The sequence below is a fragment of the Micromys minutus genome (assembly GCF_963924665.1).
Source record: "Micromys minutus genome assembly, chromosome: 24".
In the NCBI taxonomy this organism is placed as follows: Eukaryota; Metazoa; Chordata; class Mammalia; order Rodentia; family Muridae; genus Micromys; species Micromys minutus.
Window position 1 is genome coordinate 19,336,082 of NC_137959.1, and position 57,649 is coordinate 19,393,730.

General features: G+C 50.1%; 4 protein-coding genes across 4 annotated transcripts in view; 3 read left to right on the plus strand and 1 right to left on the minus strand.

Moving 5' to 3' along the window:
• The window catches only part of SPMIP8 (sperm microtubule inner protein 8), a gene marked incomplete at both ends in the record, with an annotated part of 6,052 nt that extends 5,367 nt beyond the window's left edge, over nt 1–685 (plus strand). Inside the window, one exon of the mRNA XM_080937361.1 lies at nt 655–685. Within this exon, the coding sequence (XP_080793487.1) occupies nt 655–685 (31 nt within the window). The remainder of the gene's footprint in view (nt 1–654) is intronic.
• A 6,659-nt stretch (nt 686–7,344) lies between these two features.
• ZNF319 (zinc finger protein 319) lies at nt 7,345–9,090 on the minus strand (the record flags this gene model as incomplete). Its single annotated transcript, XM_080936656.1, has 1 exon — nt 7,345–9,090. One exon carries the CDS (start codon nt 9,088–9,090, stop codon nt 7,345–7,347), a length of 1,746 nt encoding a protein of 581 aa, XP_080792782.1.
• A 2,515-nt stretch (nt 9,091–11,605) lies between these two features.
• Nucleotides 11,606–22,148, plus strand: USB1 (U6 snRNA biogenesis phosphodiesterase 1). The gene is made up of 7 exons (XM_080937392.1): nt 11,606–11,994; nt 12,871–13,037; nt 14,876–15,059; nt 17,680–17,733; nt 18,678–18,783; nt 19,963–20,046; nt 21,229–22,148. The coding sequence occupies exons 1-7, from the start codon at nt 11,891–11,893 to the stop codon at nt 21,331–21,333; spliced, it is 804 nt and encodes a 267-aa protein (XP_080793518.1). The 5' UTR covers nt 11,606–11,890; the 3' UTR covers nt 21,334–22,148.
• Nucleotides 22,149–26,736: 4,588 nt separating this feature from the next.
• On the plus strand, nt 26,737–47,336 carry MMP15 (matrix metallopeptidase 15). The gene is made up of 10 exons (XM_080936775.1): nt 26,737–27,349; nt 38,969–39,117; nt 39,907–40,035; nt 41,483–41,790; nt 42,111–42,272; nt 42,993–43,246; nt 43,644–43,782; nt 44,567–44,717; nt 44,861–44,976; nt 45,655–47,336. The coding sequence occupies exons 1-10, from the start codon at nt 27,200–27,202 to the stop codon at nt 46,068–46,070; spliced, it is 1,974 nt and encodes a 657-aa protein (XP_080792901.1). The 5' UTR covers nt 26,737–27,199; the 3' UTR covers nt 46,071–47,336.
• The last annotated feature ends 10,313 nt before the right edge of the window (nt 47,337–57,649 follow it).

Here is a 57,649-nt window from a genome sequence, read left to right on the forward strand (position 1 = left end):
GCCCGGGCTAGGGGGTACCTGGCAGGGTGGAGAAAGAACTGCCTGCCATCTGCCTCCCACTGCTAGGTAGCGCCCTCAGCAGGGTCACCCTGGGTTAAAGGCTCCGATAAAAGTGTTGACTCTGAGGAATCTCTCAGCCATGCCTTGTGTCTCAGCAATGCCAAACTCCCGCAGTGTGACCCCTCCCACTTGTACAACCACTCTGCCTCTCCCTACAGGGCAGTCCTGTTTCATCTTCATCTTGTAGCATGTAGAGCGTCTCCTATTCCTATTTCTGAAAGTTGCCTTCCCCAACCCATACATAGTAAAACTCTGGGTTTTGTTACTTGTGTGATGCTAGTGTGGGTTCATAAACCCATAAAGCCATTAAAAATGGGAGTCAGTGGGAAACAGTATGATATAATTAGAGGTGAAGAGAATAGCCAAAAATATACAAGAGGAAATAGGGAGCCATTAAAGGCTCTTGGGCACACATAGACTGGATGGAAACTGTTTTCAGATCCCTGGCGTAGGGACGTGGGCTTTGGAGTGGGGGGTGGAGCTACGGAAGAAAAGTTTGTTCGTTTGTTCGTTTGGTTGTTTTTTGTTTTTTGTTTCTTTTTTTTTTTTAAGAGTACCTTGGAGTACCTATCTCACTCTTCTTTCTCTTTACAGTCGAATCAACTATCTGACTCCCTGGCATTAACCTGTGGGGGGAAAAGGCTGATCCTTCTATGGCTGGACTGTGCCACCTCAGGGCTCCTAGCCAGACAGAGGGCATATGGTGGTACCACCCATCTGCTCCCCAGGAGTTCACTTCAAGAAATAAACCTAATGTTTCCTCAGAGAGGCCCTAGGCTCGTGTGTGTGTGTGTGTGTGTGTGTGTGTGTGTGTGTGAAGGGGAAGTCCGGAGAAGGGTCATGATCACAGATGACAGTATATTACCCTTGCCTGTTTTTTTACTAACTCCTGGGAAATGGGGAGGGTGTGTAGGGGCTGGTGAAGGATGTTTTGTGGGCTTGGGTAGAGTATCAGGACCTAAGCCTCAAGTCTAGCTGGGGTGGAGGAACAAGGTCAGGGCTGGGATACAGGTTTCCCTACTGCTCTTGCCCTTTGCTTACAACCCTTAACCAAGATCCTAAATTTGTAGCCTCTACCTGAGTTTGAACCCTAAGAGGAAAGAAAAGATCTTTGACACCTCCCTGGACCCCTTACCACATACTGGTGTGCTTTGGGGGTTTCTGGTACCTGAACTTCCCTCATGGGAAGTGGTCAGGTTAGGTTTATGCCCTCTATTCCTTGTGAAATAGAAGATTTCAAATACAAACCGGGTGAGGTGCTTTGAGAACATTCTGAGCTCAAGGCACTGCTAAGAAATTCATTGCCTAGACAGGTCATCTGCTCTACTCTTGAGTAATGGGACAGGCCCTCATCTGTCCCTCAGTATACACCCTAGTCCTAAGCCCCTCTTGTGATTGTAGCCATGATGGCATAGGTGCAGTGAAGCGGGCTTCATGGTCTGGTGCGATGTTAGGGCAACTGGCATCTGTAACTCTTGGGTCTTCTATACCCCACCCTTCCAGAGGGCAGAGTGCAGGGAGAGGTCCCCATTGGGACAATGGCCACTGCACTCAAGAACTCAATATGAGATTTCCATGCCTGGAACTTCCCATATCCCCAAACCTGAAATTGTGTGCAAATTCAAGTGTTTACATGACACCATGCCTTCCAAGAGCAGACCCTTTGTTTTCATCTTATTTTTAGCAAAGTTAGCATCCACAGGGGTTAACTCATCATTAACTCTTTCCTCCCTGAATCTACCGCACAGCTGCTGCATGCAAGGCTAATGTCTTAGGAGGAAGGGATTGAGAGAAAAATGGCCTCACTGGTCAGAACATATTATCATTTGGTATTTGGAATTCAGCTAACAGGGCAGGGAAGCTGGGGAAGATAAACCTAGCTTCCTTCACACAGACTCAGTGGACAGCTTTAGAAAGCCTCAGGGTTAGCATTCCGAGCATTCATTCTAAATGAAAGAGAAGAAATGGACCTGCCTAAGGTTCCCAGACAGGATGCTAAGTCCTACCTTGGGTGAGAATTATCAGAGAGGAACTAGCAAACAGCTGCTGGTGCAAGGGGAACTAAGTGACCAGGATTTATTATTTTTACTTTTTCTGGGCCTGCTTCTGTGACCTAGTAGACCAAAAAAGCTCACTTCATAATGTGGCCCAGCTTTGAGGCTTTTGGCTGTGCCAGAGGTCAGCTGAATACTCAGGTGACACAAACTAGAGGTTACCCCTGCTTTGTTAGTGTTTTGAGTCCAGTGGGAACAACAGGTAGGCAGGCTAAGCCACTTTAAACCACAAACCACACCCCTCTAGTCTAGGACACTATAGGGGCCAGCCCACAGCAGGAAAGGCTCTTGTCCACTGGCTATATGTTTAATACCAACTTTATAAATACAAGAAATAGAAATTGTGCCTAAGAATAAAGGGAGTAGAAAGCATAAGCAAAAACATTAAGTGTATAATTTTTTATTAAGTTTTTAAGTGTTTCACAGGCCCCATGAGGTAAGTCATTTTTAAATCCATTTTATAGCTAATTTTATAGTGAAATAAATGGACTTGGGGATGAAGATCTGGTTCAGAGGCTGAGCACTGGCTGCTTTTCCAGAGAACCCAGGTTCAGTTCTCAGCGCCCACACAGAGGCTCAAAACCATCTTAACTCCAGTTCCTAGGAGTATAACACTTCTGACTCTGGGGGCACCAGGCACACAGGTGGTGCACATACATACATCCAGGCAAAACACTCATTCACATATAACCAACTAAACTGGCTAAAGAAAGTTGTGACTGGCCCGAGACTATACAGCTGGTGACTAGCAAAGCTGTGAAGGCAGTGAGACTGTGATCTCCTTCTTCTCTGCTCTGAGGAGTAAGCCAAGAGTGGAGAGAAAAGCAGGGGGTCTTCCTGCGGCTGAAGACCTAATACTAGTGCTTAGAAGAAAGAGTTCTCCCATCAGAAAACTGAGACTCCAAGATTAGTGGCATACACAGAGTCCCAGGTGACATGGAGGCTGAGGCATGGCTGATGTTCCAGGAGTTTGTTTTGTGACTAGCCTGGGAAACAGACATAGCAATGTTCTCAGATGTACTAGTGGTGGCCACTGCCTCACAGCCATGACCTCCTCTGTATCTTCAGAGGCTTGTGGCTCAGCATAAACAAATCCCATCTGAAATCTCTGCTGCTGTAACCTTGGGATAGTGAAGCCAGCATGACCCCCATCTCCAGTCCTTTTGGACCTGAACACAATTCAATTTCCTAGCCTTTTCCACAGACCCCATCACTTTTCCTTGTCTATGTCAGGCTCTTGTCTCCCCAACTTTGTTCAAAGCCACCCTTCCACCCCTTTCTACCCAGTCTCAAATGCTCCCTTCTCCCCATTCTTCCCAAAGACCACAAGTACAGGGACCTGGCTGTTTCAGGGGACTTACATCTGTGACCAGTAGGCTTACTTGCCAGCTTTTTACCTTCTATAACTGAGGTTCAGGGGTGGGCTCTGGGGCCTCCAGAACCATGCATATGTATGTATGTGTGTGTGTGTGTGTGTGTACAGAATTAAATTTTTATTATAAAATGACAGTAGTGTTTACTACAGAGCAACATGGAGAACATGCATCCTAGCCCAGGATCTGGGGTTGGCAGAAGGGCAGGCTCAGAAATAGGGCTCAAGCTGAGATGGGGGAGTGGGTGGAGATTACATGTCCCAAATGTTGGTGGCCATTTTTACTGTGTTTGCCTATAGGTGCACATACACAGAGAAGCTAAAGTCAATATGAGGTGTCTTCAATCACTCCTTACCTCATTGTTTTGAGACAGGGTCTCTCATTGAACAATGTTCACCAAATGGTTAGAGTGAATGGTAGGAGCACTAGGAATATCTGTATGTCTGTCCTGTCATTCCCCCACCTGTGTTCCTCCATCAGCATGGAGTTACATAATCACATAACCATAAAGGTGCTGGGCCTCATGCTTGAGCAGCAAGCACTGCACTAAGCTGCCTTCTCCTCAGTCCCTATTCTACTTCTTGATTCTAAAACCCTTTAAACCCTTTCATGTGAAGTTCTTGCTTTGTGCCTGGCAAACAGCAGGTGCTTAGGTTATGCCATGGAAAAAGCAAATGCAGGATTGTAGAGCCAGGGTGGGGTGGAGACATGGTGAAGAGGAAGATTCCTGCCTCCCCCACAGGATACAGCAGAGACCTTTGGAAATGTAGACTGATAGCAGCCAAGGCTCTTCCTGAGGGTGTGACTGCTCAGGAAAAAACAAAAAAAAACAAAAACAAAAACAAAAAAAAAAACCCACTTTCTTGAGGATGAGATGCAGGCCTTGTCACCAGTCAGGCTGTGAGTTTGGGGGGATTCCTGCAGAGGGAGTAGTCCAGGATGGGAAGGATGTCTGCTCTGGAGGAAAAACAGGGTTACAGGCCAGGAAGGAAATACAGGCTGGAGATGACCATGACAGTGCTGGAAGGTGCAGGCCCTTTAAGGACCTGCCAGTCTGTCTGCACCACAAGGTGGCCAACAGTAATTTGGATCTGTGAAGAAGCTCAACACCAGCTGGGGCAGGGGTAGCACTTTGTTACCTTGATGCCCCTGGTCAGATTGGGTATCTATGAGGGACAGTCCTGGCCACACTGCCCGTCTTCCACCTGTGTGGCTTAAAAAAATCCCTGAGCCTTGAAATGATTTGGACAAAGGACTGTTCAGGCCCATCCTGCCCACTAAGCAGAAACTTTGCCACACAACTAGAAAATAAACTGGGCCTTAAGCCTGGCACAGACACAAAGGCCCCTTGCTGTTAGCTGTTGATTGTTAGAAGCCTATAGAAAGGAGCCCCTTGGCTTTCTAGAAGCCACAAAGGAAACAGGAAAAAATGGGGTGAGGTCAGTTTTAGGAACAGTTGTAGTGTGGGTAGCTCCATGTCCTTTGAACTTTCTATCCTTATCTAGGACAAGGTGCCCTTGGCTCTCGGATGCCAGGCCAAGGGCTATTTCTCCTCTCCAGCCCCACTCTGGCCTTTGAGAAATGGAAGCATGTGAGCTGCAGTTGAGGACAAGGATAGAGTACAGTAGAAATACATGGAAGGACTAAGGTAAAAGGCCCCAGCTCTGTGTACAGAGGGGTCACTGTAGGGTAGAACAGAAATGAGGAGTGTTGGCCAGCCAGGCTAGGTGGGGCCACCACTGTTCCAGGGAGCACCTGAGTAAACTTTTTTTCCCATCTCTAGCTTCTGGCCTTTCAGGAGCTGTTGGTCTCTCATGGTCCAGTTCCCTCAAGGGCTATGGTTGAACCTTAGTCAGGAGGGGTGAGGTATGTGACACTGGTACCTGTCCACTTGTCCATGGCTTCCCTGTCAGAGTCTCAATGATAACTCCATGCAACTCTCTCCACAGTGGGACAAGTTAACCTTCCAATTTGTTTTTTCAGATATGGTGACTGTGTCCCAAAGAGGTTATGTGACCAAGCTTACATAGCCAGAAGCCTCAAAGCTCAGGATTCAAGCCTAGCCCCAGCCTGCTCCGTCGGTCTGCGGTTTGCGTAACTCTCAGCCTCTGTACCTCCCAGCATGCCCTCTGCAAAGAACAAGTAGAAGAGCTTTGGGCTGCACTGGTCAATGTCTTTACTTCTAAAGCACACATCAAACTCACTGTATATTAACATCAAAATGGCTGCCTAAAATGGAATCATTCTTTTAAAAATTCCAAACTCTTATATTTATATATGATCCAAAATGACATGAAATTAAGGTATACAATGTTATGAATAGTATAACAAACAGCCTTTAGAATGTAAAAATGAAGGAAAACTAGCAGTTAGGACTAGACTGTTATAAGCCTGAGTTCCAGTTTTTTGAGGCTTTTGTGACCAAGAGTCAACCCGAGAGAAGTACTAACCTTAGTCTCTGTGGACACAGGAGAGAACCTAGGCAGACAGAGCACAGATGTGGCCAGCTAGACTTTTAAGATGAGGTGAGGTGGTATCCTCTTACCCATCTGGCCCTTGACTTGGGTGGTCACTCTTCTTTCAAGACTCTTGGTTAGGGAGAGGGGGACTGAACGGGGCATGGTCAGGGCTGGGTTCAGAACAATGACTGTGACAACAAAGGTCCTCCAGGCTCTTGAGGTGGCTCTGGCCATCCAGCAATGGTGGCTGACCATGTACCTATCAAGAATGCTGCTTACTGGGCTTCTCTATCCTTGTGTACCCATGTCTGCTTTAGGGAGCAGGCTATGCAAAGTGAGAAGCCAAAGCCCTAGGGTGACTCTAGGGCTCAAAGGACAGCAGGCTGTTTTGGCGATGGCAGATCCTTAGGGTCTAAAGGCTCTGTGGGGTGAGAGGCTATTCTTCACCCTGGGCACCCAGGACTCCATTTGGCCCTCAGGCATGGCTGGGTCAAGTCTATGACTCTCAGTCCCAGACACTTTGGTTCACACAATGTAGGAAGGGACTTGTTTATATCTGCTGGGGAAATCATGGGCTTGGTCTTCCTTCCTCTCCAACCCAGGGATGAAGCTTGGGGTAAGGGGACTAATAATCCTCCACTTCCACAACAGCTCTGCTAGGGGCACATTCATTCCCCTGAAGCTTAGAACCACTCACAGGAAGGAGGGGGCTTCCACTGACTCAGGACTGCCCTTAGCACACAGGCTGCTTGTGTCCCTTTCCCTGGGGAAAGCACTGGCTGACCTGAGGGTGTCATGGAATATTTCTGCTTCCTCCACCCTGATTGGACCCTGGTCTCCAAGCAGACCATGCCCACAGACTCATATCCTATATATCTAACTATCAGAAACCTGGGGCTGGGACACATTTGTCCCTAGCTGGGAAGTCAGAGGACTATAGCTCTGGTCTACATTCTAAGTCCCCAGAACTGTCACAAAGCATGCCTCTCCCCACCCCCCTCAAAATGCAACTTGAGGAGAAACCCTACTTCTTCCTAAGCCATCTGCTTTCTAACTAGGCTGAAAGATTTGGGGAACTGGGTTGGCATCCCCCATTCCTGGGGCTGAGAGGCACCTGATTACAGGTAAAATTCAAGTTCCCTATAGATAAGGGGTGCAGCATGTTCTCAGAAAGCAAGTCCTGTCACAGGGAAGAAGTTAATGGAATTGGGGTCTGGCCACAGTAGTTTGGCTCTTCCCACAACCAGGCTGGTGCTAAGAGTACTAAACATGCACATCTCCACCTGCCCAGAAGAGCCCTTTGGTCCTGACTCCTAAGTGGGGAGTTGGGTGACAGGCTTGCTGCCATGCAGCTGCAAGCAGGCAAGGCTAGACAGGGCAGGAGGTGGCGCCAAGGCCTTAGGGCAAGCAGGCTGCCACTTGGTAGGCACCCTCTGCAGCTGCAGCGGCAGCACTGTGCTGGGCACTGTGCTCCTGTAGCAGCGCCACATCCAGAAAGCGTTCACCACACCACACACACTTGAACTGCTGCTCTCGGGCATGCACACCCTGGTGCTTGTTGAGATGTTCACGCTGCTTGAAGGCTTTATCGCAGCTGGGACACTTGTAGGGCTTCTCACCCGTGTGCACCCGCCGGTGGCGCTGCAGGTCTGAAGTGTACTTAAAGCGCTTCTCGCAGTCCGGACACTTGAGTGGCTTCTCCCGGGCCGGGTCACAGCGGTGCTGCACGAACTCAGAGGAGGAAAAAAAGCGGCGCTCACACAGGGTGCAACGCAGAGGCTTCTCTGCCGCAGCACAGTGTGACAGCTGGTGCTTCTGCAGGGCAGATGCCCGCTTGTAGGCCTTGTTACACACGGGACACTTGAAGGGCCGCTCTGTGGAACTTGGTAGGCACTTGTGCCGCAGCAGCTCAGCTGACTGGTCAAAGCCCTTCTGGCACACCGGGCACTTGAAGAGAGTCTCCAGGGTGTGCACATGCTGGTGATAGAGCAGGTGGCTGGGCTGCCCAAAGCCCTTCTCACACAGGCCACACTTGAAGGGTTCTTCCGTCTTGTGTGTGCGCCGGTGCCGCATCAGTGCGTACTGCTGCTTGAAGCCCATGGGGCACAGGTCACACTTGAAGGGCCTCTCCGCACTGTGCGTGCGCTCGTGCTGCCGCAGGTCCGATGGCCGCTTGAAGGCCTTCTGGCACTCCCCGCAGCGAAAGGGCCTCTCCCCACTCGGGGTGCATGGGTGCTGCAGCAGCTCTGACGACTCTTTGAAATGCAGCTCGCACACATTGCAGCGGAACAGGTGGTGCTCCCCGGAATGTGCGTACATGTGGCGCACCAGGTGGGAGCGGTGCTTGAAGGTCTTCTCACAGACGGCGCACTTGTAGGGCCGCTCGGAGCTGTGTGTGCGCTTGTGGTGCACTAGGTGCGAGGACTGACTGAAACTCTTGTCACACAGCGTGCACTTATACGGCTTCTCTCCAGTGTGGATCCGCTCGTGCCGGGAGAGCTCCGACAGGTGCTTGAAGGGCTTCTGGCAAATGGGGCAGCTATAGGGTTTTTCTGGTTGTTCCACAGGGGCTACATTAGTGGGCGGAGGTGCTGAGGGCAACGATGGGGCAGTAGTGGTGACCGGCTCAGCAGCCTCTGCTGGCTTGTAGGTCTTATCACAAATGGAGCACTTGACCATGCCAGTGTGGGAGCTGTGGTGTTGGGCCAGTGAGGTGAGCAGTGAGAAGCCCATTTTGCAAACACCACAGACAAAAGGCTTCTGCTCCGCCTGCACACACTGGTGCTCCAGCAGGTCGGTGGCCTGATGAAATATCTTGAGACACTGTGTGCACTGAAATGAGCGGTCATGGCCTGCCAAGCACTGGTGCTCATGTGGGCTGGACAGGTGTGCCAGATCATGGCCACACACACCACATTTGGGGCCTGGCTCCCCTGCTTGCAGAGGTGCATGCTGTGGGGGCTGCAGGCCTGGGTCGGGCTGCAGGAGTATACCATAGACAGCACAGCCCAGTGGGTTCTCAGCCGTGCCGGGGGGCAGCGTGTGTTCAGCCAGGGCTGGTGGTGGCTCTGCATGGTGCTGAGGCTGTGGTGCCTGTGGTTGTTGTGGCTGAGTCTGTGGTGGCTGCTGCCAGCTTTCTGACATGCTTGGGAAGATGAAACTGGGTTTGGATAGTAATGGCTTCAGTTTCCCGCTTAAGGTGAACCTAAACCTGAGGGAGAAGCTACCGGATCTCAGGAACAGACAAGAACCTCCCACAAGGCACGGAGGTCTTGTCAGATAGCCCTTGTCATTAGCCAAGAAGATAGACTACAGGACAGGGGGCTCTTCGAGACAGGGTCCCAGCAATGCCAAGAAGGCTCTGCTTTCCCCAGTAATCGGTTCTGTAGGGAAGAGAGACACAGTGAACTTGCAGCAGGAACAAGTGGCTCTTCCCTTTTCCCGTGTTGCCCACACTTACTACACAGACATAAGCTTCTTTAGGAGACCGAGATGCTCAGAGATTGAGCCCTGCTCCCTTCATCTGCTCTCAAAGAGGCAGCTCCTCTCCTTCATAAAAAGGGGAAGGGAGCTTTCTCCATACCCACTTTCTTCAATCCCCAACCTTGGACATCTCAGCCTCCACAAATTCCCCTCTAGTTTCCATATGGCCTACTCAGTCAGATGTCTCACAGAATCTGGGGTGACCTGTCCCTAATGCCGGACAACCCCTTTCACATTGACATGAGAGAACACCACTGTTTAGAGTCCAGAGGATCCTGAAGACTAAAGGAAGCCACACCCCTGAGGTATGAGTCCTAAGGCAGATGGACTCTGGAAGCTAATATTAAGGCAACAATACTAAGGACCACCTAAAAACCCTCTCCTTTGAGAGACCTTCTTCTACACCTGCACTCCAGGCCTTTCCCAGGGCACATGCAACTCTAGTTTAGCAGGATTAATGGCCTTGCAGGGACCCGAACTCCTGTCAAGGAGGGTTAAATGACAGGTTTATAGACCCACTGACCGTGGAGCTCCTTCAAGCTGAACTTCTGCACTCCAGTCATCTCCCAGAGAAATACAAACAGAAGTCCCACACCCTCTGAGTCTTTGACTGTTAAGGTGTAAGGAATTACACTGTTTGCCTGAATTGTACCGGATAAAGCGGGGGGGGGGGGGGGGGGTCTCTCCTCCAAGTCCAAAATATTCACAGTAATCACTGCCAGATAAAGCCCACCCAACCACTGCCCCACCCCCATCCCAACAAATCTCTAATTCACCACTTTGAGGCAGTGTAAAGTAATCCCATAGAGAAGATTATTGTTGAAATCAAAGGTAACCCCCTTTCCTGGTTCTCAGCTCATTTGGCCGGCCTCTTAGATTTAAAAGTCTGCAAGTTTTCTCTAAGAGGAATTAAGTAGAGAATGTCCGCACAAGCCCACCTGGCTTCTAACTGTTCCCTTAAAGAAACCTAAGAATCAAGGGAAAAGTTGTCATCCTCAGCATCTTCTGGGAAGGGAGGGAATAAAGAGGCTGCTGATCTGGGGTAGTACCAGAGAGGAAGAACAAACAACTACAGCTGGTCATTTTAGCGTTCCTAAGGAAGAGAGGAGAGGTGGACTGCACTGAACACTGTCTGATCTAGCTGTACTAATTCAACTGTGTGTTATTTTTCCTGGTGTGAATGGCTGTCAGCCCCAGCAGCCGCCCCCACTCCCCACCTCCTAGAGCAATCCCACTGCCTACTCTGACCCTTCTCCAGGACACTTTCAGATCACTCCCCAAGGGCCGGAGAGAGGAGTGGGGAGGAAAGGCAAGGAGAAGCCCCCACCTGCGCCCCACCCTAGCCCTTTTTCCTCTCCGGGTAACCGAATGAAAGCTGATCACCTCCCATCAGGCCCAGCTGGGCTGCCTCCTGTCAGCTCTTGCTCCGGATGGCCGGGCCACTGCGTCTCGAAAAGGGGTGGTTCCGGCTAAGGAAGGTCCCAGAGCCTCAAACGGTGCCCGGGGAAGCAACTGTGCTTCTAGGCCTAGCCTGGACTGTCTCAGAGCTCAGGAGGCTCTCCCTGGGAGCAGGAGCTACAGGAGTGGCCCGCAGATGCAGTCCCGGGTGCCCTGCCACTCACCTGCTCCAGGGGTCAAGCGCGGGGCAAGCGGAGACCAGCTGCTTTCTCTGCCGCCTCTTTATTCCGGCTCCATCCGCCGCGGTGCGGCCTACGCGCCCTGCCAATCCCCGGCCTCGCGTAGCAGAGGCAGGCGGCGCGGAGTCGGGAGACAGGTTTGTGGCAGCCGGAACCGACGAATCGACCCGCACACTCGGGTTAGCGGGACCGGAGCAGCGGACGGACAGGCGAGCGGACAGACCGACGGTCCTGCAGAGACCGGCGGACAGGCGGTCGGCGCGAGGCCGGGTAGGCGGGGCCGGGGGAGGAGCGGCAGCCGGGGCGGCGGCTGCTGAGGAGCCCGAGGCGCGGAGCGAGGTCGCCCCCTGTCGGGGACCAGCGGTCCAGCTGGCCCGAGCCTGTGGGTACGGAGGGGGCGGGGCTGGAGCCTCGGAATCCGCTCTCTCGAGCCTACTCTCGCGGAAGGGCGGAATCTAGCCCGGGCTCGCCGCAGCCCCACCTGACTCTTCGGTTTTCTGCAGCTGACCTGCCGCGCTCAGCTCGCTCTCAGGAGGGATCCTGCGACTCCAACTTTTCGTAAGTCTGGCAAGCGGACCCGCAGTCCTGTGGAACCCACACTGGGGAGACGGAACGATTCGGAAGGCCACCTACAACGTTAACCGAACAGGCGGTGGGCGCAGTCCGCGCAATAGATCCGCTGGGCTTCGCCCACCTCTGGTCGCCAGGCCCCGCCCCGAGATGGAGCTATTCTAGTTCCCGCCCCAGAGGGCACTTCCGGCTTAGCGGAACTCTGGGCGCGGGATCAGGTTGTCCGTGGACGGAGCTTGTGGTCGAGAGGCCCCATGAGCGCGGCGCCCCTGGTGGGCTACAGCAGCAGCGGTTCGGAGGATGAAGCGGAGGCCGTCGCCGCGGGGTGGAGCAAACCGGGGTCTGGACTCCACCGTGGGTGAGGAACTAGGGATTTTTCTCTCTCGAGCGTAGATTCTTTTGAAACCTCAGTGGGACCGGAGCCCCCGGGGTAATCGGGAAGGTGTGTCGGTTCCCCGGAAAGAAAAAAAAGAGAGACGTCGAGGGAAAGGATTCAGAACACAGCCTGGATAAAACCCTGGAATGACACTTTGGCTGAAGCAAAGTTGGGAGTTAGGTTCAAGTCCAGCCCTTTCTATTGGTGCATTTTCCCCTTTGGTGAGCAACCGTGTTTCTTCCAGGATGTTTCCTCATTGGAACACAATGCAATAAAAACCCAAGCTTTACATTCGTCTAGTAAATGCTCAATGAATAGCCATCGGGAGACTGGAGATTTCAGACTGGCGCAAAAAAATCCAAGAAAATCTTGTACTTCAAGGGCCTTGTACTTAAAAGGTTTTAATACCGGCCTTTGCTGAATGTACTGTGTCAGTTCACTGAACAAGAGCTCTAGCAAATAGAAATATGCTCTACATATGAGGAAATTAATGTAAGCCAAGATCACAGGGCTACTTGAGTTCAGGGCTGTCCAACTATCTAATAAGGACTTCCAAGCCACGATGCTGTCTGCAGAACGGTTTCCCATTGGGACCAAGAGCCTGCTGAGGTCTACCTCCCAGAGTGGCTAGAAAACTACAGTAGTTTTAAAGAGCTATGGCTCTCTAGAAGGAGCTTGACACCTTCCTGAAAATTTATATTCAGCCACTGTGGCTAAGGGAGGAGGATCAAGTTTGAGACCAACCTGGGCTACATGGCAAGACAGGTGTGGGTAAATATCATTGCATAAGGGCTTAGAACTTTTGTTGTATGTGCAAAGGGAGATAAATGGGGATAAATGTTTGTTCTTCTTTTGCAGTGGCCAGAACCCCCAACCCAGTCAGAGGTTTCCAGTGCCTGACAGTGTGCTGAACATGTTCCCCAGCACAGAGGAAGGGCCCGAGGATGACAGTGCAAAGCATGGGGGTCGAATTCGAACTTTTCCCCATGAGCGAGGCAACTGGGCCACCCACATCTACATACCATGTAAGTCACTTACTAATGACAAATGATAACAAACAAACAAACAAGGACCTCTAGCTATTTGTGGGAGGAAGAAACCAGGGCCCCTGTGTGCTGGACTCACATCTCACCCCAGAAAAACCACCTCACTGCCTTGGGTGTTCTGTAAGTTACTGGGTGCCTCAGGGTCTTCATTTCAGCATCTCTAAGGTGGGGGTGATGGTATCTGTCTCTTTGAAAGATTAAATCAGATAATCTGTGCTAAATTCTTAGCACAGTACACAGGGTGGTGGCTCTAATTTTAAACTCTCCCGTTATCAGTATCTACTATCCAAAGTACCAGCCTGATTTACATAGTTTCAGAACATCTATGGCTACATAGAAAGATACCATTTCAAAAAACAATCATGTTTCTGTGTTTGCTCACTTGTGTGTGTGTGGAGGTGTCTGTAGAGGCTAAAAGACAGTCTGAGTCACTGTGGGAGCTCTTAACTTCTGAGCGACTTCTCCAAGCCTGACCACAGGTTTAGATCAAATATATGCCTTTAATGCTGGAAGAATCCTTATAAGATCTTTTACTGCAGCTTACAAATTTAACTAAAACACAACATGTGTTTAAGTTAAAAAATATTTACAAATTGTTCCTTGTGAAGTGTGAGCTCTGGTGTTTCTGGTCTGATCATGTGCAAGTTAAACACACCTATAGTTGCACATGCCTGTGGTCTTGCTTCTCACAGCTCTGTGAAGAACTTTTGTTTTTTTCAGTTTGCTGAGGATTTTGCTTTTTGTAGGCAACAACTTGGCTTTCTATAGCCTGAACTAGGCACCAGAAGTGCCCTGTATCCCTCTTTTAAAACGTCGTTTTCGTTTTATTTATTTATTTATTGAATGCATGTATGTATGTGAACACATGCAATCATGACACACATGTGGAGATCAGAGGACAGCTGCAGGATTCAGTGGTCCAAGTGAGCAATGACTGGCCACCAGACTTGGCAACAGGAGCCTTTATCTACTGAGACAATACAGCATCCCTTTTTAATATACTTCATTGATGTTTTTGTGAATTTCATACATGAATACATTTTAATCCCCTTCACTCACTACTGGATCTTCCCCCAGACCCCCCAGTACTCTTCACCTGCTGGGTACTTCTTGATTACTTGAATTCTTACAATAAATGCATGTTAACTATACTCAGAAATTCATATTAAAGTCTGGAGAGATAGCTCAGAGGTTAAGAGCACTTACTACTCTTGCAAAGGACCTGGGTTCAATTCTCATCACCCACGTGGTGGTAGTTCACAACTATCTATAACCCCAGCTTCATGGAATCTGACAACCACTTCTGAACTCTACACATACCAAGCACATATATGGTAACATACATACTTGCAGATAAAACACTTACAGACATATAATATTTTTTTTATTTAATTCACATTAAGGTCCCATCTAGATGGCTCAACAGGTGAAAGTACTTGGCATGCAAACCTGATGACTTGCAGGGTTTGATCCCTGAAACCCAAGTCATCTGCAATTCCAGCACTCCTACCTGTAGATGGGGAGAACCACAGAGAAGCTCACAGGCCCATATCCTACAGCCCCACAGCACAGACAAGAGAGACCCTGCCCCAGACAAAGTGGAAGGAGAGAACCAACTCTGGAAGTAGGGTCATGTGTGTGCTCACACAAAGCATCATAATACACTTCTTTGAAAAGACATTAAAATATTGGTAGACTGTACAGACATAGGCTACTCCTGAGCCAGACGATAAGGGCTTCTCTGCTCTCCAGGCTTTTTAATTTACCTGTGACAGCTTGACTCAGAGGGCCGTCCCCTCTCCCTACTCTTTCTCTAGACGAGGTGAAGGAAGAGTTCCAGGATCTACTTGACATGTTGCTGCCCCGAGCTCAGATGTTCGTACCTCGGCTGGTGCAGATGGAGGAGTTCCACCTCAGCCTGTCTCAGAGCGTGGTTCTCCATCACCACTGGATCCTCCCCTTTGTGCAGGTGCTTAAAGACCGCATGGTCTCTTTCCAAAGGTGAGCACTTCCCTCTTCTATCAGTCCCCCTCCTTTCCTGGGCTTTAATGGTCCTGGAGGTGGGCATGGTGCCCAGCGAGCAGGCGAGGCCTAAAGGCCTCCTGAGGCTGCTGTGATGCCCATCCAGGGTGAGGCAGGCACCTCCCATGAGCTCCTCCATAGTCTGGGTTGAATATGGAAGTCCTGCTGTCTGTTTCTAAGCTCCTACCTAGGTCTTCTCGCACTCCTGTTCCCAGATCCATAAGAGACTTTCCCATACCTGCACTTCTTTAACTCTCCAGATACTAACTGTGTCCTAGAGTGTACTGCAGTTCTGAGACCAAAAATCCCAGAGTTAGTGCAGCTTCACAGGCTAAGGACTTCATCCCACAAGTTGCTTTGTACAGTAGATGTCAGCTGCATGGTAGGTCCCTAGGTTAGCCAATAATTGTGATTTTGATACAAATCAGAGTTTCTTAAGTTACCATCCCCAACCCCTCCTATTGACCATTTGCTAGGAGGACTCACAAAATTCAGGAAAGCAGCTTACTTCCTGGGTTTTCAAGTTGTTTACTGAGACAGGCAGGCTCTATAGACCAAGCTGGCTTTGGATTTATACGAGTGCTAGGCTAGGCATAAGCCACCACACAGAGACTTATAAAGGAGAGTTGGGGTGCTACACAAGTACCATGTTACTGAGCTCCATCCCCATCCCTTACAACAGATATTTAAAAAGATGTGAGTGAAGAGTGTTGGAAGAGGCACATAGGGCAGGGCTAAGAAAGCACAACTGGCCCCATGCTGGTTTTCTCTACTTACTTAGGGCATCTCTGCACGTACCTACCTTATGCTGCTGTTCGCCAAGTCTTTTCCATTTGTCTCAGGACCCCTTAGTGCCCAGAGTCACCTCGTCCTCCTGCTGTTATGGCCCAAGGGTTCGTCCCAGTCACCTCACACACACTCATTGTCATACCGCCCTCTCTTCTGGAGCCAGAGCTCCTCCATCTGGGACACTGGCTTCTCTGAATGCTCATGGCCTTCTCCAGGAATTCTGGTTCCTCACTCCATCAATAGGTGCTTGCTCAGGACTGAGTGAAAAGGTTCTACCTTGGGGTTCTCTGGGTCCTCTGAGGGCTAGTTCTATAAAGAACTCACAAAACCATCTTATTAGTACATTTCTAAATCTTTTTTTATCTCAGAATCTGTATTAATTAGGGCTTCTGTTGCCGTGAAGAGACACCATGACCACAGCAACTCTTATAAAGGAAAACATTTAACTGGGGCTAGATTACAGTTTTAGAGGTTTAGTCCATTATCAACTTGGTGGGAAGCATGGCAGCATCCAGGCAGATATGGTGCTAGAGGAGCTGAGAGTTCTACATCGTGATCCACAGGCCCCAGAAGGAGACTGTCACACTGGATGTAGCTTAAGCATAGGAGACTTCAAAGTCTTCCCCCACAGTGACACCCTTCCTTCACCAAAGCTATACCTCCTAATAGTGCCACTCCCTCTGAGCCAAGCAATCAAACATATGAGTCTATGGGAGCCAAACCTATTCAAACCACCATGGAGTCTTTTACAATTTTTTTAAATTTTATGTTATAAGTGTTTTGCCTGCATATTTTTATGTGCCTATACTGGTGGAGGTCACAAGAGAGCATCAGAGATCTGGAAGGTTGTGGGCCACTGTGGATGCTGAGAACTGAACCCCAGTTCTTTGCCAAAACACCCAGTGCTCTTACCCACTGAGCCATCTTTCTAGCCATGTCTGCAGAGTCTTTTTTCATAGAACCCCTGTGAAGGCATGAGATTGGTGGAAATAGAAGTCTTCTAATGAAGCCCCAACCCTGCTGCTTGAGGGGCCTGGAGCTCAGAATTCTGAAGTGTGGCTCTTCCAAATGGAAAAACTCCTCATTTGCTGAGGAGGAAAGAATTGGCTCCAGTGCAGTCAGTCAGTTGGTTAGAAAACAAGGACTAAAGCTCACCTCAGTCTAGCCCACTGTGATCACCACTGTCAGGTTTATTGAGCCAGCTACATAGTATCAGGACTGTCACAGGTGCCAGAACCCACCCTAAGTGGTTAAGAGATAGCCCTAGATTCATGGGAGAGTAACCAGATGTTACTAAGTTACTGCCTCAGCCCTGTCCATCAAGGTTGGCTTCCTTCTCTCAGTGACCAGGAAGCCACCAGTATGTGTGTATATGCATTTTCACATAGGTGAAGTTGGGGGTCAGTAAAGTTGGTGGCTTGTTTCTTGGTATGAACTGCTCTCAGCAAAGCAAACTCTTTGGTGGTACCTGGACACTGCCACATACCACAAGGATGATTTAAGGTCTTGATTAACTCTAGGATATTTTTATTTCATATTTCCACTTAAGTCGTGGGGTAACAATATTGATTATAAAATGAGTTAATTATATTTTTAAGATGCTATTTGTGGGAGATGTATAGAGGACTGATTGTTTTCTTTGTTTCTGACAAACATTTACTGTAATTGAGATCTTGTGTCTTGCCCTCCTAAGCACAAGGCTGCAGACATCTGTCACCATCCCCAGTGACAGTTCTGGGTTTTAAAATATGAACTGTTGTTTTATTTCTTTTTTTTTTTCTTGAAATGTCTTTCTTCTTTTAAATTTCAGGTTCTTCTTTACTGCCAACAGGGTAAAGATTTATACCAATCAGGAGAAAACCAGGTGGGTCCCTGACTTAAGTCATCAGAAGAAGATTATCTGTTGTCAAGATAGAGGGTCTACACTTAGTTTTCATCTGTATCTGTCGGGCATCGGTTCCCAAACCCAAACCTACTCAGGAAAAGAGCTCCGGATTTCAGGGGGAGTACAGAGTTATCTCAGTACAGAGCAGGCTGTGAAGATGGAGACCTGTCATAGGGATGAGGTCCTGTTACCTTCCTTCCTGTACCACCTCTCACATCCCCACTGGCAAACGAGCTGAAGAGGTCTGAAGAGTTGCAAGTACTAAAGCATTAAGTAAGGTGGCATTTTGTCTGCAGGGCCTCCCTGTTCAGTTCATTCATCAAGCCCCACCTCTTAGCTGCTCTGACAAGGCTCACTCATCCCTTTGCTGTAGCTGAAGGGTTTCCAGCTGTGGGGAGTTGGCCGTTTCTGATATTGACAGGCAAGTGAGGACAGGATTCATGGCTTTGGTAACATAGAATTCATTATACTCTTGGCCAGTTTGACAAGAGAGAGCACTTCTGAGGAAGGGTTAGATGGCACAGAGACCAGACTTCATGGGAGGATTTAATTACTAAAGACAGAGTTCTCAGCACCTGCTAGAAGAAGCAGGTACCAAAGAGCAGAGCTTTGAGAGGGTGATGAGTCCACAGGGTCTGCCAGAGGGGGGAGGAGATAAAGGGTGGTGTTTGCAGCAATAGAAGAAGGCTACGTTGCTCAGCTTCATAGACAGGAGAAGAGACATCTGGTGAAAGGAGTACTTTAAATCAGGGAGGAAGGTGGATTGAAAGCTGGTTCATGGAGCAGCAGAGACATGCACAGGAAGATAGAATGAGCCACAGCCCAAATGCTAGGCTGCCTATTGGATACCTTCTGTTCTGACATGTATGATTTGTGCTTACTCACTGTTCTGTGCCTCTGTTGTCTCTTCTGCCTCTTCTTAGGACTTTCATTGGGCTCGAGGTCAGTTCAGGGCATGCCCAGTTCCTGGACCTGGTTTCAGAGGTGGACAGAGTCATGAAGGAATTTGACCTCACTACTTTCTATCAGGTAATGCACAGGGCTGAGAAAAGGGAACACAGACAGTTATGGTTTCTGTCACAGGGCTTCTGCTCTGTCATCCCTGGAACAGAACATCCTCAAAGAAGCCCCATCAGAGGCAACTAAAGAGACTTCCAGAACTTCCCTGAGTGTCAGAGCATGGGGCTGGAGTTTGAGGTGTCTACCCAAAGTCTAACATTTAAAAAAACTCTGCACACATCTTGTGATTTGTGTTTCTACTCTGTGAGTATCTATGTTTGGCCTGTCTTTCCTACGTGTTGTGTCTCCAACACATGGAAATGACCCTTCAGAAGACCCGTAGCTTTACAGTCTCTGTACCTTCCCTATACCCTCCTGGGATTCAAAGTCCAGGCAGAGCATCACAGCTGTAAAAGTCCATGGATTCTATTCAGTGTGTTTTTCAAAACCATGCCCGGGTGTACAGTTATGTTTAAATAGAGATAATTATTGTTTCTTCAAAATTGTTGACATTTTGGGTTATGTTCATTTAATCTGAAAAGTATGGCCTCTGCTGGAATGTTCTAGATCAGAAAGAAGAGTTATAGCCATGCATGCCTTTAAACCCGGAAGCTGAAAGTCCAAGATTCAGGTGCCTACATGATTGGTTTCTGTTGAAGGCCTTGGCTGCCCCTCACTGTCCTTCCCTCGAGGATGGAAAAGAGAACACAGTTTTCTACCCTCCCTCTTTGATCTTTAATTATATTTGTGCTTATGGATGTTTGCCGGCCTCTATGTCTGTACACTATATGCATGAAGTACCCTTGGAGGCCATTAGAGGGCGTGAGATTTGTTAACTATAGGTGTCTGCTGGGGACCAAACCGCTGTCCCCTAGAAAAGTTGCCATTGTTCTGAATCTCTGCGTCATTGCCCCCCCCCCCGTATCTTTTTTCTAAGGGCACCACTCAGTGCCCTCATTAACCCTAGTTACCTCCAAATACCATCACATTGGTCTTAGGCTGTCACTATTTCCATTTAAGGGAGAAGTACACTCCCATAGTGAGGAGAAGCACCAGCTATTATGTCTGTGTGGGCAAGGGACTTGGCTTCAGCACTGGGGTAGCCAGGGATCCTACAGGTAGACCCGACAGGACTGTCATAGACCTGCTGTGGTGAATGGGCCTGCCATGCCATCCTGTGGTGGCCTAACTCCAGCTTTTTTTCCCTAGGACCCTTCATTTCATGTCAGTCTGGCCTGGTGTGTGGGTGATGCTCGTCTCCAGCTGGAGGGGCAGTGCCAGCAGGAACTACAGGTGAATTTCCAGAGCAGGGACACAGAGCACTGAGCTCCAAAATGACAGAAAGGAAAGGATTGGGTACTTAAACCTAAATCTGTGGGAAACTGAATGGTAAGGCAGGAAACCTTCATCTCTTTTCCCTTCCTGCTCAAAGTGTCAACCCTGACACAGCAGCAGTAGCTAAGAGCTGAGTAGTGATGTAGGTGCTCTGGCCCCACCCTAGACTCGGGGCAGCAGAATTGCATTTTAGCAAAATTTAGGGCTTCATGTGCCCAGCCTTTCAACCGGGTCACGTGAGAAGACTGGAGACTCACCCCTCATTTGTCTGAGGTCAGAGGTTTGGGTCTGGCAGTTGTACATGCAGGAAGAATGTCAGGTGTATGGACCCTCCAGCCTTCAGAACCCATTGAACTATGAGTCTGTTTTTGAGATGGTCTCACAGTGCCTCCTTGCTTGGAGGTCTTAGAGTGCCCGGAACTCACTGTAGAGCAGGCAAGCTTCAAACTTGCAGTGTTCCTTCTATCTCTGTTTTGGGATTTCAGATTTCAGGCATGTGTCACCATGCCAGGCCACAATTTGATAGCTTGTGGGACAGGGAACCTTCCTATCAGTGTGGTGGAAGGAGAATTTGCAGTTCACAGTGTCTGGCAGCTGACATCCTTCCCTTGCAGTGCATGAAGGCACTATGGCCCATTGTTGGTAGCATTTCTTTTTTTCTCAAGAGAAGCTAAAAATCCAGATTTTTATGTGTTGCCTTCTAATTTTCTTGTGTTGGCAACTGAATCAGATTTTTGAAAAATATTTTGCCAGTCAAAATCTGTACAGGCTGTGGGCCATATCTCCGTAGGTACCTTCCCCTCGTTCTGATCATTTTGAAGACAGAAAAAAGCTCTGATGTCTAGCTCCAATAGAGCCTATATCTAAACCAAGCCAAACTTCAGAGTAGTCACTGTCCCCAGGGCACTATGTCCTCATTTGCAAGCATGTCAATAGGCCCCAGCTATCGGTAAGGTGATTGGACAAGATTATGATTCCCAAGCCTGGAGTCTGCATGACCAGGGACCCGCTCAGAATTGCCCAGTGTGCTGGACAAAAAAAAAAAAAAAAAAAACAAAAAAAAAACAAAAACGTTTGTTTGTGGTGCTCTGGGTCTGCTTCCCCTTAATGTACCTGTTATCTCCCTGCTGCTGGCTGAAGGAAATCGTGGATGCATTTGAAGACTCTGAGATGCTGTTACGTGTGCTGGCTGAACAGGTCCGCTGCAAGTCAGGGAACAAATTCTTCTCAATGCCTTTGAAGTGAGCCTTGTCCCATGCCTCTCCACAGGCCTGCTGAGATGGAGCAGCCTGCTGCCATCTGTGGGATGCCTCAGTACGGTTCACACAGTACTATTCACACAGTACTGTTCTAGTGGGCTGCTTACTCTCTTGGTCTGCTTGGATTGTAGGTTGGTAGGCTGCTGCTGGAGCGTGGTCATTTCCAGAAATCACCAGTAGAGGGCAGCCTAAACCTCTAATTTTTCCTCTGCTAGTCTTAGGAAAGGAAAATGAGCCTGGCTGGGGAGCCCACCCACACTCAGTCCCACCACGGTCTCTCCACTGCAGTAATCTATATTGATGCCATTGGCCATCAACCAGATTTTAAGATCCTTGTGTCCTGACTCACCTGTGTCAAACAGGCTTCCACGCGTCTGTCATCCTTTTAATCTCCTTTATTTATCACCTTGTCCCTTCATCCCATCCTGTGCCAGCAGAGGTCATTTCAGGGCCAGGGCATAGGGTGCTACTTTGTGGTCAGCAGCAGTTTGCTTCATTCCTTCCTCCCACTTACCCAGCCAGGTGCCTGGGGAGAGCCCAGCAGATGTTTCATTTTGGCCTGGCTATGGCTGCCTGCCAGGCCTCCAACACCCATGACCCCTGCTTTCCCCCATCAGCTTTCCCAGAGATGCAGAGAGGCACCTTTCCTCCAGCCAGAACACCCCTGCCTGCCCCTGTGGCTGAGCATTCCTCGGGGTGGGTGTGGGACATGGGGAGAAGGCCAGGGAGACACAGGAGGATTTACTTCCCATCAAGCTCCTATCAGGACAAAGAACCAAGCCTTTCTGGTTGTCATGGGGATTTCTAGTGATGGATGAAAAATATTTTTTTACAGTTTTAAATTATGTTCAACAAATAAAAATCTACCTTTTTAATATAGTGCCTTATTGTAAAGTACTTTGACTTTAAAAACTGTGGTGCCTCTGATCTCCCCCCCCCCCCCCAGCTGTGCTTCACAGCTCAGGGGCTCTTGGGAGGCTGTTCCATTTTAAAGATTTTATGTATATGTTTGTTTTAGTGTATGTATGTTGTGAACATGTGTGTGTGCAAGCACAGGAGTTCCAAGAACAGTTCTCTGTAGCCACTTCATGTGCTCCAAGGACAAAGACCTGGATAGGTTTGATTCTCCACCCCCAGATTTCAGCTCATAGCCATTCTGATTCCAGCCCCTCCCTGGCCTTTGCAGGTGCCAGGCATGTATGTGGTACTCACACTTGCCGGCAAAGCACCCATACCATAAATATTTAGTTTAAAAGAGAAAAAAGTGGGAGCTGGGGAGCTAATTCAGGCCGTAATGTTCTTGCTTTGTAAGTATCAGGCCCTGAGCTCAGTCCTTAGAACCCATCCTTTAGAAGCTGCCATGGTACCAAACACTTGTAATCTCCACACTGGGGAGGCAGAGAGACAGAAGGAACCCTAAGCTCACTTGCCAGCCAGCCTTACCTTTTTGTCAAGCTCTAACCAATGAGTGACCCTGTCTCAAAACACAGTATGGACAACCCCTGAGGAACAACACCTAGGATTGACCTCTGGCTTACATGTATGCATAGCCATGCGCACATGCATGTCTACCTCTGTACACACATACACAAACATCCTCCTAAGAAAATAGGAAGATGGGGTTGCCCTGTCTGCCAGGACTTTACCAGTGACACTGCATGTAATTCATGGAACCAGGGTTTTGGCATGCCCCAGGGAGATGCCATTCTCACTCTTCCAACACACTTAGACTTTATACCAGATGACATGTACTAAGCCCTCCCTAGGGCCTTCCCAGCTGAGCCTGAGGGAAGCAAGCTGGGCAGGGGTGATTACTATGGAAGAACAGTTATGTGGCTTGTCTAGGGACGTGAGAACCTTAGGACCTGACTCAACCCTAGCCTCAGCTTCCACCATGATACAGCAGCCTAGACCATCCCCACACTTACCTCCTACTCAGGCCTGTGGCTCTGGCTCTCACTTCATGATTCCTGTCCTCACAACCTTACCTTTCCCTAGCCTTAACACATTCATGCCTTGTTCTGCTAGTGCCACCGCACCATCTACTGGCTTCGGTTAACCTGCTGCTTGGTGCCAGTGGCATTAGAATTCACACTGGAGAAGAAGCTGGGCATGTTTTCTAGCCTGCAGGCAACATGGTAACCGTAGCTTCCCAAGTCACATTATTGACACCTGCTCCCAGGCCCTGAAACGGGCCCTCTGCGTGATCAAAGGGGAAACAGGCAAGGTGTGCTGAGTAGAATACCCAGCCCTTGCACTTGTCCAGACCACTTAGGGCTGCTCCCCTGGGAGAGGATGTGGCTCTGCGGGTCGTCTGTGCTGAGAGTGGAGTTAACGTGCAGCCACTTTGAGAAATGGGCCAAGATCAATAAGCAGCTCTTCAATAGAGAATGGAGGTGGCATTGGAGGAAGGAAGTCTGAGCTTTGCCGAGGGGGATGGGCATGTAAGCTGTGCCTGAGGAGGCTGGCAGCCTTTGCTTGGCAGGCACCCAGACATGCAGTGTGCCTCCAGAGTGGAGCGCTGACAGTGCAGAAGCAGTTAGGGAGCTTCCTTCCAAAGGAGAAGTGGTCCAGAAAGCAAGAGACAACTGGAGATGGAAGACCAAAGCAGGCCTGTCCACTGCTAGGTGGGCGGTGTTCGGGGAAGAATTGTTCTTGATGAGGATTTGATCACGCTTGGGAGAGTACAGAATCAACACATCTGGCTCTGGCATCCTCAGATGTCCCCTGCAGGGCAGGAATCACTCATCTCGGCCTGGCTGGCTGACGTCCATCTGGCACTAAAGCCTTCTCCTTTGCCTCTTTAGACCACCCCAGCTCTGTTTCCAAAAGAGAAGGAAAGTACTTGGTTTGTTTGTTTATTCCTTCTTTTGGCACCCACAGCCCGAAAGGCTGTCTTGTTGACTGAAAGGGTCCTGTTTTTGCCAGCCTGGCACAGAACCAATCACTGAAGTGATAACTGGCCAAATATGAGGAGGTAAGAGCTTCGACTCAGCCCTCCCAACCATAGAGGTGTTTATGGACTAAAGAAATGGGGTGGTCCGAGGCATGGGAGGGTGACTGGAGGTTGGGAAATGGGGCATAATGTGTGTTCTGCACTTTTAAGCCCCACCAGGGATGGTTTTGGGGGATCTGGGTGTGGATGCCTACAGAGGCTAGAAGAGGTGGACAGGTTCCTCCAGAGCTAGAGTCACAGGTAATTCTGACTTACCTGACATAGGTGCTGGGAACCAAATTTGCACCCTCTGAAGGTTAGGTAAATGCTCTTAACCACGGAGCCATCTCTTCAACCCATTCCAGCCCTTTTGAGCGGCCTCCAAGTCCTGAAAAACAGGCAACCTATTCTCCCATGACCCTCTCATCAGAGGGGTTACTGACAGCAAAGTTAATGGGAGTGTACCACATAGCTACATACTTCTAAAACTGATAGGAAAAAAAAAAAAATCAGGTAATGGGGACTGGAAAGATGGCTCAAAGGTTAAGAGCACTGAATCAGAATCCTCCTTTTACAAATAAGAAAGTAAACCTAGATAGGAAACAAATGTTCCAGATTCTGGTGAGGTTGACCTAAGGCAGGAACCCAGAGACCTGGTTTGAAATCCAGAGTTTTCTGAAGAACCCCTCACACAAAAATCTATTTCTACTGCCGGGTGTGGTGCTATTCAGTTTTAATCCTGGGAGGCAGAAGCAGGTGGATCCCTGTGAGTCTGAGGCCAGCCTCAACTATGGAGTAAATTCCAGGACAGCCAGGGCTACACAATGAAACCCTGTCTTGGAAAACCTTTTGGGGGGATGGGAAGGGGGGGAAATGAAGGGACGGAGGGGAGGAAGATCCATTTCCTAGAGTCAGAAAAACGGGCAATGGAAAAACAAAAAAATCAGATTTAATTTATCAGTCTCTCAAATCTTGCTTATAGACCTGAGATTTTTATTATTATGAGTTAGCCCCATAAACTCTGTTTGTTTTTTGTAAATGGTTGGGAATACATTTTGCAAACAGATGCAGTACAACTGAACAGAAGCTGTTGTTCACTTGACACTGGACACTTCTCAAAATAAAATTTCTAATTAGAGAATTTAGAAGCTGGTTTTCCACGAGAGGGACCCCACAGGGAAGTCCACCAGTGGAAAAGGGAGAGACTGCCTCTGCATGCTTTATCTTCCTTCAGTTGGTGAGTGGGTTTAAACCAGCCATTTCTAAGGTCCTTTACTAGAGATCCTATTTCTGAGATAGGACAGGGTGGAGGCACCCAGAGAGCCCACTCCAAGAAAGACCCACCCTCAGGTAAGGTAAACAAACACACATGCCCCTCATCTGTGGGGAGGTGATGAGGTGTCCTGCCCTCTGCCCTGGCCTCCATGCTTCTCAAGTTCCCAATTCCCCCGGCTAACTACACGGTGTAAAAGTTAAAGTCTAGTCCAAGCTTCACCAGAAGGTTTGCCCTCCCACCCAGAGTTCTGATGGGCCTCATGGACTTCATAACAGACCAAATACAGCGGGCTTTGCTTGGAAAGGAAATGTATGCACACTAGGAGCCGGAATCCTCAGCCCAACGTGGGAACTCAGAAAAGTCTAGTAATTTGCTCATATCCACCCGGCACGGAAGGAGGGATGCAAACTCAGGCCTTGTAAGCGTGTAAGCGTAAGTTACATTCAGCACTCAGGTGCCCCAGAGGCGCCCTAACCCAATTTACTAAAGAATCTAAGACACTCTGGGGCTTGCGTACCTCTGTAGGTTCTACAGAGCACCACAGTGTCACAGGTTCTATAGGTTCACCAAGTAGGTCTTGGGGATCAAGCCACACTTGATAAATTTGATGGTGGCCAGTGCCTTTACCCGCTGAGCCATCTTATCTGCTCCTCAACCTCTTTTTTCCCTCCAGAGTTTTACTGCCATGTTTTAAAGCTTAAAGCAGTACTTCAGGTCCTTACCCAAGTCTTTCTCCGGCCCACTTTGATCTGAATGCCCTGTCGCCTCCCACCAGGAAAGATCTACAAGCTGCCCTCCCTCCAAGGGAGATCTTGTCTTCCTTGCGCCCTCTCTCAGCATAAGATCAAGTTTTGGAGTCACTCCTGCTCCCCAGAGATAGGAGCTGAACAAGCAAGGAGAGGTTTGCTGCCATCAGGAAAAATGAGAAGGGTCACCCACCGCCCCGGCACCTGCTACAGAGAAGCCTCGGGTTAGGTACCGCCCCCAGCCTCCGCCTGACTTTACGCACAGGGAGCACACTGGCCCTTTAAGAACCACGCACACTGGGAGTAGGACTGCGGAGCCAAACTCGCCAGGGACGCCGGCTAGCTGGCTGGCGGACTGGTCGCTCTCTCCGGCCGGTTCCCTGCACCCTTCCCGGGACTGCCTGGGTATTCAGGCCCGATTAGGCGCGGGAGCTAGTGGAGTCGCCAGAGGGAAAGGCGCGCTCTGGGCAGCGCCCGGGACCCTGGGCATGGATAAAGAGAGCAGGGCGCGCAGGGGGCGCCGCGGGACCGGGCGGCCGGAGCGCTGAGCCAGACAAAGGCTCTGGAGTTGGGCTTGCTCTCGGGGGGCCGGGGCCAGGGCGCACCGCGCCAGAAGCTGCGAGACTCTGCGGCGTGCAGCTCAGCCGGTCCCCTTCTCCAGTGGGCGAGTCCCCGCGTGCCCCGACCTGCCCTGCCCGCTTCTCACCGGGTTTGGGAATTTGCAGAGGGGATCTGACTGCTCCGGCAAGCACCGGGAGCCCGAGGTTCGCCGCGCGCCTGCCGGGCCGGGAGCCAGGGAACGTCGCAAGTTTCCCGGCCGCGTGCGAGAACGCGGTGCCGGCCGGTGAGCTAGCCCCGCGTGCAGCGCTCCGCACCCGGCTGTCTGCCCAAGAGCATGGGCAGCGACCGGAGCGCACTCGTACGGCCAGGCTGCGCTGGCAGCAGCCTCAGCAGCCGAGCTTCGCTGCTCCCGCTGCTACTGGTGCTTCTGGACTGCCTGGGCCGCGGTACAGCGTCTGAAGACGCCGAAGTGTACGCCGCTGAGGTAAGAACCCCAGGGATTCAGTGTGAACCACACCCGTGGCGGAGGCCTGCAGGTGGGGGAGACGCACCCGGCCTTGCGGGGTGAGGACCGATCTGGACTGGAGAGCCTGGGTAGAAAGCGGGACTGGCAGGCTGCCACTCCCCTGGTTAGAGCTCTGCTGCGCGCCTCTTCCCAAAGCCCTGGGATCACAAGGCTCGCAGCTGCTGTGAACCCTGAAGCCGCTCGGGGCACTGACCCGCCCTAGCTTGAGTCCCTGCAGTGCTTCCGCGGCCCCTAGCCCTCGCCTTTAGTCATTTAGCCCGCGCGATTCCTCGAGAGCCGAATCCGCGCACTGTGGGCTTTACGAGTGACGAGGGTTGGGGTGCTGCGGGTAGAGAGAGCTCAAGAGGAGCAAGAGCCCCGCAGCGCTCGCGCTTTGGCTGACATCGTGCGTTGCCCGGGTGGCCAGGATGATTGGGGGATGGGTGTGAGTCTCCCAGGCGGATGACCGATTGTAAAGGTGCTTTGGTGACTTTTTTGCGCTGAAACGTTCCCACGCCTGGGATGGGGTCTGAAGAACAGACCCTATCTTCCGAGAAACACTTTTCTCACCAACGCCTCTACGCCCAGGCCTGGGTGAAACTGGATAGACTCCACGCCTCTTTTCTCTGGAAACCCGGCTGACATCCATATGCTAATCGCTCTCTGGATTGGTCCTGCCAGTGACCAGGCTCTGTCTCCCCAATCAGAGTCCCTACCGGTACCTCCTACTCCAGCGTATGCCCCTAGCGTGCAAGCTAGCTCACCATAGGGTGCCATCGAACTTTTAATGGTCATTCTTTCCAGCCCCGGGAGAAAGGAGACTGGGCGTGGAGTCCGGAGAGAGGACGAGCCAGGGGTTGCTTCTTCCTTGTAGGCTTGGAGCCTTGGTGCCCTTGGGCTGTCTAGAAAGATGGTTTGCAGACCATGCATTTCGCCATCGCAGCCCTAAAGGCTTACCGACTTTTCTGAAGCACTGTTTGTATTTGCAGACAGCCTATTATTCTTCCATCCTAGCCCCGAAGAAGGCTTGCCCACTTTTCTAGTCTTGCCTGAGAGATTTTTTTTTTCAATGAAAGTCGGCTCTCTCCTAACCCTACTATAATAAAAAGTTTGGGGGGGGGGGACCAGTTACACACTTCCAATCCTCCAGCTGCCTTGCCCTCCCCTAGTCAGATCAGAGAGTTGCTGGGAGCCCAACCCAATTCACAAGGCCTTGGGGCAGAGGCTTACAGGGATCTCCTGCTGGTAGGAATTGTTTGCCTGTAACCAAGGTGCTGCCACTGGAGAAGATGCCAAGGAATTTCAAGTCTGGGATCCCCTTTAGAGAGTTTGTGACCTACACAGACCAAGCTGGAGTTTGGTTGTTGTGCATTGTGAATGGACCTCTCGGATGGCCCCGAGCTGAGGCTTGGGGAGCCTCCTCCAACTGAGGAAGTACAGATGAGTGTGCCCACAGTCTACCAACACACACACACACAGAGAAGAAAGCCATCGTGACCCTGGCTAGGATTGACTCTTGGGGTACCATTTTGGCTTCTGCCTAGACTGTGGCTGGAAGGGACTCTGAAATGTTGCATGCTGGAATCTGCCATAGGTGGTAGGGTGGATATCTTAACCCTTTGAGTTGGCTTTGGTATCCAGGCTGCTCTGGGAGATCCCTGAGGACTGGCCACAACTCTCCCAAAGAGTCCTTAGGCCCATCTGCTCAGTCTAGGTTTGCTGTACACTGTCTAGATTCCTTTCCTTTGAGAAAGGTTCCAGTTCTCGATTAATGGAGTCCACTGCTCCTGACCTCTGGTCAGTTCATGGCTGTGAGTACCTTAATAGCCGAGCCAAGGCCAACACCCTGCTTCTTTTCACCCACCCAGGTGGTCCTCCTAGATTAAGGGATCAGAAACTGGCCTGTGCTGGGAGCTGCTACACACCTGCTGCCAGCCCCACATAGCCTGCCTTCCTTGGCAAAAGCTACTACTCTGCCCTGGCCTCTCTCATTTTCTCCCTTGGACAGGCACTGTGATCTAGAACCGCAGCTGGATGGTACCAGCCTGCCAACCCATCAGGACCCTGCCCTGCTCTGTGGCTACAAGTCCTGGTTTTTACTGGGAAAACTCTTCCTTCTGCTCCTTCCCAAAACTTAGCACTCTCAACCTTTCCTGTGGAAGTGACTCAGGCTGCCAGAGGTTACAAGTGAGGTGTCACCAACACCAAAACTGGGCATTCCCACCTTTCCTGAATAGTGTCATAAGTCTTCTTGTCTCCATTTGACCACTGAGGAAGGTGAGCACAAGGATTCCAGGAGACTGGAGTCAACTAGGGTGGTCCTGGGACTCTGTGTAGACCAGGCTGGCCTCGAACTCAGAGAGATCCACTTGCCTCTGCCTCCCTAGTTGGAATTAAAGGCATGTGCCGGCACCACCAGGCCTTTTGATCTTTAGATCTGTCTGGAGTCACTGTCTATGTGTCCATTTCCTCTTATAGGCCAGGGATGGTCCCTGTAGGTCCTCTCCTCATATTAACATTCCTTCTCAGCTATGGAGCAGAAACTGTACAGGCCTCACATCTTCCCTGAAGGGAAAGGGATTTCACGTTAGGCTCATAGTGAGGATGACTCGGACACTGTATCTCCACACATTCTCAAGATGGGGGAGAACTGGCGTGATGGGTACAGTTGAGAACCGGGGTTGGATGTATACCATCTTTCACATTAGCCCTTCACATGTCACTGTGTTTGGGACATCCCTCGGCCCACCCAACGTTGACCTCCTCATGTGTCTTTGTTGGAGTAGCACATGGCCCCAGCCTGCCCACTGTGACCCCTGGACACACATGCTTTATATTGCACCACCCCAAGGAGGAAGGAGACTTCTAAAGATATTCCTAGTTGTAGACAGAAAAGCTCATGCGAACATACCCATACTCTTTTCCCTAAAGATTTTCTCTGAAAGCCCAGAAACTAATCACCCAAGTCCCTGTGCCAGCTCAGAATGGCCGCTGTGGGTGTGGAAAGGCCTCTCCCGCCCCCCACCCCGCACAGTGGATTTAGTATCTGTATGCTGGTGGTCCTTGCCAGTGTTACCCTGCTGTGTTTTGGTTTCAGCCTGAGGGTTTCAAAGGCATCACCCTAAGATTTAGGTGGAAACCAAGGCAGGAACCCCATGGCCAGTTACATGGTAGATAGAGTGTTGCATGAGTCAGCAGAAACAAGGGGGTGAAGGATATTGCTTGGACACCTCTTCCTTGCAAAGAGAATCCTGGCAGATCCACAGTCTACAGATGTATGCAAGGCCCTGAGACTCTGAGGATAGTTGAGCATTCCCAGGTCTGAGCATATTAGTACCTTCTGGCAGGAAGAGCCCCACCCCCACCCCAGGGCTTGAGAATTAGGACTCTGAAGCACTGCTCCCCAAAGGACATGTGTTCATTCTGAGAATGACTAGAGACTAGCAATCGTGACAGGGCATGCAGCCCCAGACAAGTATGGCAGACTTGGGTCTGCCAGGGGGCTCAAAGGGTACCTCCCACTGAATCCCATGATCCTCAAAGAGACAAGTGGAAATAAACAGAAGGCCTGCCTTGACCTCCTGTGCTGTCAGATGTCCACTGTCCCATAGTCACTGATGGCTGAGTCCCCAGAGCTGTGCAGCCTGCAGACCAGAGTCTGGTCAACTCTCTAAAGCAGACCCATATTCCTGGAACCACATGGAGACAGGAAGAGCACAGTTCCATGTCCTCCACTTAGCATCATAGCCCATGGTAAAACTAATGTCCGAGAAGCAAGCAGCATTCATTGGTGGCAAGTTTTTGAACCTGTCTGAACTTCCGTTCTCTTGACTGTAAAATAGCATGGCCATAATATCTGCTTGATGGTGTTGCAGGGGAAACTGTCCTGTTTATAGGCAATGCTATAAGTGCATGCACAGTCAGCCCAAGAGCCCGGGCGTTATTTCAGTACAGTTATCAAACTAGTTCTGTCCAAGAACATTCTAGAAGCATTTTCACATTTCTTCTCCCTTTTAATGCATATGGAAGAAGAAACTAAGCTGTCTAGGTGAAAGTACCTCAGGTTACATAACCAGGGTCTGCAGAATGGGAGTTTGAACCCACAGCCTTCTGTCTTGGTGCCCCAGATTGGGCTAAAGTTCAAATTGCAAGGTATCACCTGAGTTCCTTCAGCTAGTAGGAGCCTGCTGAGACTGACCCAGACAGGAAGGTCTTTTCAGGGGTTTTACCAAAGCTGCCCTGTTCCCTACCTACTCCCACCCAGACCCTGCCCTGGGGAACCCCAAGGTCCAGGTGATACTCAAAGCCTGGTCTCTAGCCAACCTTGAAAACTCCTGGCAAACAAAGGCCCTTCCCGCTCCTCCCCTTCCCTCCCCTCCCATAAGCTAAAGGACCCGATTGTTTTTCCTTCAGGTTAAGGCTGGTGGGGGCGGGTTGGGTGGCTGCCTCCTTCCTGCTTCCCTGGCTGGAAGTCCCCACAATCACCATCACATCACAGTGGAGTAGGGCCCTGGTGGCTCTGGCCTGTAATCTCAGATCCTTAGGAGACTGTGGCAGGAGGATTTCAAGTTTAAGGCCAGCCTGGTCAAGACCATCCTAGGCAACATCATGAGACCCTCTTTCAAAATAAGAAGTTAAATTAAGGGAAAAAAAAAAAAAAGAACAAAGGTCTGGGTTATCAGAGGTAGAACACTTGCCTGGCGTAGTCTACACTCTGTAATCAATCCCCAGTACTGGGGGCAGGGAGACTTGTGAGTCTAGAGAGAGAGAGAGAGAGAGATGATGTCATAGGGTACTTATTGCAAAGCATGTGGAATTAAGTTCCCAAAGTTCACATTAGGCATCTCACAACCACTTCGTAGGCCTCTGGCCTCCAAGAGCAACTGAACTTGCATACAAACTACAAACACATACAAATATTTATTTATTTATTTGTTTGTTTGTTTGTTATTTATTTATAAACCCGGGTGGTTTAGGTATGATAGTACATGTGTTTATAATCCCAGGATTTGGAAACCTGAGACAGAAGGATTTTAGGTTCATATTAAGAAATAGATTAGGCTCCCCAAAGGCACCTGCCCTAGAACTGTTTAAATGGATCATGCTACCCCTGGGAGTATCAAGCAACAAGAACTGAGTAGTATGGACAGTCCCTTGTTTATGACAGGGTCTCTCTATGTAGCCCTGACCAGCCTGGAACTTGCTATGTAGACCAGGCTGGTCTTGAACTCCGCCTTCCAAGTGCTGGGATTAAAGGCGTGTACCACTATGCCCATCCAATTCTTTCTTCCTTTGTTGGCCTGGTGTCTAGTCATCCAAGCTTTTTTGTCCTGTTCTATCCGCATGACCCCATTTTGCAGAGGTGGAAACTAAGTTTCAGAGTTCTCTCAGCCACATTTTCTCACTGACCTTTAATATGGTAGGGCAGACAGAGCAGAACCCTGGCTTGTTTCCAACAATCCTCAGATCTTAGAAGGTCTAGGGGCTGATTCATCTTTGATGGTCATGACAAGCTTCTCTTTGTACCTGGCTGAGCAAAACGTGCCTGGGGCTGCTCAGATTACCGAAGGAGTTGAGGTGAGAGACAGTTCAGAACCCTTGAGATTGTCTTTATCACCTGAGGCCTGATAAGGGCCTTTTGGGGAGGGCTGATGAGCTACTACTGCCCCCCCCCAGTGTAAACCCCAGGAGCAGGATATTGTCCACAGCTCTGGCTCAGGCCCCAGTCCTGTCTCCCCTCTTCAATAGCTGCTCTAGGCACAGCACTGGTGGGGAATCTGGGGGCTCCTTCTCAGATGCACCCTCCCTGCAGGCTTATATCCTTCATATTGTTTCAACAGGCCTGGGGGAGGACAGCCTGGCTCAGTGCCCAGACCCAGCCAGAGTTGCTGGGTGTGGGGAGGATTAAGTGCCCTGCCCCAGTGGTGTGGTGTGCTGTTCCTGAGAAGGGCCAGAGAAGGCCCAGCAAACTAGGCCAAGGAACTGGGAACACTGCAGAAACCCTCTGCACCCGGGTCTATCCCAGATCAGCTGTGTGACTCTGAGCAGCCAACTCACAGCCTCTGAACCTTGCTCCCAGAACAATGAGAATAGGTAGATGTTTGTCTTTCAGGAGTGGTTGTGAGCAGTAAATGGTCCACATCAGGTTCTTAGGTGTAGTGTTTGCTGTCTTATGAGGACCGGGAATTTTCCTTATGAAGTACTGTCCCTTGCCTTCCTGCTTGAGATCAGCCACTTTCCTGCAACATCAGTAGATACTTTTCTTATGGAGGCTGAAACTCAAAGCAATGGCTAGGTCAGCCATGACTCTAGGGTCTCGGGAACACCACATAGACATACTCTGGTCTAAAGATGGGAGAGGCTTCATGGCCCAGTCCTCCTCTGTCATGGGACAGTGGCCCTCATGGAAAGAGCAGCAAATGCTGCATTAGGACTCCTCCTTTACTATGACCAGTAATGACTTCTGTGCCTCAGTTTCCCCATCAGGGAAGCATAGCTTCACCTGCTTGCCTCACCTGCAAACCTCTAGGTGAGAAAGAGAAGTTGGAGGCGCCATGCACAAGGGACAGATACCATTAATAGGAACTAGAAGGGTCCGGCTACAGCCTTCTTTCACCATGGGATCTTGGGTACTGTTCCCACCATTTGTCCTAAAGTGGCAGAGAACCTTAGCTACCTGGGGCTGGCTCAGGAGCCTGAGATGCCTGTCACTAGAAGGCAGTGGTGGCTGCCCTGTGCACCAATTCCCACCAGTGTGGCTAGCCTCTAGATCTTCTCATAGCCAGAACTGTGTTGGGATGATGGAGCACTTACTCCCAACACTAGGAAGGGAGGAAGTCCCAGGGTGCTGTCTGTCTGCTGCCTGCTGGGCAGATTCTCGGACACTTGGTGCGCATCCACCCTGAGCACGTGTTTGCCAGAGGCAGGCCAGCCATCAGCGTCAGTGTATACTGGGAGGCGGCAGCTCTGGTCACCAGTCCCTGTCCTAGGCGTGTCACCAGCCACTTTCACCCCAGCAGTTGCTGGGAGGCCTGGCTGATAAGGAGATGGAAACTCTGTGCTTCTTGGGGACTTAGAGGCAGTTAACTATGTGAGGGAAAGCCACCAGGATCCCTTGGGACCTGTCTGGCAGCCCTGAGCTGGCTCTGGGATGAAACAGCTCTTCTGCCAGATCTCTGCAGATCTCTGGAGCTCTTTGCTACAAACAGGCCAGCACCTCTTCTCTCCCTGCCCAGGGCTTCTCCTGAGCCTCTGTCCCCAGCCTGCGCCTCTTATGGCTTTGCACATAGGCTAATCAGCCCCTCTGTGGCTCTGATTGCTTGCACTGGAGATATTTTTACCTTATGCAAATAGGTGATATGAAGGTGCCCTCATCTGCCAGCAACCACCCCGCCCCCTAAAAACCTCTCCCTCACACACACCGGCTCCATGCCTTTTGCCATTAGTCTGGTGGCTTTGCCCATTGGACTTTTCCACAAGGCTTCAAGAAAACTGTCTAAAAGGGAAGTGGGCTCTCTATAGGAACTTTGGAGGAGGTTTCAGTGCTGGGAAGAACTAAGGCATTATTGTAGCAGGGGTAAAAAGAGTCAGTGGGAAAACTGGGGTCTCTCCCCTCCCCCAGCTACCCTGGGCCCTGGTCTTGCTCTTGCCTGGCCAGTCTCACCAGAAGCCTAGACGCCTCAGCCCTGCTGGCAGAAACAAGGTTGCCAGTCACAGTCCCTGTCTCTGATCATCCATAACATTTACAGGGCTTTTTGCCACTTGATCCTTGCAGAATCTCACAGATGAACCAGGTCCTAATCCAGACTCACCCCTCCCCCCTTTAAATAAGCCTGGCCCCACTCTGTACAGAGATGACACTTGATTCTTATCTCCAGGTCTCTGCTTGATGCTCTGCTACCTTCCAAGGCCCCCCAGTCTCTTGAGTGGGACCACACAGCCATCCAGGCCAGAACTCGGTTTGGCAGCTCTCTGTCCATCAAGCTTGGGCACCGCTGCCCTGGGTTGAGTGGGCTACCATGTGGATGTCAGCCCAGAGCATCTTCTATGTCTAGCTTGCCTTGGGTTTCCTTAATGTATAGCCTTCCCCTTCTAGATCTAGAAAACAGGTCTTCCAAGTGGCCAAGAAAATGTGGTAAGGACAAGGAAGACCTCTGCTTCCTTGCTTCTACCTGGTTACCCTCATCTCACCATCTTGAGGGCACGAGGCAGCTGGTCTTTCTTATCATTTCTCAGAATCATTCATCAGAATTGCTACTTGAGGTTGCTGGTGCGTCCGTGGACTTAAGAGCCGTGAAGCCCCCTTTCCAGTGCAGTCTCTTGGGTGCCTATAAGCTTTAGATGGCCCTGTCTCCCACAGCCCCCAGAGGAGGTGATAGGTGGGTGGATGGATGGATGGTCAGGTAGAAGGATGCATGGGTGGGATTTGCCTGGCAAGTTCTAGAAAGGAACTGGACACAGTTTTTGTGTACTAAGTGCTTTTCCTAGGGTTATGTCTCTTAAGTCTTGCCCTCATTTTATGTTACCATGACACAAACTAGAGTTATCTGAAAGGAGGGAACCTCAGTTGAGAAAATGCCCCAATAAAATCTGGCTGTAGAGCATTTTCATCACTAATGATTAGGGAGGAGCCTTGCATTGTGGGTGGGGCCATCTCCAGGCTGGTGGTCCTGGGTTCTATAAGAATGCAGGCTGAGCAAGCCGCTAAGCAGCACTCCTCCATGGCTTCTGCATCAGCTCCTGCCTCCAGGTTCCTGCCCTGCCTGAGTTCCTGTCCCACTTTCTAAAGTGATGAGCAGTGATTTGGAAGTGTGAGCTAAATAAACCCTTTCCTCCCAAAGGTGATGGTTGAAGAGACTCTAGCCAGCCCAAACATGGAGAACCTTGCTCTGCCAGGTCTTGCCTTCTCCCCATTCTCTCTGCCTTGCTAAAACCAGTAAATAAAGCTAACCACCAAGGCCTGTTTCCTTATTTGGCCATTTCCTTCTTCTGAGGCTGACCACAAAGGTCCAACTATCAAAGTATTGAAATCTAGCAATCAAAGCCCCCTTTGGCTCACCTAATTAACATGACCAATTAAAATTTAACATGGGTTTCCCCTTGTATGTTTATAAATTGCCGTTTGCCTATGGGTCACTTCTGTCTCCTCTCTATCCAAAGATTAGTCCCTGCCCTTCTGGAACAAATATCCTTTCTCCTTCTCCCTCTCTTCTGTCTCTTGTCTTTGTCTCTTATTCCTTGCCCTTTGTCCCTCAGGGCAAATACATCTCCTTTGTGCTGAGAACTAGGTCTTGAGGTGTCTTGTACTGAATACTGGTCCCTTCAGTGGCGCTTTATCAGCACTAGTAACTAAGCCACCCCGTAACAACACATCAGTCTTCATTTTGAAGATGAGGAAACATCCAGTGCAGACAGTAGGAGCTGGAGGTGTAGCACTGTGGGTGGGATGGTTGCCTAGGATGCATGTATACCTGAGTTCGAGCCCCAACACTACATGAAATCAGGCTTGGTAGTGCACACCTGTAATCTTGGGAAGTGGAGGCAGGAAGATAAGGAATTTAAGGTTATCTTTTGGTTACATAGAAGTTAAAGGGCAGTCTGACCAGAGGCCCTATTTCAGAATAAAATAAATAAATAATTCATAGCAGAACCCTGTCAAATCCTCTCAGTATTTCTTCCTGAGCCTGTCTCTCCTCCCCCGCCCCCACACAGTCCTATAGGCTTTAGAACCTAGTGGGTTTCCCACCTGGTGAAACCTTAGAAGATTCTGAACAGAGGAGCCAATGAGATGGCGCCATAGGTAAAGGTGTTTGCAATCAAGCTTGGAGACCTGAGTTTGATTCCTAGGACCCATGTGGTAGAAGGAGAGATCCCACCTCCTCTGACCTCTACATGTATACCCATACATACCCCAAATAAATAAAGCCAGACATGGTTACACACGCCTTTAAGCTCAGTACTCAGGACACAGAGGCAGGCTGATCTCTTATGAGTTTGAGGCCAGCCTGATCTACAAAGCAAGCTCCAGGACAGTCAGAGCTTTATAGAAGAGAGACCTCAATTAAAAAAAAAAAAAGTGTGTGTGTCTCTTGTCTGTCTGTCTGTCTCTCCCTCTCTCTCTCTCTCTCTCTCTATCTCTCTCTCTCTGTGTGTGTCTCTCTGTCTCTCTCTCTCTCTCTCTCTCTCTCTCTCTGTGTGTGTGTGTGTGTGTGTGTGTGTTCTTGCAGAGGATCTGGTTCAGATAGTTTACAACTGTCGGTAACTCCAGCTCTAGGAAACCTAACATCCAGTCATATACATATATTCAGACAACCACTCATACATATAAAATAAAAAGAATTTGAAAGAGAAAAGGCTCGTGACCCAGAAAATCAAAGGCACCAAGGCTGAAACGTCAGTCGTTATGTTAAACACTCATGCTGTTGGACTACCCTCTAAATATTTTTATTTAAACCCATAGATTTGTGTTGGTCTTAACTTTGGTCAGAGAAGCCTCCTTGCCCGGGGGGTAGTGGTTAAGGCAGAGACTTGTTAGTGGTCAAAGTGCCTAGAGTGTGTAACTGTGAGTGTTCAGCTGTGGATGAATCATCTATATTAACAGATCAGGGCTGGGTGGAAGGAAGATCGGGCAGAAAGAATTCCAAGCTGTTGGATAGGAGGAAGAGTTGTAAAAAGATGACTCTCAGGCATGGCATGTCTGTTGAACACATCAGCTGACAGCAGGTGTGATTACCTGCGTAAGACCTGCATAAGATCAAGCCGGTCGAAATTCCAGCACAGATAAATGTCAGCATTTTTCAAAGAATAAACAAAAACTATCAATTTTTAAGTGGTGCTGGAGAGATGGCTCCACAGTTATGAGCATGCACTGCCCTTACAGAGGACCCAGTTTCCAGTCCATGTGATATGGCTCATAATCACCTCTAACTCCAGCTCCAGGGACCCAACACCCTAATCTGGACTCTGTGGGAACCATGATGCACACAAGCTTAACTAAAAAAAAAAAAAAAAAAATTTAATTAAAAAGAGGGGTTGGACTGAGCATGGTAGCCCATGCTTTGATTCCAGAGCAGAGGCAGAGGCAGGCAAATTTCCGTGAATTTGAGGCCAGCCTGGTCTACAAAGTGAGTTCCAGAACAGCTATGGCTACACAGAGAAACCACATCTCAAGATCTCGCCTCCTCACCCCCTCTACCCTCCACATACACACAAAGAGGGGCTGGAGAGGTGCTCCAGCAGTTAAGAGGATTTGCTGCTCTTGAAGAGGACCAGATTTTGGTCCTCAGCACCTGCATCCAGTGTGGCTCACAACTGCCTGTAATTACAGTCCCAAGGGATCCAGTGCCCTCTTAACAAAGAGAGATTCTGAATACTTGAGGGTCCTCAGCAGCCCGCCTGGGGCAAAAAGATCCCACCGGGAGGGGCGGAGGGATGGTAGGGAATAATGTAGTACCAGGCGGCAGGAGAAAAGCCTGAGAACTGAGCTGGGCTTGGTGGGAGGGGGTTATAGGCCCTGGAAGAACTGAATTTTCTTTGAGTTGGGAGGCCTTAGAGGGTTCTGAGCCATGACTGAGCAGACCTGGTTTGGCTTCTTCGCAGAACTGGCTGCGGCTCTATGGCTACCTACCCCAGCCGAGCCGCCACATGTCTACCATGCGCTCTGCTCAGATCCTGGCTTCTGCGCTTGCAGAGATGCAGAGTTTCTATGGGATCCCTGTCACGGGTGTACTTGATGAAGAGACGAAAACGTGAGTCTGAGTCCCTCTATGTGACCCCTTCCAGACCCCATGGGCCTCCTGGCCTCTAGCCTGCTCTGAGGAGAGGAGCCTTTAGTATATGACATTTTTCACAGGAGAGTGCCCTGGATAAGGAATGGCAAAGACTTGATCTTCACACTAATGCTTATTGTTTAGAATGGTTGACTGAAGCCTTATGCTAAGAAAGATAGCCTAGAGGCTAGAGAGTTAAGATTGCTGACTGCTCATGCAGAGGACCCGGGTTCAGTTCCCAGCACCCACATGAGACACCTCGAAAACACCTGTAACTCCAGTTCCTGGGGATCTGAGAGAACCTACACAGTGCACATAAACTCATGCAGGCACACATACATACAGAAGAAATAAATAAAAAAGGGATGAGGTAGATGTAATCCAGCTTTGGCAGGAAGAGCATTATGTTCGATTAGTGATATCTGCTCCAGGCATGGGAATGGGAATGGGAAGTGCAGAACCCCTGGTCGGGACAACCTAGCTATTAAAATCGGTAGGATCTACAGATGCATTGAGATGCATTGAGAAGTACAGAACTTGACATAACTGAGACAGGAGGCCACAAGAGAACCCAGCCCATGCTTGGATTATACTCAAGAGCAGGAACATTTTGAGTCACTGCTAAGGGCTTAGTCTTCTTAAAATAGAATCTCTTTACCCACTATTCTGGAAGCCAGTCTCCCACCCGCAATACATCCCTGTGAGGGAAAACTGGGAAGCAAGAGGCTGTCTGGAAGAGATAACCCAAAGCTGACCCCTCTATTCCAGGTGGATGAAGCGGCCCCGCTGTGGGGTTCCTGATCAGTTTGGGGTACGTGTGAAAGCCAACCTGCGGCGACGGCGGAAGCGTTACACCCTGACAGGAAAGACCTGGAACAACTACCATCTGACCTTCAGGTATGGGTCAAGCTTTGAGGGACACCACTCTGCCCCTCTCAGAGGCTTTTAGACTTCCTTTCCCAGAAGAGGCCTGGCTAGCCATGCTGATGGTCCCAGCTTACAGTGTAAGATGCCCTCCTCCCTCCAGGGAAGGCTGAGTCTCTTTCAAGTATCTCCTGCTTGGTCCTTTTCTGGACCCAGCTGGCTGCAAGCTATACTACTTACTTAAGGTGGCCACGTGAGCTCTTGAATCAGTGTAGTCAGTAGGTGTGGGGATCAAATGACCTGCTTTCTTTTCACTCAGGCCTCAGATCCTTGAGTGAATTCATGGTCTACCCCGTCAAATGTGCCCTTACAGTTTCTAGCCGTCTATCTGCATCAGCAGCTGAGTGTAATCCACAGGGAAGGGGCAGGCTCTCAGCTTCATATGCAGGCTGTAGACCAGTGGCTCTCAACACGTGGGCTATGACCCCTCTGGGGCGGCATAGCATGCATAGGAGATATTTACATCATATTCATAATAGTAGAAAAATTACGGCTATGATTATATGGTTGGGGGTCACCATACCTTGAGGAACTGTATTAAAGGGTCTCAGCATTAGGAAGGCTGAGAACCCCCCCCCCCCCCCCCCCCCCCCCCCCCCCGCTCTGGGCTGTATACACTTCGGGCAGTATCTCACTTAATCTTCTCAAGGACCCCCCACAAAGAAAGTACTGGTTCCTCCCAGTTTTCTGTCTTCCAAATAAAGAAACTGAAACTGTCTAGTCAAATGTCCAAGGTCACACAACTAAAGCTAAGGTCCGCCTGGCCCTGGGGTCAATATTCAGAGTGGCTTGGCCTGTTTCCTAGACCTCAGCTGCCCCTATTCCATGGCTTCAGAGAACCTGTGCTTTCAGGCACTTAGTGTTTTTACTAACTTTTGTTTTGAGATTTGAAGTTGGTGTGTGTGTGTGGGGGGGGGGGTGTTGCTAAGACAATGTAATACCCAGGATGCCCTCAAACTTGCTCTGTAACCTTGAACTCCCAACCTTCCTACCTCCAGCTTCCAAGTAGTGGGATTTCAGGTATGCCCTACCATACCCAGCTCCTTACTGTATTTTTTTCCCCTTTGTTTCTTTTTGGTTTTTCAAGATAGCTTCTCACTATGTAGCCCTGGCTATCATGGAACTTACTGTATAGACCAGCTGGCCTTGAACTTTGAGATCCACTCGCTCCAGCCTCCTGAGTGCTGGGATTAAAGGCATGTGCCACCACCAGGCCTTACTGTCTTTCTTAACTTTAAATCTGTTTGTCTTCCTCCATAAAAATTAGAGTCATATTTTAAACAAATTACTGGATGTGACAAGTTCTAATTCATATCTAAGGGTGGATAGTTTGGCAGCTTTATGTACTCTTAGGAAGGTGGCGGCAACGGACAGCACCCCACAGGCTCCTGTTCATTCTTATCTTCCCATCCACCCACAGCATCCAGAACTACACGGACAAGCTGGGCTGGTACAATTCAATGGAGGCGGTGCGCAGGGCTTTCCAAGTGTGGGAGCAGGTCACGCCCTTGGTCTTCCAGGAAGTACCCTATGATGACATTCGGCTGCGAAGGCGAGCGGAGGCTGACATCATGGTACTCTTTGCCTCTGGCTTCCATGGCGACAGCTCACCGTTTGATGGCGTGGGTGGCTTTCTGGCCCACGCTTATTTCCCCGGCCCTGGTCTAGGTGGGGACACCCATTTCGACGCAGATGAACCCTGGACCTTCTCCAGCACTGACCTGCATGGTGAGGACAGCTGGCCAGGGTGGGAGCAGGCCAGGCAGTGCCCAAGCTTGGTCAGCCCCTCCAGCTCAGTAGCTTCAGGCTCAGGAGGAGAGAATGTCCCCTATTCATGACTCTGGAACTCTGTACTCAATCTAAATCTGTTGTCCCACTAAGAGAAGGCAGGTAGAGAAGGGTATGTTGGGCCCATTTCTCAGATGGGGAAATTAGAAGCCAAAAGTAAGAGAAGCTCAGCCCCATCCAAGAGAGAAGCAAGAGTAGGGTCCACAGCAGACTGGAGGGCCTAGGATGACCTGGAGTGACCGTGTATGCCTTCACTACAGGAATCAGCCTCTTTCTGGTGGCTGTGCATGAGTTGGGCCATGCACTAGGACTGGAGCATTCGAGCAACCCCAGCGCCATCATGGCGCCCTTCTACCAGTGGATGGACACTGACAATTTCCAGCTGCCCGAGGATGACCTTCGAGGCATCCAGCAGCTGTACGGTGAGTAGGCTGTGACCAGTAGGCCATGTGAGACAGGCACTACTCTGCCCCCCGTTCTGTAGGCAGGGAAACTGAGGCCCAGTCACTTGCCTAGAACCCACACTGTGGCTCCAGGCTGGAGCTACAAGGAGATATAGATGAGCCACCCTGGTTCCCTCCTACCTTTGGCAGTATCCCTACTAGACTAAGGGGGTCCCAAGAACCCATAATCTTGGGTCTGTTCCCAGCGCTTCCCTGGCTTCCCCGTGGATTTGAGACTGCTGCCTATCTAGCCCAGATCTCCCCAAGGCCAGCTCTTCTGCAGCCTCCTGGCAGATGAATCTTCTATCCCCAGCAATTCAGTAATGAACTGTCCATCAGGCAGAGTTCAAGTTGCCAAAGCCAGGACTATGCCCCTTGCTCCACAGGTGTCTTACTTCCCAGGGCCTGGCAAGGCAAGGAAGGGTCTCCAGGCAAAGCAGAGGCAGGTAGCCTCCCAACCAGCAGAGAAGTTAAGAAAAAAAGATTGTATAGAGGCTGCTAGGGACAGCCAGGATGTGGTGGAGGAAGAGGCCTTCTTTGGATAGACAGGACCTTGTGCCTGGAGGGGATGCCTGCTGGGGCCTAAGTCTCTCCAGGCTGGGAGGCTCAGGACTCCAGCATTTTGTACAGGGAAACCTGGCATCCAGGCTGGGCTCTGTGTCTGCCTTCTCACTGTCTGATCCTCCCCTTTCCCCACAGGCTCCCCAGATGGTAAGCCACAGCCCACCAGGCCTCTCCCCACTGTGAGGCCCCGGCGGCCAGGACGGCCAGACCACCAGCCACCTCGACCTCCCCAGCCGCCACATCCAGGTGGGAAGCCAGAGAGGCCCCCCAAACCAGGGCCCCCACCCCAGCCCCGAGCCACGGAGAGGCCCGACCAGTATGGCCCCAACATCTGCGATGGCAACTTTGACACAGTGGCTGTGCTCCGAGGAGAGATGTTTGTGTTCAAGGTCTGGCCCCACCCTCCTAGTACCTCCTCCAGCCAACCCAGAACCTGGCCCTCCCCTCCCCTCCCATGGCCTCTCTAAGCCTGTTCAGAGCCTTGCCTGGCTTCTCCCTCACTAACAGCTTCTGGGTCCTTTACCAGACCCTAGACCAGGAAGAAACCAATCCAAGAAAACAAGGGACTTGTCAAGGGCCACACAGCAATCAGGGCCCTGTCCCTCAGCCCAGAGCTCCCTCTTAGGAGCTGCTTTGGCTCTCCAGGTACTGCCTGGCTTCTCAGGGTCTTGATGGCCTGTCTGACGGATCAGCCCTGATCTGAGAAGGAACAGAGTAAGCTCAGCTACCACCCTGAGCCAAGGTACCTTACACGAGCCGCCCTCCCATACCCACCATCTTCCACAGGGCCGCTGGTTCTGGCGAGTCCGGCACAACCGTGTCCTGGACAACTACCCCATGCCAATTGGCCACTTCTGGCGTGGTCTTCCCGGGAACATCAGTGCTGCCTATGAGCGTCAGGATGGGCATTTTGTCTTTTTCAAAGGTAAGCAAGATGCTGAGAGAGGGCCCGGGCGGCCTTTATGTCCTATTGGATACACAAAAGAAAGAGTCCTGCATTTCCCATCCCTATTGTGAGCTGACTCAACACCTGAAGGAAAGTGTGAGTGGAGAAGTAGCCAGAGGCCTGGGGGATTAGGCAATCCTATACCTTGCAGACCAGGGCTGCCTGGATTATCACTTTATCCCTGACATCTTCTGCAGTTTAAAAGCCCCACCTCATGCCCCCACCTCTGCCTCTTGTCCTCCTGGGAATGAGCCCCCATAAGAGCAAGCTGTCCTTTGTAAGAACAGGTCCAGTTGGCCAGGATCTCTGCGTCTGTCTGCAGGAGGAAAGCCTTGGGGGGCAGTACCCCATGACAGATCAGTACCCTGCTAGGACTCCCTTAGGTGGGAATTCTTTGAATACAGAGCCGGGCTCACACTGAAATGGGGAGTTCCAGACTTGGTTTCATAAAGGTCGAGTGAGACACAGCTCCCAGGCCTAGACAAAGTGTCCTGTAGAACAAAGGGCCATGGAGAGTGTGCAAGTTGGCCTGGGTGCTAGGGGGTGACTTGTACACAGAGAAATGAGTGTCTCACTGGTGGCCAGGAGGACAGGCATAGATGTGTGTGGGGTATCATGCTGAGTATGTGTGGTGCTGTCTACACATGTGTCAAGATGGGCAGCGATGGTGTGGATGGATGTCAGACTCCTCCCCCCCCACCCCCTAGCCCCCCCGATCCCCAGCCCAGGCCCACCCTCACTCAGCCTACTGCTCCCCATGCAGGTAACCGCTATTGGCTTTTCCGAGAAGCTAATTTGGAGCCTGGCTACCCGCAGCCCCTGACCAGCTATGGTACAGACATCCCTTATGACCGAATTGACACAGCCATCTGGTGGGAGCCCACGGGCCACACCTTCTTCTTTCAAGCAGACAGGTGAGCAGTTTGCCACGCCCTTTCCCTTAAAGGAGAAGGCTCTAGCCAGGCCCTCTCATTTTTCAGACCATACCAGAGAGAGCCTATGGGGGAAGGGCCCAAGCCAGGGCTCTAGGTTCATAGCCTGTTACTTCTGATCATAGGTACTGGCGCTTTAACGAGGAGACACAGCATGGAGACCCTGGCTACCCCAAGTCCATCAGTGTCTGGCAGGGGATCCCCACCTCTCCCAAAGGTGCCTTCCTCAGCAACGATGCAGGTACCAGACCATCCCCTCCCAGAGGACCCAACACTTGCTACATACTCTGCTACATACACACAATATGGGGCTTGTCCAAGGTCCCATGGTTTGGAAGGGGGACCTAGCTGTGTCATGTTCCAGCATGACATCCTGCCCTCCTTGAGTCATGACCGTCCTCTTCTGATGGACCTCCAACCCCCACAGCTAGAGAGGCTACTGTCTAGGTACCTCCCGTGTCTGTCTATGTCTGGAGGAGCTAAAGCTAGGAACTCTAAACAATGGTTCAACGCACTGGGAGCAGGTCCACTCATGGACCTGCAAAAGAAGCCCTAGTATCTGTCTTTGTAACTGAGTGACAGGTGCTGTGACTCCATTAGCTCTCCAGCACGGCCCCTGTGTGTCTGATTCCTTATCTGGGAATCTCATGTTCAGGGCAGACCTGCCAGCTTTGCCTGACCACCTGCTTCTGTGTGCAGGCATGTCACTGTGCTCAGTCAGACCTGCCCTTCCTGGTGTTGGTGAGATTCGTGCAGGATGCTCGAGGCCAGAGAGCTGGTCCAGGGCAGCTCTGGGTTGTTCTCTGGTTTGGTTAGATGCTGAAAGACCCAGGACCATTTAACATGCTCCATAAATGCTTTCTGCCAAGTTACATACCTTCCCCAGCCTGAAGCCATTCTGGCCTGTCTGTTCCTATAGCTTACACCTACTTCTACAAGGGCACCAAGTACTGGAAATTCAACAACGAGCGCCTGCGGATGGAACCCGGCCACCCCAAATCCATCCTGCGGGACTTCATGGGCTGCCAGGAGCACGTGGAGCCCCGACCACGATGGCCCGATGTGGCTCGTCCACCCTTCAACCCCAATGGGGGTGCAGAGCCTGAGGCAGATGGTGACAGCAAGGAAGAGGATGTGGGCGACAAGGATGAGGGCAGCCGCGTGGTGGTGCAGATGGAGGAGGTGGTTCGGACAGTGAACGTGGTGATGGTGTTGGTCCCCTTGCTGTTGTTGCTCTGCGTCCTGGGCCTGACCTTCGCCCTGGTGCAGATGCAGCGCAAGGGCGCACCCAGAATGCTGCTCTACTGCAAGCGCTCGCTGCAGGAGTGGGTGTGATCACGTGACGCCCGCAGCACCCGGTGCTCAGGTCTGCAGGGGCAGGCTTGTGGATCTCAGATGCTCCCTTAGCGCAGTGGGATGCCCTACTAGCCACACACTACCCTGCCAGTCTAGCCCCTGCCCTTCTTTATTTATGCCCAGGTGTCTTTTCTCTTTGGCACCCTCTCTCAGCCTTTGTTTCTGTTTTCCTAACTCTGGCCAGGAGAAGCTTAGAGATCTCCGAGTGCACTACTCCAGGCAGGAACTAAGGGGCAGAGGCTCCCACCTCTGGAAGACAGCAGAGGGCTAGGAAGCTTCTTTAGTTCTGGCTCTTCAGCCTGAACCTCTCTCCTTCTGTGACAAGAGCTGTGTTTGCTTGAAGGAGCCCAGCCAAGGCTCTACCCTCCTGGATTTGCCTTAGGGAGAGTATATGGCCCAGGGGGGCCACCCTGATAATTTTGAGACTTGCTTCCTTTTTAGGCTACTAAGACACCCAGAAGCCTGAAAGCCCTCCCCAGTTCTGGCACCCAGCAGCCCCCACTCACCCCTGGGCCTACAGCTTCTTTCCTCTAGGAAGAGGCCCTGGACCTGTCTCATCAAGGACCAAAGGGAGCCTGCTAAGCTCCCCTCCCAATGCTAGTAACTAGCTCCTCCTTCCCTAGGCTGCTCATATTCTCTTTCATTACCCCATAGGTCTCAGAAGGCTGGGCACTCCCTCCATCCTCTGGCTTCCGCTGTCCTTGTCCCAACCCTTGGAGACATGGAGCAGGCACACACACACTAGGGTGCCAGAGGTCCCCCGGAAGTGCCTGAGACTGTGGATGCTCAGCAAGTCACAGAGCAGGCTTATGGACTTCCTCCCTTCCAGATTCCTGTCCCCACACAACACTACTAGGCTAAGGCCAGCAGGACACCCTACACAGACTGAGGAACCCCCAAAGGAATACACTAAGGCCTGGGAAGTGTCCTAAAGGGTGAAAGGGAGCCTCCCTCTTTTCATCCTGGAGTCAGCAGGAGGCTTCTGTGGGAAATGGTACTGTACAGCTGACTCTGGCTCTTCTGCCTCCCTAAAGGCTTAAGCAGTAAAGGGTGGCCACCCAGGATCCTCCGGGTCACCACCTCTTTCCAAGTGGTGGATTCGTATAACCTGGCACTAGAGGCGACAGATGGGAGGGGCGTGCCAGCAGCACTCTTTAGGTATCACCTCTGCAGAACCCGAGAGCCAGCAAGGGGTGGGGCATCCACTCCCATCGTTTAGTTCTGTAAAGAATCTGCACTGATTAAATGTACAGCCAGCGAGTGTGGCTGCCTTTGTGTGCCTGGACTGTATCGTGCAGCAGGGAAGACCTGCTTGACAGGGTCAAAGCCAAGCTGGGATGCTGAGGAATATCCTACTCCCAGTTTGATGGGACCTTTGGGATGGAGTCCAGTAGGGTCAGGGAAGAGTCGGGCGAGGGGTAGGGAGCTGGCTGGGCTGAGGCCCAGAACCAGGTTTATTTGGCATTTGGTGGTAATAAGTGGACAGTCCAGCTTCCCTAATCACACCACACCTGGAGGGATGGGAAAGGCCAGACAGGGCCACCCAATCATCCCACCTACCTGGACTGGATTTTGGGCAGCCTGAGAGGTGGCTTGAACAAGAACTCAGGGATGGGCCTGGAGAGAGTCTGGTGATGGGGCCACTTTGCCTCCAGAATCTTCCCTCTGTGTTCGGAGAATAAGATGCTCTAGAAGCTGCTGCCTTGTCTACAGGGGCAGAAAACCCCACCACAAGCCCCAGGTCTACAGGAACTGGGGTGCCACAGGCCTGGGTGTGGCTGGTGAACTGGGGTCCCTCTGAAGTCCCATGTCCATACTCAATCCTAGGCCAAATCTGAGCCTCCTTTCCGTCACTCACCGGGCCAGGCTGCTAAGTCATCAGCAAGGTCCTTCAGCTGGGTCCCTATCCGGACTCTCCACCCTACCCTTCCTCTCTTTGTATAGGAATGGGCTGAAGAGAATTAAAAGGGTTGGCCCTCAAAGCTCAGAGCTTCAGGCTCATCCAAGAAGTAGTCCTGATCTCCTCACCACAGGGGACTTACACAGCAGCAGATGGTGGAGACCCAGGAGGACCCATCTTGGCTTTCCTATATATAATCCCCAGCCTGGCCTGCCTCGGACTATGCTCTTGGGTGACTGAGCAGTTGGGAGGCGATATGGAGCCCAGAGATGAGCAAGGCCCTGTTCGCATAGCCCTTTGCTCCTTAGAGTGAAGGCCACAGAAAAGACCTGAGAGAGGCCTTGACTCCTCAAGGAACTGTTTGATGGGCGACCTGTACTCTGCTACAACCCAAGAAAATCAGGGGCTCCCCATCCACCCTCAATCCCTCAACATCTCTTTTACTAATTCTCAAGTTTGTTGGTTTTTTTTTAAAATAGGATGTTTAATAAGGTACCTGAGTCACTAGAATCCCCCTCAGGGTGGTTCCAATTCTTACTTGTCTGTGACACTTAGAGCAGCTTGCAGACCCAGGTGCCCAGGGTTCCCCCTGACCCGAAGTCAAGGCTGCAGAAGAGAAGCAGCATCCCCTGCCGCAGAAAGGGTGGCAGAAGCCTGGCGTTGGACATGTCTGAGTGTGATAATGATCCTGGCAACTAGCATGCTTCTTCTCACAGTTTATTATGAAGGAAAGTAGGTCTCCGAGGGCAAGACCGTACAGCTAGGAAGTCATCGTGCTGGGATCAGACCGAGGCCGACCAAGTTGGAAAACTCCTGCCCTGCCTTCCCCACCTGGTACTGATGAGGAATTCGACAAGGACTGGACACCCACCCAAACCCCAGCCTTCTTCATTCTCTGCATCCAAGATTCCAGGACCTAGGACAGAAGCCTCCTTTCAGGCTGGGGTTGGACTGAGCCAGCCTGGCTGCTTCCTCTCCTCCACTTGGCAGAAAAGCCTTTTTGTTGTGGTACACACAGAAGCCATTCTCCAGTGCAGCAGGAATGGCGGGCTTCCTGTCCACCCAAAGCTGTAGGTTTGAGAGAAGCAGGACTTTCTGCCTGTGCATCCTTCAGTTCTGCCTCTGAAACCCTGGCTTTATGTCCCCTCCAAACTCAACCTGAGAAACCAGAGTGTGGTGGAGAGCAGTTATCAGCATCGGGACACTGTCAGGTCACAGCAGCCTTAGCCCAACCCTCATCCTATAAAACAACCCCAGGTGTAGTGTAGTGACTCCAGGTAGATACTTATACCTTCCAAGTCTGGGGTTTTTACCAAGCTCTTCCCTCCCTAAGAAGACCCTTCTCTGACCATTTCATCCATTCGGAGTTGTATCTTCAAGACCTGGATGTCTCTTGTCTTTTCTAGGTTCCTGCCCTCCACTCTTAAGGTAGTGGGTTTTCTTCCACCTCTGGCTAACCTAACCCTTTACTCGTTGCTCAGCCTGCCCATAGTTACAGGCACAGAGACTGAGCATGCCCCATAACTTATCAACTGTGTGTCCTTGAACAGGTCACTTCGCCTTTCCAAACCCTAAACCCTAATCTGAAGAATGGGGCTAATAGCCATGTCCAATACAAACAGTTTCAAGACTTGAAAGTTGTCACTAAGAAAGACGTGGCTCTTGGTGGCTTGTGCTGAACTCTCCCTGCTGGGAATGCTGCTGTGGGGTTGAGGGGTGTGCACTGAACAGTATGGCTTCTCTGTTGCCTCTCAGGGGTGTTTATGGGGTGGGACCAAAGGTCAGAGGAGCCTGAGGACAGGTGCCTGGGAGGAGGGGCCTTCTGGCCCTGCTGGCTCTCAGCTGTCAGACCCCTCTCTTGCCCCACCCCAACACTGGTGCAGCTTCCCAAGTGCTGAGCTCCAGCCTTAGCTCAAGTTTCTTCCCCGAGTGCCCAACACCTCCCACACCCACGTGTCTCCCCATTTCAGGCTTCTAGAAATAACCTCTACTCTCCCCATTTCTAAGCCAACACCCAGGCTCCTCCTGCACATCCGGTGTCACCCAGGCCCAGCATACCACAGCAAGGGGCTGGGTCCCCTGAGGAATTATTCCTGGTCCCCAGACTGAGAGGGGCAGCTGAGCCCCAGACTACCCACAGACCTTCCAGGTCCTAAAACCTGCGGTCCATAACTACTTGACCCACTTTGACCGATGGGGATACTGAGGCCTGGAGAGAAGGCTGACTGGGCCCCATGACTCCTCCCCTCGGGGTTTGCTTTATATTGTGTTTGAGGCAGGCTTGCCCATGTAACCCAGGACTGTCTCAAACGTGCAGTCTTCTTAGTCCCACCCCCTCCCCAAGTGCTGGGATCTCAGATCTCCAATCCCTGACCCCCTTACTGGTCTTCTAAATTAAATTGTTCTAATTTGGATGTGTGTATATATGTACATGTATATGCAGGTACATGAGTGTGCACACATATGGAGCCCATAGGAGGACTTTAAGTGTCTTTTCTTTCTCACCTTAGTCCTCAGTCTGTCACTAAATTGGAAGATGTTTCACCTAGTTGGCTGGCTGACCAGTAAAATCCAGGTGTCTGTCTCGCACTGTCCGCTCCCTCTACACACACTGAAACTACAGGCATACACAGCCACACCTGGGCTTTTGTGGGTGCTGTGGATTTGAACTCAGGTCTGTGAGTTTGGATAGCAGTCACTCTTACTGTTAGCATTTTGTCTAAGCATCTCCCCTGAGCTGTCTCCCCAGACCCTTTACTGATCTTGCAACAGAGTCTTCTCCCCATGAAAGGCTTCTGTGTACCGGAAGAACCTAGGCCAGGGCACTAGGAATCTAGCTCTCTGGTTGAAGGACACTTCTATGTCCAGGGGAGCAGGCACAGCTCCTAAGCTGGGGCCTCCCCTCTGTCAATAGCACTACCATCTAGGAGACAGCTCCCCTTCCCCTGCTCCTGTAGAGGTGCCCAGTTCTGCTAGCCCAACTCCTGACATCCCCTGAGAGCCCAAGGAACCGGACCACACTTTTTTAGGCCTTGAAAATTGTCTTTGGTTCAAGCTGTTTACAGTGAATCTAAGCCCTGCCACGGTTGCAAAGAGCCCAAGCTTCCCAGGATCCCAGCACTGTGTCTCTTTTCACATACACCTTTGAATTACCCTTGCAAGGCACCCTGGAGAGGGTTTGTAGGTCTTGGGTGGTCCCCAGTGAGATGGGACCACGGGGCTCTTTCCTATGCTCTGCCCTGATATGCCACCTCTTGTCTCTGAGGAAATGACCTGTTCTGTCTGGGGGCATTCAGTGCTACTGTAGCGGTCAAGTGACTGCCAATTCCTGACAGCACTGCCAACTGAGACCAGCCTGGGCCACCTTCCCAGGTCTTTCTCAGAGGCAGCACAGAAACTTGACAAGCATGTTTTCATCAACCTGAGAGTTTCGGCCCCTCTCTGGGGACTGTTTGTGTTTCGGGTCATGTGATTGGCTGGCTCCACCCCCTTTTTCCTGTGCCAAGTTGACATTCCCCAGGCCACCAGACCTCTGAGAAGTGTCAGTTTCTTCCCTGAGCTACCCATGGAAACCTGTTTCTGTTCCAGGTACCTCCATGACCTTTGTCACATTTCATCTGCTCCATGCAGTCTGGCAAAGGGGAGTGTCACCTCCATTTACTGACAGGCAGCAGAGGCTCAGCAAAGGACAGCAGTTTGCCCAATGTCACACAGCAAACAAGGGCTGAAGAGATATGAAAACTGACCTCAGCTCAGTAAACACCCCTGTCCCTACTGGATGAGGATCAGGCTCTGCTGTTGACCTTCTCAGCCTGTGTGTTCATTCACTGAGCAAACACAGGCATCTGCTGAACACAAACTACAGGAACCGCAGACTAAGACTCCAACCTAAGCCAGCTCCCAGCTGCTTCTACAGCACCCAGCTGCAGCCCTGCTTCACCCCTCCGTGACTGTTGTCTGTTGCTGTCGCTGCTGCAGAGCAGAAAGAGTCTGCTCATGACCATGATGGTGTGGTCCCCAGTCTGAAGTGTGTGCTTTCTATCTCTTTCAAACCCAAGGACATGCTCCAGACACCTGCATTCCCAAGCCTTCCCTTAAAAGTAACGAACACAATTTTAAAATTATGAACACGTAACACACACATTGTCTTGGTCAGTGTTCTGTTGCTGTGAAGAGACACCATAACCATGGGAACGCCTCTAAAGGAAAACATTTCATTGGGGCTGGCTTGCACTTCAGAAGTTTAGTCCACTAACATGCACGGCAGCATGCAGGCAGATATGGAGCTGGAGAAGTAGTTGAGAATTCTACATCCAGATCCAAAGGAAACTTGAAGAGACAGACACTGGGCCTGACTTGAGCGTTTGAAACCCAAAGCCCACTCTCAGTGACATACTTCCTCCACCAAGGCCACACCTCCTAATCCCTCTCAAGTAGTGCCACTCCCTAATTCAAATATATTCAATATATATGAGTCTATGGGGGCCATTCCTATTCAAACCACCACACACACACACACAAATTTAATTTTACAACTAGGTTGATGTGGAAAAAAGGTATAACCCAGTTTGGATTGTATTCTTGTTTTTCCGCTAAGAAAACATATTTTAGGGGCTGGTGAGATGGCTCATCAGGTAAAAGCAGTGCCAACAAGCCTGAGTTTCATTTTTGGAGTTCACCTGGAGGAAGGCAAGAATGACATGTCCTCTACCCTCTACTCCCAACTTCCCATACCCTCACAGAGTAAATAATGTTATTTTTAAAGAGAAAGCAGGGGCAAGAGAGGTGGTTCAGTGGTTAAGAACACTGACTGTTTTTCCAGAGGTCCTGAGTTCAATTCCCAGCAACCACATGACGGTTCACAACAATCTATAATGGGATCTGATGCCTTCTTCTGGTATGTCTAAAGACAGTGATAGTGTATTAATATACATAAAATAAATAAGTTTATAATAAAGAAAAGCCACCAGGACCAATGCCTGTTAGACTAAAGGGGTCGGGGGGCAGAGCAGGTTTCCAACTGTTCCAACGGTTTCTGGAAATGTTATGGACCCGCTGGGCTTGCTGAGCTCTGTGGAAAGGTTTGCCATATGTGAGCCCTTATGGTGTCCCCAAAAGAGACAACCCCCAGCCCATAACCAGCTCCTCACATTGGGTCACCCCAATAGTAGGGAGGCAGGAAGAAGTGGTTTTCTTGTTTGGCCTGCTTTGCAGTTCCTTCTGAGAGAAGGTTTTACTATGTAGCCTAGGCTGGCCTCAAACTTGGAATCCTCCTTCCTGGGCCTCCTGAGCATGCCTGGCTTAGAAGCTTGAATGGCTTCGGAGGGGATGGGGAGGGCTCAAGGAAAGGCTCCACACATTCTTTGGGATAAATGCATTCTGTTCCGCTTCTCTATTCCAATGTTTTCCATTTTTAATTAGTTTTTTATAATAATTGGGGGTGGATTTTTAAAAATTTCCAATGATCTAGACTCAAAGGAGTTCCACCCTCTCTGCCATATACCTTTCTCACCTCTGGCTGTGGTCCATCCAAATAGATCATGTGTACTGCAGGGAAGAGACCTGGCATCCTGGTTTGCTCTATCCCTGTCTAAGTTTGGGGGTTTTGTTTGTTTTTGTTTTTTCTTTTCTTTTCTCCTTTTTTTTTTTTCTCTTCAGCCTGTATCCTCCTGCATAAATTTTCCTTGTCTCAGTATTTTTCAAAAAACATTTTATCGCTCCTTTAGATTTATGTAAGTGATGAGTATCTTGTCTGCCTGTATATATGTCCCCATTGTGCAGAGAGGTCAGTAGAGGGCAAGCGGACCCTCTGAAACCAGAGTTACAGATGTTTATAAACCACCATGTGCTAGAAATTGAGCCTGGGTTCTCTACAAGATCAGCAAGTGTTCTTTATTACTGAGCCATCTCTCCAGCCCCTTGTCTTGTTTATAAAATGATTTTTCAGTCACCCATTTGGATGGATATGCTCAAATTAGTGTTTGGGCATTTCTGATAGTCTTTTTTTCCTATGCTGGAATATTAGGTAAGCTTTTATTATTTTTCCTATCCAGAACAATTCCTTGCAGGAGGAGTCCCTGTCAGCCCAAGTTCTCATACAAGCACTGCCCTTACCTGACATTTCCTGGTTCTTTATTTTAAACAAGGAAGTACTATTTGAAGAAGGCACAATAGCCTGAAATGACCTCAACAATTTCTAATTTGGGTGCTGGTGGCAGTCACCCAGCAGAGCTCCTTGGGGGTGGGGGAGGAGGTAATGTTATTAAATTCAGATTTAGACAGTTTTCCCCTGGGGCTGTGATTTATCAAGCAGACGCTGAGCAGCAGTCCTTCAAAGTAAGACAGTACCTAGGGATGGTCACTTCCTCTCACCATGGGTCCCTGCAACAAGGACAAGCATGACTCCAGGAAAAAATGCTGGTCTAAGAAAAATCTTATACCTGCATATATAATGCTGCAAAAACACTTAAAAAAAAAAAAGAACTCCAGGAAAACATTCATAGATAACTTGGCCATTACTTTACTTAGAAACAACACCTCAGTGACCAATAAAAAGATGAAAATATGGCCAGGTGACAGTGGCACACACCTTTAGTCTTAGAACTCAGGAGGCAGAGGCAGGAAGGTCTCTGTCAAGACCAGCCTAGTCTATAGAGCTAGTTCTAGGACAGCCAGAGCTACACAAAGGAATCCTGTCTCCAAAACAAAACAAAAAAGCTCAGTGGGGACTAATGCATCATGGCATTTATATGTGCACAAAGGCATACGCTACACTCCTGAAAATGGACAAATTGAAACTTAATGTGAAGACTCAGAGGAATCTCAAACATGCAAGCGAAGGACCTGAGAGGGAAAGGGAAACACAGCTTCTTACTCATAAAGCTATTCCTACTACCTCTTGGGTCACAGATGCAGCCCCTGAAATAACTTCAGAGCCTGAGAGAAACTGAGAAAGGAGAACAAGATTAATGGCTCTAGACTAGAAGCCAGGGCCACCACTCAGTTGTGGGGCACCTGCAAATCCCACCTGGGCTGAACACCAAGTAAGATACTGAGGCTCCGAGTTTCAACCACACAGCCCACTATGCTATTCTATTCTGGTGGGATTATTTACGGTAGCCAGCAAGTCAAGAGTCAGATGGGGTAGGGTAATCTTTAAAAGGTTCTACTGCTGGTTGCACCTCAAACCGGACCAAGCTCTTCGGACTGTATCTAAGATTTAAAAGCACAGGCCAGAGCAGCCAAAAGATGGAAACCATGCCAAAGATGGCAAAGATGGTTGCCAATAGCTAAATGGTTAAACGCAAGGGGGTCTGTCCATACCAGAGCATAACATAATGGTCTTAATATTTTGGCATGAAGTTTTTATCTGTGCTCCAACATGAATGAACCTTGAAAATGTCATGCTAAGTGAAACAAGTCAGATGTGCAGGAACAGAATCGCACACATCCTTTAGGGCGAGCAAACTCAAACAGTAGATCAAAGGTTAATGAGAGTGGGACATGGAGAGAAAGAATCAGATTATGATGGTTTAATGAAATATGACAGAAAGACAAAGCTACATTCCTTTTTTTTAGAGATCTTTTATTTTTCTTTATGTGTATATTTGTACGTGTGTGTGTGTGTGTGTGTGTCCAAGAAGGCCAGGGGGGTTAGATGTCCTGGAGCTGGAGTTACAGGCGGTTATAAGCCACCCAATGAGAACTCAATTCTTGCCCTCTGCAAGAGAAGCAATATTCTTACTTGCTCTCCTCAGCCCCACAAACTGCATATCTAAAGTAATGTTTTAGCTAATGTGTGATGCCTTGTTTTATTTTGAGACAGGATCTATTGATATAAGCCTGGCTATCCTGGAACTCACTATATAGAGCAGGCTGGCCTTGAACTCACAGAAATCTACCTGCTGCCTCCTGAGTGCTGGGTCAAATGCATGAGCTGCTATGCCCAGCTTAAGTGTGATGCTTCAACCATGTAGATAGACCTAGTCAAACATTCTTTATTATGACTGTGGAGATTTCACTCAAGGCCATGCAAGTGTTAAGGAAACTCTCTACCGCTGACCTAAACACTCCAAAGCACCTTCTAAACTCTTTTAAGAATACAGTGTAGCTCTTCACAATTGGCTCCTGGCAGGGGAGTAGGGAAGGACTAGGTTATCTTTAAGGGGCTGGCTACCAGGAGTTCCACCATACTCCAGTGAGTATACAGACAACACAAATAGAACTCAGTGTATTTCTTTTCTTTCCTTTTTCTTTTCTTTTGTGTGTGTGGGGGGGCACACAGGGGAGGAATAGGAAGCCAGTGTGATTGGGGTACATTGTTAGATATTCCAAATAATCAACTAAAATAGTATGTTGGAAACAAGAAAAAAAATCCACTGTGAGGGGCTGGAAATGTAGCCCGATGGCAGAGCTGTTGCATAGGGTGCACAAGAATACAGTGTGTACTATACAACCATCATTGTCACCTGTCTGCATCCTACCAAATGGAAGCTCTACTCTTATACCACCTCTGCCTCCCCTTCCTCCAACCCTTGGCCACTGTCATTCCTTCTACGATGTTTCTCTGTGAATATGATTATTTGGGCACCGCTTGTAAGTGGAATCATACAATATTTTCTATCTTGTTGGCTGTATTATTTCACTTAGAAGGATGTGGTAGTGTATGTGAGAATTTCCCTCCTTTTTCAATGCTAAGTAATATTCCTTCTTGTAGACATACCACATTTTGTTTATCCATTTGTCAGTCAGTGGAGATGTTTGCTTCCATCCTCTGAATATTGCAGTTAGTGCTACTTCTGAACACCAGTGTCCAGGACCCCTGAACCCAAGCTTTCAATTCTCTATACCCAAAAATGAAATTGCTGGATTGTTCTGAATTCCCTGTTAAATTTCTAAGGAAATACAGTATTGCTTGCCATACTGGCTGCATCGTTTTGCATTCATACCAACAGTGCAAAGGGTTCCAGCTTTTCCACCTCCCCACTGGTGACTGGTATTTTTCTATTCATTTGGACAGTGGTCCCCCCACTGGACATAATGTTGATCTTGAGCTCTCCGAGACTAGAAGAATGTCTCAGACTATATTTATATTTAGACTATATTTAGGAAATACTTCCATGGCCACCTATGTGGAATGAAACTCTGGGCTATAAAGTGTGTGCATTCTAAAGTGGCCACCTATGCCCATCGGAGGAGGCCACACCTATTGTCACCTACCACAGGGCAGAGATCCCAATTCTGTGGGTGAGCACAACCAAATGCTCTCATGGGCTAACTATCCCTTCTATCCCCCCTGAGTCAGGAAGGTAAGGAAACCTCTGCTTAGCTCTGAGTCATCACACACACACACACACACACACACACACACACACACACACACACCCCGACAAACCCTGATTAAGAGGCCGCTGAGATACTTGCAGCATATCTCCACCCCACCAACCCCCATGAAGGCTCCGAAAAGTTTCCTCAACAGCTGTCCCCAGGTTTGGAATGTTTTTGGCTCCTGTCTGCACTGTGTCTCAACAGGAGCCATGCAATGAGTCACCTTTGGAGAATCCTGTGGAGCAGCTGCAGATCCCTCCCACCCACACTGCAGTTCCGACATCCCCAGAGGAAAGCCTGAGGTAAGGATTCCGATGAAGGTGTCCTAGTT

What these genes read in the sequence shown, in the direction of transcription:
- USB1 (XM_080937392.1), top strand. Translation starts at nt 11,891, where the DNA reads ATGAGCGCGGCGCCCCTGGTGGGCTACAGCAGCAGCGGTTCGGAGGAT. An exon ending in GGGTCTGGACTCCACCGTGG is followed by an intron (nt 11,995 to 12,870) that starts GTGAGGAACTAG and finishes CTTCTTTTGCAG; the next exon opens with TGGCCAGAACCCCCAACCCA. An exon ending in ACCAATCAGGAGAAAACCAG is followed by an intron (nt 17,734 to 18,677) that starts GTGGGTCCCTGA and finishes GCCTCTTCTTAG; the next exon opens with GACTTTCATTGGGCTCGAGG.
- MMP15 (XM_080936775.1), top strand. Translation starts at nt 27,200, where the DNA reads ATGGGCAGCGACCGGAGCGCACTCGTACGGCCAGGCTGCGCTGGCAGC. An exon ending in CTTGATGAAGAGACGAAAAC is followed by an intron (nt 39,118 to 39,906) that starts GTGAGTCTGAGT and finishes CCTCTATTCCAG; the next exon opens with GTGGATGAAGCGGCCCCGCT. An exon ending in AACTACCATCTGACCTTCAG is followed by an intron (nt 40,036 to 41,482) that starts GTATGGGTCAAG and finishes ATCCACCCACAG; the next exon opens with CATCCAGAACTACACGGACA.